The 72,089-nt window shown below is 42.0% G+C and overlaps 3 protein-coding genes across 3 annotated transcripts; 2 read left to right on the top strand and 1 right to left on the bottom strand.

The window, feature by feature from the left end:
• Positions 1–17,092: 17,092 nt before the first annotated feature.
• On the bottom strand, positions 17,093–24,450 carry LOC112254626 (fibroleukin). Its single transcript, XM_024427346.2, has 7 exons — positions 24,368–24,450; positions 21,466–23,570; positions 20,444–20,639; positions 19,955–20,032; positions 19,629–19,741; positions 18,829–19,091; positions 17,093–18,015 (listed from the first exon to the last, which is right to left on the bottom strand). Exons 2-7 carry the CDS (start codon positions 21,733–21,735, stop codon positions 17,685–17,687), a joined length of 1,251 nt encoding a protein of 416 aa, XP_024283114.1. The 5' UTR covers positions 21,736–23,570; positions 24,368–24,450; the 3' UTR covers positions 17,093–17,684.
• LOC112254627 (ras-related protein rab7) lies at positions 24,450–41,545 on the top strand. The gene is made up of 6 exons (XM_024427347.2): positions 24,450–24,782; positions 33,107–33,169; positions 34,215–34,341; positions 39,081–39,299; positions 39,522–39,650; positions 40,099–41,545. Exons 2-6 carry the CDS (start codon positions 33,117–33,119, stop codon positions 40,192–40,194), a joined length of 624 nt encoding a protein of 207 aa, XP_024283115.1. The 5' UTR covers positions 24,450–24,782; positions 33,107–33,116; the 3' UTR covers positions 40,195–41,545.
• A 21,753-nt stretch (positions 41,546–63,298) lies between these two features.
• LOC112254628 (actin related protein 2/3 complex, subunit 4) lies at positions 63,299–72,082 on the top strand. Its single transcript, XM_024427348.2, has 6 exons — positions 63,299–63,371; positions 68,530–68,648; positions 69,084–69,195; positions 71,079–71,174; positions 71,326–71,496; positions 71,574–72,082. Exons 1-6 carry the CDS (start codon positions 63,369–63,371, stop codon positions 71,577–71,579), a joined length of 507 nt encoding a protein of 168 aa, XP_024283116.1. The 5' UTR covers positions 63,299–63,368; the 3' UTR covers positions 71,580–72,082.
• The last annotated feature ends 7 nt before the right edge of the window (positions 72,083–72,089 follow it).

Consider the following 72,089-nt stretch of genomic DNA (forward strand, 5'->3'; position numbering starts at 1 on the left):
AAGGAGGAATGGGAAAAAATGTCAGTCTCTCGATGTGCAAAACTGATAGAGACATACCCCAAGCGACTTACAGCTGTAATCGCAGCAAAAGGTGGTGCTACAAAGTATTAACTTAAGGGGGCTGAATAATTTTGCACGCCCAATTTTTCAGTTTTTGATTTGTTAAAAAGTTTGAAATATCCAATAAATGTCGTTCCACTTCATGATTGTGTCCCACTTGTTGATTCTTCACAAAAAAATACAGTTTTATATCTTTATGTTTGAAGCCTGAAATGTGGCAAAAGGTCGCAAAGTTCAAGGGGGCCGAATACTTTCGCAAGGCACTGTAGGTCTGTAACAGTTTGGGTCCAGGGTGTCTCCCCCTTTGAAGAGGGGGATGACTGCGGCAGCTTTCCAATCCTTGGGGGATCTCAGACGATATGAAAGAGAGGTTGAACAGGCTGGTAATAGGGGTTGCGACAATGGCGGTGGATAGTTTCAGAAATAGAGGGTCCAGATTGTCAAGCCCAGCTGATTTGTACGGGTCCAGGTTTTGCAGCTCTTTCAGAACATCTGCTATCTGGATTTGGGTAAAGGAGAAGCTGGGGAGGCCAGCTTCTGAAATGCCAGGGTTGAATTTTTGTTCCAGTCCACACCTGCCATCACCAGGCAGGCCAAAACTCCATCCCACCAAAACAGGCTGAAATGTCAGGCGTCTTTTTAAACAGCTCGTACACTAAAAGTGGTTATATAATACACTGCTCAAAAAAATGAAGGGAACACTTAAACAACACAATGTAACTCCAAGTCAATCACACTTCTGTGAAATCAAACTGTTCACTTAGGAAGCAACACTGATTGACAATACATTTCACATGCTGTTGTGCAAATGGAATAGACAACAGGTGGAACTTATAGGCAATTAGCAAGACACCCCCAATAAAGGAGTGGTTCTGCAGGTGGTGACTACAGACCACTTCTCAGTTCCTATGCTTCCTGAGTGATGTTTTGGTCACTTTTGAATGCTGGCGGTGCTTTCACTCTGGCAGTGCTTTTTCAGGCCAGTACATCAGGAGACGGGGAGGGCAACAACCCAGCAGCAGGACCGCTACCTCCGCCTTTGTGCAAGGAGGAGCAGAAGGAGCACTGCCAGAGCCCTGCAAAATGACCTCTAGCAGGCCACAAATGTGCATGTGACTGCTCAAACGGTCAGAAACAGACTCCATGAGGGTGGTATGAGGGCCCGACGTCCACAGGTGGGGGTTGTGCTTACAGCCCAACACTGTGCAGGACGTTTGGCATTTGCCAGAGAACACCAAGATTGGAAAATTCGCCACTGGCGCCCTGTGCTCTTCACAGATGAAAGCAGGTTCACACTGAGCACATGTGACAGACGTGACAGAGTCTGGAGACGCCGTGGAGAACGTTCTGCTGCCTGCAACATCCTCCAGCATGACCGGTTTGGCGGTGGGTCAGTCATGGTGTGGGGTGGCATTTCTTTGGGGGGCCGCACAGCCCTCCATGTGCTCGCCAGAGGTAGCCTAACTGCCATTAGGTACCGAGATGAGATCCTCAGACCCCTTGTGAGACCATATGATGGTGCGGTTGGCCCTGGGTTCCTCCTAATGCAAGACAATGCTAGACTTCATGTGGCTGGAGTGTGTCAGCAGTTCCTGCAAAAGGAAGGCATTGATGCTATGGACTGGCCCGTCCGTTCCCCAGACCTGAATCCAATTGAGCACATCTGGGACATCATGTCTCGCTCCATCCACCAGACTGTCCAGGAGTTGGCGGATGCTTTAGTCCAGGTCTGCCCAGGCGTTGTAGGGAGGTCATACAGGCACGTGGAGGCCACACACACTACTGAGCCTCATTTTGACTTGTTTTAAGGACATTACATCAAAGTTGGATCAACCTGTAGTGTGGTTTTCCACTTTAATTTTGAGTGTGACTCCAAATCCAGACCTCCATGGGTTGATACATTTGATCATTTTTGTGTGATTTTGTTGTCAGCACATTCAACTATGTAAAGAAAAAAGTATGTATTTTTTGAGCAGTGTATATATAAACAAAGGACATTCACGTTTTTGACGGCACAGGGTCTTTAACATTCAAATATCTCTATCCCTCCTTCTCCATCTCCCTTTCCCCATAAGAGTGTGAGGTGCCCTGAGAAGTGGCTGTGCTAATTCATTAGAGGTCAGGAGTTCACTTCCTTCCCACAGTGCAACAGGAAGTCTGCGTTTACAGCATCTCGTCACTGACAACCTGTCAATCACACTGGCTTTCACAGACCATATCTAGGGAGTTGGAGAATTCCAAAATGTAACTCAGCCTGTCAGCTTTCATCTGTTTGTCTGTCTGTCTGTCTGTCTGTCTGTCTGTCTGTCTGTCTGTCTGTCTGTCTGTCTGTCTGTCTGTCTGTCTGTCTGTCTGTCTGTCTGTCTGTCTGTCTGTCTGTCTGTCTGTCTGTCTGTCTGTCTGTCTGTCTGTCCCTCTTGGTTACCACATACCTCTATACAACTTGTGTTCATGTTGCTGGGACGTTCCACGACAGGCAAACTTTGAAGAAATTCACTTTGAAATATGTCTTCTTTTAACATTCACTTGCATGGAGTACATGTTAAGCCTACGGGAAAACACCTTTTCCCATCTCAGGCATTAAAATCTTATGAAATAAAAGCATTTTATCTGCACTTGTACCACACTGTCTGTCAACCCTGTTACAGACACTTATGTTACTGCCAAACTATTATTTAAAAGCATGTTTGAGATAAATCCAAGATTTTATCATTGATCAAGTATAAATGCTAAAGTTACCGTTGGGCCTTTAACAGGGTTGACGATAACAGAGTTAAGGTTTTAGGTGACGATCAGCCATTACTCCTCATGTGGTGAAAGAGCATGGGACCACAAGGTGTTCAATAAATTAGGAACTATACATATTTTCCACACAAAGTTAAATTAATTCAAGTTTTCCTTAAATGAATTGTGAACAGGATTGACTGTTGACCACGACCCCCTCAGTCAAAGATGGTTAAACAATTGTAAATCAAATAGAGCAAAAAGGGAGAGAAGACTTCCTTCCTTCTCCACCATGCTGTTCAGAGGACCCAAACAATGTCACCTGCTGTGAATCATTTAACTTAGTGGAATGGTCCATTATTTTAAAGGGGCAAATTGTTTGCATAACAGGGTTGGCCTTCAAATGAGGGACAGACATGCATCACTAATCACATGAATATAAATAATCATCTTCAGAAATGACTGTCATAGCAGCACAATAACTAGGCCTTTAAAATGATGGTGAAACTTGGAGAAACCTTTGGATTAAGTGGGTTGAAATCTTCAGAGAAGTGACACGGGTTGAAGGAGGGACATGTCAAAATGCTAAAGCCTTTATTCATATGAAACATCTGATTTCACAAAAGGCACTCATTTCGTGGAGTGACACTGCTATCACTACCAGTGTTCGTATTAGTGCTGAACAATTAGATTTGTGGTTTTTGAGGCCAGTTCAGTTTCAGTTTGATTATTGGACAATTATCAAGTTTTCAATTTCGGTTTCAATAATTTTTCAACAAGAAATGCACTATACATTATGTGGTTTAATGCTGAAACAACACAGAATACATCCATTAATAAAAGTCCCATGATGGTAGTGACTGCCTATTACTGCTTATCACGTATTAACCATCATTTAATAACATTACATCACGTTAATAAAATATTTCAGTTGTTATTACATTTGTTTTATTTGATGACTTTATTATTTCATCTTCATCATCATCATCTCATCTCAAAAGAGCTGCTGCTTAAAGCTGTCTGACAAAATCACTATTTTAGTAGTTTTTCAAAGTAAATAAGGCATACTTTATGACTGCTGAATACCAACTATCAATCACTTAGGTCATGTATTTTCAGGTAGAGACACCTTGCAAAGCAGCTGCTCTCTGTCCCTCTTGATCAGCATTCTTCTGTCTCTTTTGAATTCATCTGACTCCTTAAGTGTAACGGTTCTCTTTTGGTGAAGGAGAGTCGGACCGAAATGCGGCGTGTAGATTGCGATCCATGTTTAATCAACAAACGTAAAACACGAATCAATACAAAAACAACAAAAAAAACAACAAACGTGGAAACGTAACGAAAACCGAAACAGCCCTATCTGGTGAAAATACAGAGACAGGAACAATCACCCACAAACACACAGTGAAACCCAGGCTACCTAAATATGGTTCCCAATCAGAGACAATGACTAACACCTGCCTCTGATTGAGAACCATATCAGGCCAGACATAGAAATAGACAAACTAGACATGAAACATAGAATGCCCACTCAGCTCACACCCTGACCAACCAAAACATAGAAATATACAAAGTAAACTATGGTCAGGGTGTGACATTAAGTAGCATAAAAGAAACACAGATGGACAAGTAGGCGCACAATGGATTATAGTCCATTATGTTTTCTGTCCTAAACTATGTAGAATATTTGTAAGGAGTGCATAACTGGTGGCAGGGAAGTCAGACACAGAAGAGTTTAGCCGAATAGCTGAAGCAGTTTAATTGTAAAACCAACGGCATAACGAAATAAACAAACATGGGTACAAAACCCGACGCGCACCAGTAACATGTGCACAAGCACTTACAACAAACAATTCCACACAAAGACATGGGGGGAACAGAGGGTTAAATACACAACAATAAATTAGGGGAATTGAAACCAGGTGTGTAGGAAAACAAGACAAAACAAATGGAAAATGAAAAATGGATCAACGGTGGCTAGAAGACCGGCGACACCGACCGCCAAACACCGCCTGAACAAGGAGAGGAAACGACTTTGGTGGAAGTCGTGACAATATTGGCCTGTTGAAAAATACAACTCCCTACTACATTGCACAGTTTGGGCTTGATTTGATTTATCTCTAGAGAAAATGTGCAATGTTCACATAGAGCTCACAGAAAAAAACAGAATGAAATGGTATGTATGTATGTATGTATGTATGTATGTATGTGTATGTATGTATGTGTGTGTGTGTGTGTGTGTGTGTGTGTGTGTGTGTGTTTGCACGGTCCATTCGTTGTAACAACGTGCAAGAATGTTCCAGACTTAAAGCCCAGCGGCTGGCCAGGAAGTATGTGGAGTCCATAAAGGAAGTATGTACCGGTAGGGTAGAGGGCTGAGAGAGAGAGGGATCATTGTTACAACAGTGTACATAGCCATAATATAACATTTGAAATGTCTGTATTCTTTTGAAACTTTTGTGAGTGAAATGTTTACTGTTCGTTTCTGATTTTTATTTCAATTTTGTTTATTATCTTGCTTTGGCAATGTAAACATATGTTTCCCATGCCAATACAGCGCTTTGAATTGAAATCGAATTGAGATCGCACACTCTGTCTCTCCATATTTCCCTGTATTTTCCCTATCTCCTCATCCTCATTGCAAGTACTGAATGTACCAAGTTTCACATTCCCTCTCTCACCTCACCTGGATGTAACAGTATCCATAATAATGAAGGTGGGGTTGTGCAGAGATATGTTAGTTAGTAAGGTGCAGAGACAGAGGGTATGAGAAAGAGAGAGAGAGAGGGGGGAGAGAGAGGGGGGGGAGAGAGGGGGGGAGGGGGGGAGAGAGAGAGAGAGAGAGAGAGAGAGAGAGAGAGAGTCCAGACCAAACAGGAAAATAGGGCAAGGATTGTATTGGATGGTTCAGAACAAAGGTGATGAATGAAAAGTGGTTGATTAACAACCTCTCTCTCTTTCTCTCTCCTCTCTCTCTCCATATCGCTCCATCAGTCCGACAGTTCTAGTTTCCTATCATTGTTTCAGTAGAGGAATTTGGGTGCCCTGGGAGACACAGGCCACAATCAGCAGCCGATAGGAAGTGCCCCATCCTCCCAACAAGCCCATCATACAGAGAGAGAGAGAAAGAGAGAGAAGTTGTTACTCAACCATGTTTCAAATTAGATAAATACTAACACTAAATCTACAAAACTTAGTCGACTATGTACATAACAGATTCTAGTTTTGGGAACAGAAACTGTACTGAGATCAAATGTATCATTGATGAGAAAATTTGCAGAATGTCAGACAAAATCCATCTTGCTCCATCTTTTCCTACTTGCAGGCCACTGGGCTTCCTTTGATCACGATTTTTGGTAGTGAGTGGAAACGCCAACCGGATGCTTCCCACTTATACATCCAGTAAAATATCTGGCTCATTGGTTTATCTGTGGCAGAACAAAGCAGAAGCAGCAGAGCCCACAGGCACCTCAGCACTGAGTCCATTCTCTACCCCACAAATTCAAAAAATAACACAAACAGAAACTACAAAAGGGGAGGCCAGAAACTCTACAAAAACGGTGATGTGTCTAATCTCATGTTTCTCACTGACCAGCCATTTGCATGGTGCTCAGCAGTCTGCTATCACTACCCATCCACAAAGAAAGAGGGAATCTGTAATGGATGGAATCTGAACGTAAAAGGCAGATTAAGGAGAGAGCAAAGGAGGTGACAGAGCTACATAAAGACAGGGAAAGCAGTAATAACAAGCTGACCACACTAAGAAAGGAGTTGCAGGAGAGAAAGATAACAGAGGGCAGACTGCAGGAGCAGCTAGATCACCACTCTGTGCACTGCCCTCACACGGCAGAGGAGCCCACCCCAACCATCCAGGCCTCCCCAGCCCTGCCTGCTGCATGCCTCCCCTCCCCTCAGCTCACAAAACAGCATCCCACTGACCGTAGTGCCGGCAAAGACCAGCCCCACCCTAGCTCCAATACCCACCAGCCTCCACTCTACCACCTCCAGTCCGGAAGACACACTGGCTTACATCGTCCTGTTGATGGACAAATGCAAAGTTTGTTCAGGAGAATAAACTTTTCCCTTGACACAAAACGAGAAAGGTGTGGTGCCAAACAACACAGGGTGCCACGGAGCTACAGTACCAGTCAAAAGTTTGGACACACCTACTCATTCAAGGGTTTTTCTTTCATTTGACTATTTTCTACATTGTAGAATAACAGTGAAGACATCAAAACTATGAAATAACACATATGGAATCATGTAGTAACCAAAAAAGTGTTGAACAAATCAAAATATATTTTATATTTGAGATTCTTCAAAGTAGCCACCCTTTGCCTTGATGACAGCTTGCGCACTGTCATCAAGGCAAAGGGTGGCTACTTTGAAGTATCAGGGAAAATTTATCAGGGAAAATCTCAATAAAGACAATTGCCAGTTGGTCAGCGCATGCTCGGAGTACACGTCCTGGTAATCCGTCTGGCTCTGTGGCCTTGTGAATGTTGACCTGTTTGTGAATGTTGACCAGCTGTGAAGAGAGAGATCACACAGTCGTCCAGAACAGCTGATGCTCTCATGCATGTTTCAGTGTTACTTGCCTCGAAGCGAGCATAGAAGTTATTTAGCTCGTCTGGTAGGCTCGTGTCACTGGGCAACTCTCGGCTGTGCTTCCCTTTGTAGTCTGTAATAGTTTACAAGTCCTGCCACATCCGACGAGTGTCTGAGCCGGTGTGGAACGATTCGATCTTAGTCCTGTATCGACGCTTTGCCTGCTTGATGGTTCGTCGGAGGGCATAGCAGGATTTCTTATAAGCTTCCGGGTTAGAGTCCCACTCCTTGAAAGTGTCAGTTCTACCCTTTAGCTCAATGCGAATGTTGCCTGTAATCCATGGCTTCTGGTTGGGGTATGTACGTACAGTCACTTTGGGGACGACGTCATCGATGCACGAAGCCAGTGACTGATGTGGTGTACTCCTCAATGCCATCGGAATAATCCCGGAACATATTCCAGTCTGTGGTAGCAAAACAGTCCTGTAGTTTGGCATCTGCTTCATCAGACCACTTTTTTAGACCAAGTCACTGGTGCTTCCTGCTTTCATTTTTGTTTGTAAGCAGGAATCAGGAGGATAGAATTATGGTCAGATTTGCCAAATGGAGGGCGAAGGAGTGAAAAGTGCAATGTAACGTCAATAATATTTGCTTTTTTGTTTTGGCTTTCATACCATGCCATGTAGCTTTTCAGTCATGTTGAGACTGGCCTGCTACTATTGCTTTCATTTATTATTATTCTCATTAATATTGTTTTCGCTGTTAATGGTAATACCATTTCCACAACTACTACTATTATTGATGACTTATTGCTGTTGGTCCCACCTTTGTTGTTTTATGTGTACTTTGACAATGTAAGTAATTTAACTTGCCAGAGAGAGAGAGAGAGAGAGAGAGAGAGAGAGAGAGAGAGAGATTTGCAACAACTGATGGCCTTGGTCATGGATTCATCTCAACATTCAACCACTTTTGAAGTCTGAACATGCATGACAAAGTTTGATTTTAAAGTGAATTGACCTGAGAATTGAGGGTGTTTGTAAAGTGTTGTATATCTTTATGTCTGGTCTGTCAGTAGATCTTGGTTGATGGTAAGACTTAAATCCCCAGCAGACTGTCGTCCTCCTGCAGGGAACTGTGACTGTCTGTCTGCTTCTTAAGCTGATTCACCAGCAACAACTGGTCCTGCCTGTCATATTCACTCTATACACATGCAGACAGGGAGTAAATAAGATGCAGATCTGTGTGTGTGTGTGTGTGTGTGTGTGTGTGTGTGTGTGTGTGTGTGTGTGTGTGTGTGTGTGTGTGTGTGTGTGTGTGTGTGTGTGCGGGAGGAGAAGGGGCGGTTATTTATGTGTGTGTGTGAGATTATGATTGAAGTTAAGCTAAAGCTGGTCTTTTACATAAGCATCTAAATAAATTATGAACTTTATTTTTTACTTACTCACTCACTCACTCACTCACTCACTCACTCACTCACTCACTCACTCACTCACTCACTCACTCACTCACTCACTCACTCACACACACACACACACACACACACACACACACACACACACACACACACACACACACACACACACACACACACAAAGTTTGTTCCCTCCCTCGCCCACCTTCTTCAGCATACATCTATTTCTCCTCTCTTTGCCACGGTATGTCGCTCTCTTTCCTCACCTAAATCCTCTCCTCTGTTTGAAGTTACTGTATCAGTCAGTCAGTGAGTCTTTCTCCCACTCAGTGTGTGTGTGTGTTTGTGTTTGTATGTGTGTGTGTGTGTGTGACTCTCTCTCTCTGACTCTCTGTCTGTTTTCTTTTAGCCACAGCCAACCCAGGCCCTGCAGGTGCAAGAGAGAGAGACACAGTTGGCCATTGTGCTACTTTACCACATCCTTCATCCTCCACCTCTCTCTCTGTCCCTCCCCAACATACACACCTGCACATACATGCTGGTGGGGAAAGACAAGGGGAGTGGTCTGGGGGCTACTGTCACTGAAGAAGGTGGTGTTGATTGGTCTGTGGATGATTATTGAAAAAGGTCATGCTTTGCCGGTGCAATGCATTCCATAATCCATCTACCTGTCTCTTATTCTGATTCCTCTGAGCTACTCCTGACCCCTAGTGGTGATGTAGGCAACTAGCTCTTACAGACTCACGTCAGAATTAGAAGTTTATCCATGTTTCTCAAACCTCAAATTTCGTAGTTGTTGCGAACGTCACATATCAAAGTGTTTAAGGTCAAGTTCAGGCATTAACAACGAAGTCTTAAGGTTAGGCATTAACCCCCAGTGGTTAAGGTAATGGTTAAGGTTTGGGATAGACTTAAAACAAAAATCTGCAAAGCAACTTTCTAGCTCTGGATTTGAACTTGCAACCTTAGGAATCAGAGGCAGACAAGGTCCCGTGTCGCACAGCAGTCAAAAGCACTGCAACAGCTCACTGTTGCCTCTAGTGGCTGGTTTCTCCATCATCTTCTGACATCCTCAGACATGGATGGATGTCAAATATTGACTTGTATCACAGGTGACCTGGCTGGGTCTAGGGGGGTCAGATAAAACCAAATCTATCTGTGTGTGTGGTGAGTAAAGTGCAATGTTTTGATACTAGAATGTTGTATATATGATTACATTTGTTAATGGTTGATCATGTTGACCACCCCCATGTTAATCATGTTTAAAATGTGTGTAAAATGGTGGTGTTTTTATGTACTCTTTTTCATTTGAGTGTATTTTCTGTGCCTTCCATTTAGCAGAGGGTGCCATTGCCAACAGTCCCTATGTGTGTGTGTTTGTGTCTTTTAGGGCAGGCTAAGCAGTTGTATTAAGGCAAAACATCACTTTGATATAAGGATTAGATTTAGCCTCATCCTCATCCTACCCTCTCCTTTTTCCCTTTCCTCCTCTCTCTCTTGTAAAGGTGACAGACGACAGTTGAGTACTGGATTATTAGCGAGAAAAGCAGCACATTCTAGTAAACTCTTTCCTTTCACTCTATCAGTGCTCACAACATTTACGACATCTAGTCTTGTCTTCATATACAGTATGTGTGTGTCAGTGGAGGCTGCTGAGGGGAGGACGGCTCATAATAATGGATGGAACGAAGCGAATGGAATGGCATCAAACACATGGAAACCATGGAAACCATGTGTTTAATGTATTTGATACCATTCCACCTATTCCGCTCCAGCCATTACCACGAGCCTGTCCTCCCCAATTAAGTAGCCACCAACCTCCTGTGGTGTGTGTGTATGTGTGTGTATGTGTCATCATTAATTTGGCTGGCAGTCATTTCCAGTGTGTGAGAACAACTCTGTTCATGGATTTGGTTCAAGCTCACCAGACGAAGCATTCATAAACGAAGGCCTGTTGTGGAATTTGGTGTTGGAGATACACTGCACACATTTGATTTGAGAAGGTTTTACTCGATGTTACCGAACAATTACACAACAAAACAACCCCCATTCCCGCAAAAAAGCCCCTCTACTTCCACCACACCTCTCCCCTCTTTCACTCCACCCATCTGCCACCTCTGTGAATGCAGAGAGAGATATAAACAGAGAAAGAAGGAGAGTGATGCCAGCCATATGGCGCCCCTGTCCTCTCCTTCCCTCCCTCCCCTACCCCCTCTACTCACCACATCAGGATACACTTGTTCTGGTGGGATCCGGTTTCTAACGGAATGCTGCCTTGCTCTGGTTTGCCGCAGGCCCGGTATTATTAGCAGACACATCCGTCCCCTCTCAGTGGGCTGGTGGTCAGGGAGGGGCACCCCTAACGGACTCTTATCCCCCACCACCTTACCAACACCCCCACCCCTCCCCCCGACACACAACACACTCACATTCCCTCCCTCCCCAAATTCACTCACCTCATCTTGCTTGCGGCCCAGAGTGCATTGTATCCCTTCATAAGGATCTTTACACAGTAAAGATCTTAAAGGGAAAAAGAGAAACTGCTGCTTCTTACATACTGAGCTCTCTTTTCGCTTTTCTCTGTATCCCCTTTTCTAATCTCCTCTTCTGTTCACAACTCCTCTTCTGCCTCTGTAGCTGAGAGCCGTGGCTTCATTTCTCAGCTTAGGACAATAAGGGTTTGAGGCCCAGGGACTCTGAATCACGTCACCACTCTCTCTTACCATCCCCTCACTCTATGCGCTCCTCATGACCCTTAGGCCAGGGTCTAGTGCCCCAAGTGTTGAGATGAGGTTTAGCATGACTCATGTCAGCAGAAGCTTCAAATCAAATCAAATTTATTTGTCACATACACATGGTTAGCAGATGTTAATGCGAGTGTAGCGAAATGCTTGTGCTTCTAGTTCCGACAATGCAGTAATAACCAACGAGTAATCTAACCTAACAATTCCACAACTACTACCTTATACACACACAAGTGTAAAGCGATGAAGAATATGTACATAAAGATATATGAATGAGTGATGGTACAGAGCGGCATAGGCAAGATAGTCTAAACTCTATATCTACAGGATTGGATGTGGGAATGCCAACCTCAGCTATTATCATATGACTTTCTCATGGCTATTCAATATTCATGAATTTACATACTTTCAACAGTTCCTAAAGATCGCATTAGGACCCACTGGTGAGTCGTGGTTGAACTGCATTCTGACATACAGATTATTTAGAGGGTCACATGATTATTGGGTGTGTCATTCCCAGCACTAAAAGGTTTAGAATGTACTTTCCCCAAATACTCTTCAAATCTCTGTACAATAGCTATAGGATGGTATCATATTAAGCTGATTGTCCACTGTGGCTATGATACAGCCAGAGAACCATAAGGACAGAGTTCTCACGACGTCAAGACCCAGTGTGGTGGGAACAGCCTCTTATTCCAATAGAGAGGCACTGATCATGTCCCCTGTCGCCCTCCACTCTGCTCCGCCACAATGTGTTTCTTATACACACTGCCGTTTTGTGTGTGCACTGTATGTTCCCTTACTGTTTATTTTCCTACAAAACACCATTTCTATTGTCTGGTGACGGAGACCTCTCTTACACATTGTGCCTCTGCACGTAGCGGCACCGTGCCTCTATGTATTCGCATGAACCTTTTAGGCCTTTTGGCTAGTTTTTTCCCAGATTCATTTTTTGGTACAAATCAGAAAGAGATGATTTTTTTCCAGAACCTTCTCTTGACTTCAAGCGTCATCCCCAAGCAACACTGCCATCTGGTGTTGAGATCTGTTCTTGGGGGGGTTAGTGTGTTCAGACCTGCTGGGTGTGTCAGAATACAGCTCCATGGAAGGCTGGATATACAATCATGCTTCAAATCTAGGCCCAAGCATTCATTGGGTCTGTTTGGGTCAGGATGAGTTTTATTGTGTTGGGTGTCTTTGTATAACATTCGCTCTATTTGACAGTATTTCAGTATGTATTGGACTTTACACAACTAAACAGGCCAACTGAATGTAGGCTTATATCACATGTACCCAAAAGGTTCTATCTAATACAAGAACATCAGAAAAAGAGTAACACTGAGTCCCTCTTGATCATATATTGCTCTTGAACATCACCAGTAGTGCGTTGAGGTTACCATGGTAATGTTGGCACAGAACCAGAAGAGAGTGGGTTGTGAGAGCGCCTGTCTGCTGACTCTCATGGTCACTGTAGCCCAATGTCTATCTAGTACCAGTGTCGAAGTGAGGTGAGGCAGGTTGTTGTTCGTAACACTGTGTACTCTGTGCTCCAAAGCTGTTGAAACGGCGCAGGTCACATGTGCCACTTCCCCCAGCGACATATGGCGGTTCTCAGGGGGGATGTTGCTGGCTAACCGCTGCCCAGGTTGGGCTTCCGGCCTTTGGGCAGCTCAGCCCACAGGTGCCCCTCTCGCCCTCTAGCACCCCCGCTATCATCCCACTCCAGACACCATGCCAGGATACTGTGGTGACACAGCCCTGGGCCCTCGGTTCCTCCCATGTCAACAAGACTGAATATGGGAAATTGGCTCCAATTCCATTAATATGATTAAAATACTATATGCCAATCCCTCATCCATAGTTATAACAGGCAATATCTGCTCTGCTCTGTTCAGAATCACTAGAAGCATCAGACTGCGATCCGACTTCTCCTTTACTATTTGTTTTATTCATGGAACCCCTGGCCCAGGCAATTTGTCAATCAAAGGAAATAACACAAATTTCCCTTAAATATACTGATCCTTTCATCTCACTATACATTGACATTATTTTGCTTTTTCTAGGCAATGTATCTCAATTTCTCCAAAATGCTTTGAAGATCATAAATTCAGATTCATCTGAAATTAGCCCTACTGTCGCTCAAGACCCCCAATGGAGGACTCATCTCTACTTATGGAATCCCAATAGTTTTGTTTAAATCTTTGGGAGAAGATATATTTCCTCCCTTAGGTAAAACCATTGCCAGAAACTTTAACAGAGTGCTCAAATCAATGAAACTCAACCTCAGTAGATGGACAAACATTCCAGTTCCTTTAACCGGCAGAATATCTGTTGTCCAAATGAATATGTTTATGGTTGAAGTTCTGCAGTTCAATGTTTCCCATGTCGCCCCCTTCTGGCTATTGAGAAAATATATAAACAAGAAAACATCATTTAGGAAAAATCACATATTTTATAGGGCCCCTCTTAGAGTTGTTTATGAACCATTATTTTACCAAGTACAGTGCATTCCGAGAGTATTCAGACCCCTTGACTTTTCAACATTTTGTTACATTACAGCATTATTCTACAATGTATTAAATTATTTTTCCCCCCTCATCAATCTACACACAATACCCCATAATAACAAAGCAAAAACAGGTTTTTAGAAATGTTTGCAAACGTGTATGTATATCACTCAGTAATGCCTTGCATCCCCCAAATGGTCAGAATGTGGAATCCGTACCCTTGCCAATATCATGGAGAGTAATTTTTGAGAACATTCACAAGATTTGAAAGATTCAAACATTACCAGACAACTCCTTTTTTTCTATATTTACAACTTAGGTTAGCTATGCTGGTATATGGAGTCCCTTGGGAAACCCAACTACCAAACCATCCAATGATGGGATTCATAAACAAATTATCTGGGCTACCGAAAGGACTAATTTCTATAATATATAAACAACTTTTGGAAAGCTCATATTCTCAGCTAGCCATTAACAAAGTATGGACCACAAATGTAAGTGAATCTGAACAACCATTTAACTGGAACAGAATATGGAAAAATATGACCTTGGCATCTCGTAAACGACTGCCTCTCATTGAGGACAACATGTTGGTTGGATTAGTTTGAGGGGATGGGATGGGAGGTTTGGGGTGGAGATATGATATGAACTAAATATGAAACTATATGAATTTGTATATTCAACCTGTAAGCCCCCTCAATGAAAAAAATGCATAAATAAATAAATTGGTCACAAAAAAACAACACTGATGGGAGGCGAGGAGAAGGGGAGAGAGATGCTTACAGGTATGAGGAGTTACTGAGTGACAAGTGTTTTTAATCATCAATGTAGGGATCTTAATTGTGTGTAGTGATCCAATATTCCATTGTCATATGTTCATATGTTCTGAGATAGTCCTCTCAATTTCCACATGTTCAACTCAGTTCAGCGATTGTTGCAGGCCCACAAAACATTGCCCTTGAATATTACTGTAACTCCATTATACTACATTTCCGTTGACGTCATGTAATGTTGATTGTACCAGTGGCAGTGAACTTGTCAGGTTTGGATCCTAACTAAATATTTTCAGGTCTGAGTTTGTCAGTACTAATAGCTAATGAACCTCATAGAGAACAATATGCCTGGTTTGGTTTTACAATTTCTAACTCAACCCAGGTATCAGTGATCAACAGTTCTCTCCAAACACAAGGGGGCAGATTGTCTCTTATCCCACATCAAGTTACATTAAAGCCAGAACTGTCAATCAATGACATGGCAAAAGAGACATCACAGGAGTGTGTGTGTATGTGTGTGGGTATGTGTGTGTGAGAGATATATAGATAGAGAGAGAGAGATAATGATAACTGAGGCGGTATGATCAAACCATGTCTGTGAGGGGAGAAGCCAGCTTGAAGCCTTTTCATCTCTAATAAAGGCTTGTCTTTATTAAGCCAAGCACATCATGCACCTCCCATTCGTGTGTGTGCATGCGCATGCATGTTTGTATGTGCGTGCATGAGCATGAATGTGTGTGTGCTTTTCTGGAAGTAGTGTTTATGCAGAAGTACTGTGTGGTCAAGTTTGCGTATTTAAGAACTCCACCGCATATAGTGTCTGCTATGCTGATGACAGTGTTTGTGTTTGCATTGCTGCAGGCAGTATGTGTTTGTGCTTGTTGGTTTGTGTGTATAGGTAGTGTGTGTGAAATACTGTGGCTAGTTGAGAGCCTGCCTACCTGCGGTATGTCCGTCCGTCTAACCCACCTCGTTGTTATTATTAGCCACTCAGACTGGCAGCTCGTCGCGAACACTGCTAAAACGGGCAAAGCAGTTAACACACCCCCTCACCCACCACCCCCACATAGCCTTACCATCCCCCATACACACACTCACATCCACGCACACACCCTGTACACCCCCCACACACACACACACACTGCTCACACACACACTCTAAACTCCCAAAAAGCTCTGTAAACCACAGCCAGAGGGAGCCGCCCGTCTGACGCCAACTCCAAAGGCCAGCCGGGGGTCAGTGTGTGTGTGTGTGTGTGTGTGTGTGTGTGTGTGTGTGTGTGTGTGTGTGTGTGTGTGTGTGTGTGTGTGTGTGTGTGTGTGTGTGTGTGTGTGTGTGTGTGTGTGTGTGTGTGTGTGTGTGTGTGTGTGAGTGTGAATATTTGAGTATGTGTGTGTGTCTTTCTCTCTCTGTGTGTCAGAAAGTGTGTGAGCTCCTAATGCCATCATTGTGTGGGACTTTGGTATGGGACAGTGTGAAAGCTGTTACAGGTTATTTGTGGTAGGAGAAGGGGAGGCCCTTTACCAAAACTGAGCTCTTCTCTGTTGACTGTCATAGCATCATTTCAAACGAAATGACAGTTAGGGTTTGGCTGAGCAATCCCACAGCTGGAGTCAGAACACAGGAGCCTGGAGACCTAGGGGTAGAGAGCGCTGAGTTGGCTGTCGGCTGCCCCTCTGTTGTACATTAGCACGTTAGCATGTTATCGGGCGATGGCTTTGAGGGGTCTGAGTATCACCCACCTGATAACTGACCCCCTCTGCATGAACCTGGCACCAGCTGAGCCTATATCCAGGGGGGAGGGAACAGGAGAAGCAGCCACCATGAAACTCTATCTAAGTTTTATAGTGTAACTTAGAATTTTTTTGTGAAACTACAGACCTGAAAAATGAAGAGGTGCTTTGCTAAAGTACTGTACTCAACTGACAGGTACTGTCACATAATCTGTCAAATGTAATTTGCTACATGATGCAGACTTAGGGTGAGGGGTCTTTACTTAGGTTCCTGGTCAGCTAATTCTCCCTGGTTTGGATCTATTGACAACTCCTGCTGAGACTGAGGCATTCCTAATATGGACACTTTAAGAGATTATCAGATGGTTGAAATGAATATGCTTGTTTGGGTGATTGAATTAAACCTGTGTAGAATGTGATACGTGTAGACCTAACAGGACACCTGGATGTCAAGTACCTTTCTTACATAACTTCAAACTGATTTTCAGGCAGAATCTGTTCATCTTTTGTGTTTTATATGTTGACATATCTTATTTACCCAAAACAATACTGGTAAACCATATTCAGAGACACAATAACTCAAGTCAATGGTTACAAATGTTATAGAAATGTATTTCAATAATAATTTCTCTATACTAAAGCCATGATTGTCAATGTACATTTCTACATTTCAAATTTGTGGAAAGATTTGCATAACATACTGTATGAAAACTTTACTGCCGTTCAAATATCACAACAAAAAAAGATGCGGGGTGGCAAAGTACATGGCTTGAATGATGGATAATACAAATGAAGCAGGGGTGAGGAACCCATGAGCCTTTATGATCACATATTCTGCTGGTTAATGGTGTAATTCAACGTCTTCAATACATACTTGAATTATAAATCAGGACAGAGACATCTAACCACTTTTCCATTTAGCACTATATTTACACCTGGAAGAAGTGATTTAGTGGCTCACTATCCCAACATCATCCAGTGAATCAAACATCCAGTCATCAGCTGGTTAACAATAACCTTCACACACTGCAACCAGATGAGGGAGCACATCACAAACAGATCTGGGACCAGGCTAGAATTATATATACAGAACCTGACTCAGAGTATGTAGTAGGCCTACATTTTATAGATTGCTACTTCACATTAACTGTCCCATTTCAATCTGCTCCCAAGTCATTCATTATTAGAAGTTGCGTGGGCGTGTCTTCATCTCCACACTCTTAAAGGAGTAGCGCTCTCCACTGCGGCTGTCTGTCAGGATGTACCAGGTGCCCCAGTAAATGCCGTTGGTCAGCCCGCTGTAGCGCCCGCGGTAGTACCGTCCATTCAGGTTAGCCGCCAGGCAGGCATCGAACCACCAGCCCGCACCGTAGTACTGCGCACAGTTCCCCGAGGTGTAGCGGTCATGATCACGGTCGTTGGTGCTGAACGCTCGGCCGTCGTGGTTGTAGCGTTTGCTGTAGCTCAGGGCATTTCCCGCATCACCAGAGTACTCCCGTGCTGTCAGACGATACCTGGGAGAAGGAGAGACAACATTTACTCAGCGTTCATAACCAAGTGGGAAGGTGGTATTTACCACATACGACTAGGAAAATACACTTGAACGCCCCTCCAACTGGTAATTACTAGTGGGACACTCGTGAATCATCCCTGATCTCTGTCTTCTCCCACATACTGACATCTGATGTCACCTACTAAGGAAATTACCTCAATAACAGTATTTTCGGCAGTTACATCCAACAACAAAATACAATTTATAAAAAGCTATCTACTAAAAGTGTTTTTGAACAATAGAATTTGTTTGCGAGCACGACAGCTGTACTTTTAGTTGATAGTTGCCGCAACTTGTTTGCCATTAGCCAATCTCAATGAGTTCAAAGCATGTGAATGCATGCAACTCATATTTATTACTTCACAACTGGAAATTGCCACATTCCCACTTGGTTATGAACACAGCATAAGACCATGAGTGTATTAGTTTATTATATGTTAAAGAGATATGTTCACTCCAAAATCAAAGTTTGTCAGATGTTTACTGACTTCAAAGAGGTCTTATGTTGAGATGAGTCCACGTCATACTCCATCAGTTGTGTAGATCCAGATACATGCATTAAAGATAGGCACTGTCTAATTTCAGACTGTGCCTATCCTCACATTCAGATGCCGTGGGACCTGAACTGATCTTGACATTATCCCACTTTTTAAAAAAAAATATATATATATATATATTTGGTCATCTTTGATTTTGAGGCATACAATTTCTTTAATTTGTGTATAATATACACTGTACATCTTAGTCTTCCTATCTATCTGTGTGTTTCCATTACTTCTGTGTCTCTGTTGCCACTCTAAAGGTGTTGTAGGTGGCTTGGCGTTTCTGCTTGTGCCAGTCCTCCAGTTGAATACGCAGTAGGTGTTGACCAGTGTTGGTGAGAGCATGCAGCACTGCGTTCCCCAGCCAGTGTTCTCCCTGTGGGGAACCAAACCCCTCGCGATACTCCTGCCATGTCCGATTGAAGTCCACCGAGCCATCTCTCCGACGCTGGAACATCGTCCACCCTCCGCCTGCCGTCTCCATGTCACACTCTGCCTGGGGAGGGGCAAAGGTAACAACTCTTGGACATCAGACACAATAATGATGACGTTTCCCTGACCATTGCCAATAGTAGAGAGAATATACGGGGTGATTATTGAGATACAGTATGTAACGCATTGAGACATTTTTCTGTAATCAGTGGCCTTGTGGTTTGAGTGTCCGCCATGAGATTGGAAGGTTGGGAGTTCCATCCCCAGCCGAGTCATACCAAAGATTGTAAAAATGGAACACGGTGCATCTCTGCTTAGCACTCAGCAGTAAGGCCCTGTGATAGACTAGCATCCTGTCCAGAGGGTGTACTTGTACATCAAGCTGCCTTATGCTACAGAAACAGGAGATGGGCTCCTGCTCCTGTGAGCTGTTCTGGCTTGCACAAACAAGGCTACTGTACTACTCTAATCTGTAACATCAGCTCCCTCCTTATCTGTTTTTTCTCACTGCATGTTCCCCTCCAAGCTCTACAGATGGTGCATAACACACATACAGCAAACAGGTTGCTTGCATTTTGTGTGTGTAAGTATTATGTGTTACCTCGACTGCAGGTCTGTGTGGGTCAGGCTGGATGGTGTAGATTCCGTTCTCTCGGATCCCCAAACGATAGATCTCAGCACAGTCCTGAGGATGCAGCCTCACTGAGGGAGCAACTGCAACACACACACACACACACACTTGCGCTCTTACATCTGTATATTTTGTGCACACATGCACTCAAGTAAACATGCACACACACACACACACACACACACACACACACACACACACACACACACACACACACACACACACACACACACACACACACACACACACACACACACACACACACACACACACACACACACACACACTGCTCTCACCTGTTGGAGGGTGTTGTGTGATGCTTCTTAATAGTAGTAGCAAGTCTTTCTCTCCCTCTCTCCCAACCGCTGCCCCCTCTAAACACATAAAACAAGAAGAGGTTGTGTGAGATTGAGGACCCATCCCACTGTAGTTACATATAGCAGTTATCTTCTGATCTGTTGTAGAAGTTATATGGTGGTTTTGTGAAGGTTAAAGAGTTGTACACTGGGTTGTGAGATACCAGTGAACTATCTATCTGCCTTACTCATCCCACACAGAGCCTTGCATTCCTGTGCACTCACCTCTGACCGACACAGACCAGGCCTCACTACGACTTTGTTAACTGTGCGTGTGTGTGGCCCTCTTAAGAGATATGAGAGACACCGTCATTGTGTGGAGAGGGATCAAGAGAATGAACAGGAGGATACACAGAAAGAGAGAAGATAGGTAGTAACAATGTGTGCATCTGTGTGTGTGTATGTGTGTGTGTTCGCCATGCTCCTCACCCAGTCGTCTGGCCATAGCCCTGAGGGCCTGGCTGTGACAGTGAAGGTCACACTCTGTCAGCACTGCAGCCATCAGAGCCAGAATGGCCCCCAGCGTGTCCTCTCCCTGGCCTGCCTGGCCCCTGGGGGCCCCCGGCTCCTGGAAGGAATGCATACATCGCTGCAACTGGAACAGATGCTCCGACACATCCCCTGCCTGCAGAGACCACACACAGCATTACAGTCATGACATGACACACACACACATGCATGTACCAGCATTTACAGTCACATCACACAAACACAAACTGACACTTAAGGCATGCAAAGTAGATGACTGCCACAGACTCAATCACTCAGTCACGCTTACATCCCTCCTAGCCATGTCAGTGGAACACCTGTCATTGCATGAGCTCAGCAAAGCCATATGATGAGGACATTTATAAACCCAAACCTAATTTTACTCCCACTTTGATTGTTATCCCTGGAAAGCATCTGTCAAGTGGTGCCAAGTGAAGAGTGCCCCTAATCCCCAGAGTAGGGACCTGTTGCCCGCTCTCCACATACTATACCACTGACACTAATGCTTACGACACCAGATACTACCCACTGGGCACAGACGTCAATTCAACATCTATTTCACGTTGGTTCAACATAATTTCATTTAAATTACGTGTAAACGTTGATTCAACCAATGTGTATCCAGTGGGTGTCTATGCCACTATGCTACAGAGTTGGGCTCAATTCCATTTCAATTGGCTGAGTGACGTTATGTCCATAGTCACTGTTTCAGCGGCCTAAACTTTACACCCCTGCCACACAAACCAGAGGGACATGGTGTGTCAGACTCAGAGACTCTGCACCAGCATTATCTAATCACCCCTACCGAGCAAACATTGTCCAGGCCTTCCTCTGTGCCACCCAGCTTAGAATACTCATTGTTTGGTGTGTACAATACCTGAGTCAGTTATATCAATACCTCACTCATTCTACTGGGAAAAGCACAGGAAATTAGCTCAGATTGACCTGGTGATGTCACTCACCTCGGGCTGGACCTGTCGGACTTCTTGTCTGTGTTCCTCCCTCAGAGGGGGGTCGGAGGCAGCCAGAGGGGCAACCACCACCCTGCAGCCCGCTGTCCCAGGGCTCCCCTCACACCCCCCTGACCCTATCCTCGCAGGCGGAGCGGCCACCAAACTGTCCCTGCAAGGGGGGTGGGGACAGACTGGTGGTGCGTCTGGGGGGGACAACACGGCCCCCACACACAGGGACAGCAGTAGTGGGACCACGCCGATTGAGCCCAGTAGAATCATGGGAAAACTCCTAAAAGAATTTGAAAAGCTGGCAGAATTCAGTCTCTCAGACACCTCTGAGTTTCGTCGTTTACTGTGCCTCCCGACACTGGTTTTCACCTTAAAGCAGTTCCACTTGCCAGCCTCTTGGATTTGGATGCCCACACCTCTTTGGTGCCACTCGTCCTTTTTTAAACCTTTTTTGTTGTACTTGATGGGTTTCTACTCCACTCCTGAGTCTGTCGGCTTGATGCTTTGTTTGAAGCCTTGGATGGTGTCCCTCCACTCTCTGCCCATATAACCTTCTTCTATTTCTGTGTGAACTTCATCTTTTTCTGTCTCTCCATGTCTATCTCTTTTTTTTATCTAATCTTACTGTAATCCCGATCTCTGTGTATGTCTCTTTCTATCTTTGTTTCTATCTATATACCTATTTCATCCTCTCGACTTCTCTTCCTATTTTTTCTCTCTCCCTCTGTTTCTCTTTCTCTCTCTCTTTCTGTTAGTGAGGTTCTTTTGGCTCAAAATCCTAGATAACTGCGCCTCTCTTTGCTGTCTGGCACGCACTAACGCACACACCTCCTGATTCTCACACACACACACACGCACAGACACATGGTCACACACAATCCATCCATCTCCTTTGACCAATCCCCTCTCTCTCTCTCTCTCTCTCTCTGACTCTCTCTCTCCCTCTCTCACTCTCCCTCTCTCCCACAGTTTATGGACACAGAAACCAGAGGAGTGTTCGAGGAGCTTGTTGTAGAGTTGCATCCCTATCTCAAATGAACAGACATTTTCAGTAGACTGGATTTTTACTCGCCTCTCCATTTGTCTCTTATCTCACACACATGCTCAAGTCACATGTTCCTCCCCCTCCTACCTACCTCCCTCTCTCTTTTTCTCCTTCTTTCTCTCTCTCTCTCTCTCTCTCCCTCTCTTTCCCTCTCTCTTTCCCTCTGACAGTCAGTGCCTGCCTTTAACTCTCCCCTGTTAACGTGTGTCTGTGTGAAAAATGTGTATGTGTATATTTGAGACGCTTTTCCTCCAAGAGGCCAAATCTTTTCTTGCACTACCCTCTCTTGTTTATCCTCCCACCATACCTTTAGTTTATTGCTGGACGTGTTTACCAACTGAGTTCCTACCAGGTCTTAAAGACTAGGCACTCAATAGTGTAGAGCAGTCAGGAATTCGTCCATTAACACTAGGGCCATCCCGACTCATTAGCAGTGGTGTAAAGTACTCACTAAACACAAATGCATATTTTGTAAAATATGTCTGAGTTTTGGAGTGTGCCCCTGGCTGTACGTACTTTTTAAAAACAAGAAAATGGTGCCGCCTGCTTTGCTTAAAATATAAGTGATTTGAAATTATTTATACATTTACTTTTGATACTTAGAACCAAATACTTTTAGACATTTACTCAAGAAGTACTTCAAGGAAAAACTTCCACTTTTACTTGAGTAACTTTCTATTAAGGTATCTATACTTTTACTCAAGTATGGCAATTGGGTACTTTTTCCACCACTGCTCATTAGGATGTGCCAAATGGACGCATCAACAGAATACACACCCACGGACACACAGTCTGCCCACAGCCAAGGGGCAAAGACACTTCCAGTGAACTGACCCCCATTCCCTTTGGCATTTTCCTTCTCACTGTCAGACAGTATGTGTTCAGTCAGTCAGGAATGGAGAGCAGTCCATCATCCCTGTCCCAGTGTCCCTTCTTTGAATGCACAGACAAGCATGGAGGACTGAATGTCTTCAGGGAGTTCAGAATCTCAGAAAATATCCGGGTAAGATTGGACACAACAGCACTTTGATGATGAAGTACAGGGCTGAGCAGCTGCATTCTAGATCAAAAACAAGACACAGAACAGAACCTTGAGTTAGAATCACAGAGTTCTATTATGGAGCCTTGATTGAATATAATTGTATGTTTGACTTATGAGATTCATTATACAAATCATTCAGCTGCAGACAGTAGATACTCCTCAACATCTGTGATGAATGTGATGCTCAGGCAAGATAGTAATTATGAGTAGATCAGTTCTCTCAATAGGCCCCCCCAAAAAATCAGTACTGGAGATGATTTTTGGCCTGCACAAGAACGCCCTCCACCAGTATTCAGAGCTTCTGCCAGAAATTAACGAAGACTGCCCTCTAGTGGTGCTCATATTTGCTGTCTTCATCACAGAAATGTGATAATAACCAATAGCGATCCTAAATTAAATTTTCAGCCCCACATAAAAAACAAAATACACTTCCAGATATTAGGCTACATAAACATTAAAACATAAAAAACATAAAAAACAAAATACTCTTCCAGATATTAGGCTAGGGGAGATATTATGCTATGGACTATAGACTGCAAATGTGTGGTATGTTTCGAGACAGTCTGCTTTGGGTAACATAATACCCCATTGTTTTATGGAACATAGACAGTCATGCCAGACATGCTGTTCTTTTTTCCAAAACAAAATGTATCTTCCATAAAAACATGTTTAGGTGCTGTCTGCTTCTCTCCTACTGCTCATGGTGTTCTTTAGCCTGGCATGTTATATCAGAGCAAATGTGCTATTGCAATTCGGAGAACTTTAAGAATAGATTAATTTGTACAATAAAAAAAAAAGGATTTTTACAAACTTACTATAGATCCATCTCTGGTGCAGTAAGTGGGCGTGGTGTATCCTGTTTGTGCGTGATTACGTTACAGCGCGGTGACGCAGGACTAGTTGTTTTGGAGGAAGTGAGAGAGAAAAAATCAGTCGCGAAAAGAAACCAGGTCAAAAGACAAGACAACAAAATCTGAACAAAAATTATATAGCTAAATATACGTATTTACACTAATGTGATGGGAATCTGAAAAGACTAATCGGGGAATCTGAATATCAAAGAGAGATAAGCATCTCAAGCTGCAGAAACCAACTTGATACATTAACATTTTAACTGGGTAATCTAGCTAACGCATTAACTAGCTATCTATTTTGCTCGTGACAGTTATTCAAATTCAACAAGAGGCTCACCTGAGTCGATACAGCGGTCTGGTGTGTTGGAAGTTGAAGGTAAGCTCTGAGATGTAATTAACTAGCTAATGACTGCGACATAATATAACATTATTTCATACGGAAAGCTTTTGTTCATGGTCTAACGTTACCGGGGGAATACAAGAAATGGGCGACCGTCACAGTGGGGCGGCCTCTTGCAGACGAATTGAGCCATAGGTCGGGGACGGTGTAGCGGTGGGCCTCCCGTCCTGTCAGCTCCGACGGAGTGAACATTGCGTTCTAATGTGGACATGACCGAAAATATTTTCTGTTGTCCATTAATAACCACTTGAAATGGAGTTTGAACAACAACGACGCCGCAAATTGAAGGTTCATGACATTCCAAATAGCTAAGCTTCAATGTTTCAAAACAACATTTTATGGACATTACATATCATTTCTTTGTACAAAAGATTGATTCGTGCATTGTTTGTTAGATATGTCACACGTAGGATCCCAGTGAGTCGATTGTAAAACAAACGTCTTGTCGGTCCTGAGCTTGTGGAAATCTTTCTCCCATGTGATCTGACTTCTATAATGCAGTGTCATGGGTTGCAGATTAGGCGAGGAATGGGGTTGTTACAGTAACAACTAACTTTTTACAGTAGGATTCCTATAAATACAATTTAACAATTATACTGGTTTATATTATGACAACTATTCATTTGTATGTTGGTTATATTCAGTTAGTGTTGGTTATAGTTCCACTACAACATAGGCATGATACTGTGCTTTCCAGCTAGACATTTTGTCAGCATAGAGATGACCTTTCCCCTCGTTAGAACATCACTGTGTCACACTCACAGTATCTCCAGCTGCGGGAGTCACACTAGCAGGGACTCAGGTGCAGCTGTCAACCTGGTAGCATTGAGGGTGTTAAGTATGTGACATGTTTGGAAATGAGTTAATCTCATCAGGGTTATTTATGCACAACACATCTAGCCTATATTTAGACTTTGTTTGTGTCTGAATGTGCCGCTGTATCTGGGTGTACAGTGGGGCAAAAAAGTATTTAGTCAGCCACCAATTGTGCAAGTTCTCCCACTTAAAAAGATGAGAGGCCTGTAATTTTCATTATAGGTACACTTCAACTATAACAGACAAAATGAGGGAAAAAAAAAACAGAAAATCACATTGTAGGATTTTTTATGAATTTATTTGCAAATTATGGTGGAAAATAAGTATTTGGTCACCTACAAACAAGCAAGATTTCTGGCTCTCACAGACCTGTAACTTCTTCTTTAAGAGGCTCCTCTGCCCTCCACTCGTTACCTGTATTAATGGCACCTGTTTGAACTTGTTATCAGTATAAAAGACACCTGCCCACAACCTCAAACAGTCACACTCCAAACTCCACTATGGCCAAGACCAAAGAGCTGTCAAAGGACACCAGAAACAAAATTGTAGACCTGCACCAGGCTAGGAAGACTAAATCTGCAATAGGTAAGCAGCTTGGTTTGAATAAATCAACTGTGGGAGCAATTATTAGGAAATGGAAGACATACAAGACCACTGATAATCTCCCTCGATCTGGGGCTCCACGCAAGATCTCACTCCGTGGTGTCCAAATGATCACAAGAATGGTGAGCAAAAATCCCAGAACCACACGGGGGGACCTAGTGAATGACCTGCAGAGAGCTGGGACCAAAGTAACAAAGCCTACCATCAGTAACACACTACCCTGCCAAGGACTCAAATCCTGCAGTGCCAGACGTGTCCCCCTGCTTAAGCCAGTACATGTCCAGGCCCGTCTGAAGTTTGCTAGAGAGCATTTGGATGATCCAGAAGAAGATTGGGAGAATGTCATATGGTCAGATGAAACCAAAATATAACTTTTTGGTAAAAACTGAACTTGTTGTGTTTGGAGGACAAAGAATGCTGAGTTGCATCCAAAGAACACCATACCTACTGTGAAGCATGGGGGTGGAAACATCATGCTCTGGGGCTGTTTTTCTGCAAAGGGACCAGGACGACTGATCCGTGTAAAGGAAAGAATGAATGGGGCCATGTATCATGAGATTTTGAGTGAAAACCTCCTTTCATCAGCAAGGGCAGTGAAGATGAAACGTGGCTGGGTCTTTCAGCATGACAATGATCCCAAACACAATGCCCGGGCATCGAAGGAGTTGCTTCATAAGAAGCATTTCAAGGTCCTGGAGTGGCCTAGCCAGTCTCCAGATCTCAACCCCATAGAAAATCTTTGGAGGGAGTTGAAAGTCCGTGTTGCCCAGCAACAGCCCCAAAACATCACTGCTCTAGAGGAGATCTGCATGGAGGAATGGGCCAAAATACCAGCAACAATGTGTGAAAACCTTGTGAAGACTTGCAGAAAACATTTGACCTCTGTCATTGCCAACAAAGGGTATATAACAAAGTATTGAGAAACTTTTGTTATTGACCAAATACTTATTTTCCACCATAATTTGCAAATAAATTCATTCAAAATCATACAATGTGATTTTCTGGATTTTTTTCTCTAATTTTGTCTGTCATAGTTGAAGTGTACCTATGATGAAAATTACAGGCCTCTCTCATCTTTTCAAGTGGGAGAACTTGCACAATTGGTGGCTGACTAAATACTTTTTTGCCCCACTGTATGTGCATACAAATCATTGAAGTGACTGGTTCCAGCTGTCTCTCCACCTCTCCCTCCCTGTGCAGTGTTTAGAATCCAACATCATGGACAGAGGGCATCAGACCATAACCAAAGAACACTGTTTGGGATTTGCTGGAGTCATCATGTTATGCATGATGTCATGCTACTCCCACAAGAGAACAATGCGTACTATATTAATGACCATGAAATGTGAAATATAACCGTGATTCACTGCCTAGTCTAGTGATGACAGTCAGACGATCAACCCAGCATTTTAGGAATCAATTCTTCACGTTATGGAGAACCTCTATACATACTGGAACTCCAGGCTACCTGACCCCTAGCCTCTCTGAGTTGGAGGTCAATGGTCAGTAGTCTTCTCTGGTAGTCATGTACGAGACTATGGTGATGGCATGCCCAGTGGGCCATCCTGAAGGGCTGTTCTCCACGCTCCAGAGTCAATACACTGGCCCTGTTCGAATGCTTTAAAAGTTTGCTCTTTATTCCTTGTTTCCTTCGGGTAAACACAGGTCATAAGTGTTTGATAGCCGATGAGTTCTTCAAAGAAGCCAGAAAGCGAGGATTTTCATCAAAGTATTCAAACATGGCCCCTACCTCACCACACTTCACTAGTTAATGGAGAGCAGAGCAGGAGCACTGAAGGGGTTCTTGTACTCAGAGGAGAACTAGAGTGTTTGGCCAACTCTGATGTCTGTGCAGTGATGTAAGTTAAAACTGTTTGTAAATATAGCCACCATTTGTCATTATCATATTAATGTTGGATTTATGAGTATGGCTAAACAATCTTTAAAAGTCTCACAGGTGGAGCAGTTGTCTGTAGTTAGATGTCTGCTGGCGGTCGCCTATGGGTTGTATTATGAGTACAGATCCAGAGGCCTAGTTAGTAGTTTATCAATAGAAACACATGGCTTGTTAATGGCTATGGCTTGTTCACAGACCGAGACTAAGAGTGGATCACAGGGCCTGGACATGAAGGGTCACTTACCCTGTTTCTAGGCTCTGACCCCACAGAGCCACAGCTGGGACAACACACACAGAGAGAGGGAGAGAAAGACAGTGACCACTGTCCAGGGGGTTGTGTAAGTGTTGTTATTTTGGAACCTTTTTTTACAAGTATCAGCTCTGAAAATGGAGAGAAGTGTCAGGTTTTGGCCAGATGGGACATCCCTGTGTTTCACTTAATTAATGGTGAGTGGAGTGAGGGCTGTGGATGGATGGTAGGCTTGGGCGTTATACTGGTGTATACCGTTTAGAAGGCCAGCATCTCGGAGTCGCCTCTTCACTGTTGACGTTGAGGCTGGTATTTTGCAGGTACTATTTAATAAAGCTGCCAGTTGAGCACTTGTGAGGCATCTGTTTTGCAAATTAGGCACTCTAATGTACTTGTTCTCTTGCTCAGTTGTGCACCGCGGCCTCCCACTCCTCTTCTTTCTATTCTGGTTAGAGCCAGTTTGCGCTGTTCTGTGAAGGGAGTAGCACACAGCGCTGTACGAGATCTTCAGTTTCTTGGCAATTTCTCGCAAGGAGTAGCCTTAATTTCTCAGAACAAGAATAGACTGATGAGTTTCAGAAGAAGTTTTCTTTTGTTTCTGGCCATTTTGAGCCTGTAATCGAACCCACAAATGCTGATGCTACAGATACTCAACTAGTCTAAAGAAGGCCAGTTGTATTGCTTCTTTAATCAGAACAACCGTTTTCAGCTGTGCTAACATATTTCCAAAAGGGATTTCTAATGATCAATTAGCCTTTTAAAATGATAAACTTGGATCAGCTAACACAACATGCCATTGGAACACAGGAGTGATGGTTGCTGATAATGGGCCTCTGTACTCCTATGTAGATATTCCATAAAAAATCTGCCGTTTCCAGCTACAATAGTCATTTACAACATTAAGAATGTCTACATCCTCTTTCTGATCAATTTGATATTGTAATGGACAAAAAAAATGTTTTTCTTTTGAAAACAAGGACATTTCTAAGTGACCCCAAACTTTTGAACGGTAGTGTACATATACATATACAGTACCAGTCAAAAGTTTGGACACCTACTAATTTCTGGGTTTTTCTTTATTTTTAATATTTTCTACATCTTAGCATTCTCTCAACCAGCTTCATGAGGTAGTCACCTGGAATGCATTTTAATTAACAGGTGTGTCTTAAGTTATTTTGTGAAATTTCTTTCCTTAATGTGTTTGAGCCAATCAGTTGTGTTGTGACAAGTTAGGGGGGTATACAGAAGATAGCCCTATTTGGTAAAAGACAAAGTTTATAATATGGCAAGAACAGCTCCAATAAGCAAGAAATGACAGTCCATCATTACTTTAAGACATGAAGGTCAGTCAATCTGGTAAATTGTGAGATGCAGAGTAGGTGAACGGATGAGCTCTGCATGTGTGGTTCCTACCGGGAAGCATGGAGGAGGAGGTGTGATAGTGTGGGGGTACTTTGCTGGTGACACTGATTTATTTAGAATTCAAGGCACACTTAACCAGCATGGCTACCACAGCATTCTGCAGCGACACACCATCCCACAGCATTCTGCAGCGACACACCATCCCATATCATCTGTTTTTCAACAGGACAATGACCCAACACACCTCCAGGCTGTGTAAGGGCTATTTGACCATGGGGAGTGATGGAGTGCTGCATCAGATAACCTGGCCTCCACAATCACCTGACCTCAAGCCAATTGAGATGGTTTGGGATGAGTTGGACCGCAGAGTGAAGGAAAAGCAGCCAACAAGTGCTCAGCATATGTGGGAACTCCTTCAAGACTGTTGGAAAAGCATTCCAGGTGAAGCTGGTTGAGAGAATGCCAAGAGTGCAAAGCTGTCATCAAAGCAAAGGGTGGCTTTTTGAAGAATCTCAAATATTAAATATATTTTGATTTGTTTCACGCTTTTTTGGTTACTACACGATTCCATGTGTGTTATTTTATAGTTTCTACAATGTAGAAAATTGTAAAAATAGAGAAAAACCCTTGAAAGAGTAGTTGTTCTAAAACTTTTGACCGGTAGTGTATATCGTGGAACACTATCTTCAAAAAGGCAGCAACCTCAGCAGTGGCGCTTGTTTGTAGAGGACTATGGCTGTGCTGTGGCATAGCCTTGTTTTGTTAATTTAGTTTTTTCCTGAGCCCTTGTCACAGTCAAGTCACAGCTATTTTATAGTAAAAACATATGATGTAATATAGCAGAATTAAATTGACCAGAATATTTTTCCTAATAAAAAAAGTTTCCAGTGCAAAGTGATGCTTATCTCGTGCCTGGAACAGTTATTTTCTGTGATCATTTAAAACGGGTCTCAATTTAGCGAGTTGAAAGACAATTTTTTTCAGTGATACAAACCAAAATTTGTCTTTTCAATATACAGATATTCGATTTAGTTTATTCTGCCTGTTCTTTGGAATTTTCTAAATGGATGAACGATTCCACATTGAACACTGTGGGGATGAATTATGGCCAGGACATCTGCTTGGTGAGTAGGCCTAGACTTAATGATTCTGATGAAAATATGCTCTGTCTTTAGCAAACTAATGTTGATGCGTATTTTTAATGTGGAACCGGTCTATGTTTAGGGGAGTTATTCGCCTAGGTTAACCAATTCTAGATGGCACTAGCAGTTTGCAAAGTAGCTTAAGAGGAAAATAGATGGAATGCAATTATTCAAAAATCGCAGCTTGTTGCTGGAACACATTTTCTACTTCAATCAACCAGCCCATTTTGAATTTGTGATGAAACTGTTTTTTTTTTGGCAAGGAATGTTACTCCTGTATCCCATTAGTTAAATATGTTTTTATAGCAATTTATTTCTGTTGGCCTAGCGGGAGCTTGTGTGCGTACTCAGCACACGTGAGTGAATGGGACACAGAGGGGAAAGAGAATTTAGGGGAAAGAACAGTGTGATGTTTGACTTGTTTTAATTTTTGTTGTGCCCTGTCAATCCACATGTACAAATGGAACACTAGAGTCAAAGCAAATTAATGTTGTCAAGACAATTTAACTTGCCCGTTCGGGCAGCCATAAATCACATTCCACCAAATAGTTTTACAGTGTTGGATAAAAAAATATCTGGTTGAAGATTGAGATTTGACATCCGTTCAAGTACTTGAGTACTCAATTACTCATGCCCATCTCTACCTGCAAATAGTTTGTCAGAGACTGTAGGAAATGTTCACATTGTCCTCGTTAGCATTTAGCTAGAGTTCTCTATGGGATTGTATACGTATTTGTTAGTATTGTTAACCTTCGGATTCGAGGCTGTGTGGTCTGAAGGTAGTGCCCCTTGTGTCCAGTGCCAGTATTACCGAATATCCCTGCATGGCACCAGGTTGGTATGACAGTCTGGAGACCGCCCAAGCCTAATGGATAGTACATGCAGGGGAATGTTGGGGATTGTGTAGTGGTGGCCTATCCTCCTTACTAACTGGCAAGTTACTCTCTTTGTTTAGACGGACATATATCTTGATGGTAATAGGCCGGACAAAGGCTGTTGTACTCATTAATCTGACTGTTGGCCTGGCTGTTACATTGTTGTTTCCCATGATAAACACAAGATGGATTTGAATGGGTCACTCTCGTCATTGTTTCAGTATAACATTGGGGGGCTTTTCTATTATCCTTTATCTCAGTCAGTGCCAGATAGGACTGGGCTGGGTTCTTTCCCATGACACTGCACCAGGTGTGTGTGTGTGTGCCTTTGTGAGAGATCTCACCTAGGTTTCTCCATTGAGAGAATGTGCCCTCAAAGTTAGGATGTTTGCCATTAGTATTGAAGCCTAATCACTTATTAAAACTGGAGTTTGGGAACGGCCACCCTGGAAGTGATTGGGAATGAGTAGAGTTTTATGGTTGTGTCGTTCTCTCGCCTCTGATGTGAAACACGATCTAGTCCTCAGACTCGGAGTGTGTGTGAGAGAGATTAGGGAACACATGACTGGAATGAAGAGTTTAAGTCTGATGCCCAGTGGAATAGCACTCACTCTACAGTACACACAGTGCTAAATCACACACATTATAGCATTTTCTGACGCTCATGGTGCGGAGCTATGGATTTTAACCCCAGCGATCAGTTTGAAACTATTTGAAAAATATAAAATGTCTAGAGAAATCAGGTCAATATACTTGCAAGAACTACTTTTTCCACTGGTGTGCATATTTTTGTGTTTAGGTAGGGCAGGGGTGTCAAACTAATTTCCCCCGGGGGCCCGTTTGGTCTTCACCATGGTCTGGACCCCGGTAGGGTCACGCTGAAAATGTGTTATTTCCTCGCCGTCAAAATGTGCAAATAATGATCCGCTATCCATCATTTCTGGAATTTCGGATGCTCCCTTACTGTCTAGCTTTAGTTTTGATGATTGTTAGCGAGTTGGACACATTGAAGATACATTATAATGTCTACACAGTTTCGATTTGGATTTAGTCATTTGGAAGAAACTAATTATACAAAAAATATATATAATTTTTAAACTAAGACATCATGGCGGGCCTTATTAAATCATCTTGTGTGTGTGCGTGCATAGTCCAAGTCCTGGGTTGCATCCAAATAATCAACTTTCTCCCAAAGTATGGATTTGAAAGGAAATAACTGGTAAATGGAAACTCCCTCTTGGCCTACATCAATACAATGCTTTTAAATGTTTAGGGAGTAGTGAACGAGTGCACACTTCAGGAGGAAGGAGAGATTGAGACTCAACCCTGATTTTGTGTGTGTGGTCTCTCCTCAGACACGACAGAATGACGTCCAGGAAGAAAGTGCTCCTGAAAGTCATCATCCTTGGGGATTCTGGGTTAGTTACCGAGTATTTGTGTTCTCTTCCTGTTTGACCAGTGTTTCGTTTTCCACTTTGATAATAGACTGCTGTTTGGGTATTCCAGATTCATTAGAAACTGCAGTCTACTACAGTCTTCCTGTACAGTCAGACTGCTGTTTGGTTGTGCCACACATCTACAGATAACTGCCAAAATAAAGAAAACACTAGAGTAAGTGAGGGGTACAAAGTATATTGAAAGCCGGTGCTTCCACACAGGTGTGGTTCCTGAGTTAATTAAGCAATTAAAACATCCCGTCATGCTTACGGTCATGTATACAAATGCCCAGTTGCCCATTATTTTGGCTACCATGGCTAGAATTAGAGCGCTCAGTGACTTTGAAAGAGGGGTTTCAAAGGAGCATAGGGGGTTTAAAGGGTGAGTGTATGTCTGTCACCAGATCTCAACCCAATTGAACACTTATGGGACATTCTGGAGCGGCACCTGAGACCTAATTTTCCACCACCATCAACAGAACACAAAGTTATGGAATTTATTGTGGAAGAATGGTGTCGCATCCCTCCAATTGAGTTCCAGACACTTGTAGAATATATGCCAAGGCACTTTGAAGCTGGTCTGGCGGCTCGTGGTGGCCCAACGCCCTATTAAGACCCTTTATGTTGGTGTTTCCTTTATTTTGGCAGTTTCCTGTATGTCTCCATTTGATTTATGACTGTACTTTTTATTTCACTTTCCATCCCCGCACACTGTGTAATCTGATGCTGCTGTATTCTCATTGTATCACTGCATGCTCATCACTGCAGAGGAGAACTAGAGAGTGTGAGTGTCCACAGTATTGCATCAGAGCACCTCTAATGGGGTTTTAATGGTGTCTGATCTCTCTCTGCTCCTCATTGAGTTTGGCTCATGAGCCATTGGCCATGGTTCCTCTTTCACCGTTAGGACTGAATGGATAGATGGAATAATGCAGCCATGTAAATAGATGAATAATTATCTTTAACACCTTTCTTTCCCCTGCTTGTTGTCCACCTCTCTTTCCCTTCATATCTCTCTCCTTCTCAGAGTTGGGAAGACCTCCCTGATGAACCAGTATGTGAATAGGAAGTTCAGTAACCAGTACAAAGCTACAATAGGAGCTGACTTCCTGACCAAGGAGGTGATGGTGGACGATCGGCTCGTTACAATGCAGGTACAGAAACATGGCTACAGCACCACCATCACAGCCACAATATCCAATAATAAAGATGGTGCCGATAGACATGGCCTCCTTGTTTCAGTCTGTGGAGAAAATAAAGAATCTACTTCCAGAGAGACATCAGGGACTGCAACATACTCTGTTTCACAGAATCATGGCTCTCTCTGGATATACTGTCCCCGTCCATACAGCCAGCTGGGTTTTCAATACATCATGCAGATAGGAATATAGTACTCCAGGAACGAGAAAGGCGAAGGTGTATGTTTCATGATTAACTACTCATGGTGTGATTGTGGTAACTTACAGGAACTTAAGTTCTTTTGTTCACCCGATCTGGAATACGTCACAATCAAATGTCGACCGCATTACCTCCATACAGAATTTTCTTCGGGTTATCGTCACAGCCGTGTGTATATCTTCAATTCGATACCACGACAGCTCTCAAGGAACTGCACTGGACCTTGTGTAAACTGCATATCCTGAAGCCGCATTTATTAAAGCTGGGGACTTTAGTAAAGCAAATCTGAGGAAAACGCTACCGTAGTAAAGCAAATCTGAGGAAAACGCTACCGAAGTTATATCAACACATCGCCTGCAGTACTTGTGCTTCAAAAACTCTTAACCATTGTTACTCTCCCTTCTGGGATGGCTACAAGGTCCTCCTCCGCCCTCCCTTTGGCAAATCAGAGCACGACTCCATTTTGCTCCTCCCTTCCTATAGGCAGAAACTGAAACAGGAAGTACCCATGCTAAGGTCTATTCAAGGCTGGTTTGACCAATCGGAATCCATGCCTCAAGACTGTTTTGATCACGTGGACTGGGACATGTTACAGGTTGCCTCTGAGAATAACATTGATGTATATATTGATACAGTGACTGAGTTCATCAGGAAGTGTATAGGGGATGTTGTTCCCATTGTGGCGATTTTAAAACCTATCCAAACCAAAAACCGTGTATAGATGGCAGCATTCGTGATAACTGAAAGTGCTAACCACCACATTTAACTACGGCAAGGTGACTGGGAATTTGACCAAATATGCCCTCCGTCAGGCAAAACGTCAGTATAGAAAGAAAGTGGATTCCCAATTCAACAGCTCAGACACGAGGCGTATGTGACAGACCCAAGATAATCACAGATTATGAAGGGGAACACCAGCCACTTCGCAGACACCAATGTAATGCTCCCGGACAAGATAGCCTTCGCCAGCTTTGAGGATAACACAGTGTCGCTGACATGGTCCGATCCCAAGGACTGTCAGCTCTCATTCTCCATGGCTGACGACAGTAAGACATTTAAGTGTATTAACCTTTGCAAGGCAGCCAGCCCAGGCGGCATCCTTAGAGCGTGCGCAGACCAGTTGGCTGGAGTGTTTACGGACATATTCAATCTCTCCCTATCTCAGTCCGCTGTCCCCACTTGCTTCAACATGTCCACCATTGTTCCTGTACCCAATAAAGCGAAGGTAACTGAACTAAATGACTACTGCCCCTTACCACTCACTTGTGTAATGAAGTGCTTTGAAAGGCTACTAAACCTACACAGGATCGGTGTCTCCCCTGCGGACGGTTGAGCTAATGTAGGCTAAGTAACAAAAAAAGTTCCCAGGACATAGACATATCTGATATGGGCAGAAAGCTTCAATTCTTGTTAATCAAACTGCACTGTCAAATTTACAGTAGCTATTACAGTGAAAGAATAGCATGCTATTGTTTGAGGAGAGTGCACAATTATGAACTTGAAAATGTTTTATTAAACCAATTAGGCACATTCTGAACAGATATGCAATGGTTCATTGGATAAGTCTAAAACTTTGCACATACACTGCTGCAATCTAGTGGTCAAAATCTAAATTGCGTCTGGGCTGGAATAAGACATTATGGCCTTTCTCTTGCATTTAAAGAGTGTAGAAGTGTAGCAAAATGCTTGTTGAACAACAAGAACATCCTAAGAACTAGAAGCGAGGCAGCCCTCTGTCGTAGTCATTTTTACCTGCAATAAAATATAACAATAGATCCACAGATGATGCAATCACCATCGTACTGCACACTGCCTTATTCCATCTGGACAAGAGGAATGCATACAGTTGAAGTCGGAAGTTTACATACACCATAGCCAAGTACATTTAAACTTGGTTTTTCACAATTCCTGACATTTAATCCTAGTAAAAATTCCTTGTCTTAGGTCAGTTAGGATCACCACTTTATTTTAAGAATGTGAAATGTCAGAATAATAGTAGAGAGAATAATTTATTTCAGCTTTTATTTCTTTCATCACATTCCCAGTGGGTCAGAAGTTTACATACACTCAATTAGTATTTGGTAGCATTGCCTTTAAATTGTTTAACTTGGGTCAAACATTTGGGGAAGACTTCCACAAGCTTCCCACAATAAGTTGGGTGAATTTTGGCCCATTCCTCCTGACAGAGCTGGTGTAACTGAGTCAGGTTTGTAGGCCTCCTTGCTCACACACACTTTTTCAGTTCTGCCCACAAATGTTCTATAGGAATGAGGTCAGGGCTTTGTGATGGCCACTCCAATACCTTGATTTTTTTGTCCTTAAGCCATTTTGCCACAACTTTGGAAGTATGCTTGGGGTCATTGTCCATTTGAAGACCCATTTGCAACCAAGCTTTATCTTCCTGACTGATGTCTTGAGATGTTGCTTCAATATATCCTTGTGATGCCATCTATTTTGTGAAGTGCACCAGATGGGATGGTGTTCTTCGGCTTGCAAGCGTCCCCCTTTTCCTCCAAACATAACGATGGTCATTATGGCCAAACAGTTCTATTTTTGTTTCATCAGACCAGAGGACATTTCTCCAAAAAGTATGATCTTTGTCTCCATGTGTAGTTGCAAACCGTAGTCTGACTTTTTTATGGTTGTTTTGGAGCAGTGGCTTCTTCCTTGCTGATCGGCCTTTTAGGTTATGTCGATATAGGACTCGTTTTACTGTGGATATAGATGCTTTTGTACCCGTTTCCTCCAGCATCTTCACAAGGTCCTTTGCTGTTGTTCTGGGATTGATTTGCACTTTTCGCACCATAATATGTTCATCTCTAGGAGACAATGCGTCTCCTTCCTGAGCGGTATGACGGCTGCGTGGTCCCATGGTGTTTATACTTGTGTACTATTGCTTGTACAGATGAATGTGCTACCTTCAGGCGTTTGGAAATTGCTCCCAAGGATGAACCAGACTTGTGGAGGTCTACAATTCTTTTTTCTGACGTCTTGGCTGATTTCATTTGATTTTCCCATGATGTCAAGGAACGAAGCAGTGAGTTTGAAGGTAGGCCTTGAAATACATCCACAGGTACACCTCCAATTGACTCAAATGATGTCAATTAGCCTATCAGAAGCTTCTAAAGCCATGACACAATTTTCAGGAATTTTCCAAGTTGTTTAAAGGCACAGTCAACTTAGTGTATGTAAACTTCTGGCCCACTGGAATTGTGATACAGTGAATTATAAGTGAAATAATCTGTCTGTAAACAATTGTTGGAAAAATTACTTGTCATGCACAAAGTAGATATCCTAACCGATTTGCCAAAACTATTTTGTTAACAAGAAATGTGTGGAGTGGTTGAAAAACGAGTTTTAATGACTCCAACCTAAGTGTATGTAAACTTCCGACTTCAACTGTAAATAAATTGGGGTTTCCTCTTCATTTTCTTAGACAGTTAGGCTAAGGCAAGGGCTGTTTCCTCTTCTATGCTGCTGCTGCCTCCGCTGCATTGTTCTCAATCCCAATATGCTGGTTCACTTTGCAATTATGCACGTATTAACATGGGGAAAGGCACCAGTTCTATGGCATACTGAAGATTATTTTTCAGAACCGCAGACAGCGACCATATCCAACGCGGGAGAAAGTGCATTTGTTCTAAATAATATTCCATTTATTCGTGTTGCACCATTATTTTTATATAATATAACCATATACAATTTCAGTATCACGTGGAGTGATGGACTATACAATCCCCGTGGTCTCCGCAATGGATTAGTCCACTGAGACAGGTGCGAATCAGACAGGTATCTTGTGCACCATTAGAAAAAAGTTAAAGAAATGTCGGTCTGAAGAAATGTTGGTCAACCAGCAGCCTATTGACCAAAAAATCGACCAGTCGACTAAATGAGGTCAGCCCTAATAAACAGTATGTCATTGGAGCACTTCATTTTATTTTTATATATACCCTTAATTTTGACAGGGAGTAATGTTGAGACCAAGGTCACTTTTTTTTAAATGAGCCCTGTAATTACAAAGATACACACCATTTTCAGGCTGAGAAGTGCCAAACGGGTACACCTGTTTTGTCTGATTTACATTTGAGTAATTTAGCAGATGTTCTTATCCAGAGTGACTTACAGGGTTAAGTGCCTTGCTCAATTGCACGTTGGCATATTTTTCACCTAGTCAGCTCGGGGATTTGAACCAGCAACCTTTCGGTTATTGGCCCAACACTCTTAACCTTTAGGCTACATACTAAGGAAATGCAAACAACTTGTCATACCAATGGGGGATCAACAGTTAATTATGAAGTACGCTTTTGGTAACGCAAACTTCAAGTGGCAACCAAACAAGTCTGATTACATGACAGTGTGATTAGTTTAAGATCTTAGTTCAGAAGAAAACATGTTTCCCAGCAATACTTAACCCTCTTTCCTTCTGTCATGTTTTCCCTCCCTCCCTCCCTCCTTTCTTCCTTCCATCGCTCCCTCCACCTGTCCACATGGTCAGATCTGGGACACGGCAGGGCAGGAGAGGTTCCAGTCTCTGGGTGTGGCGTTCTACCGCGGGGCAGACTGCTGTGTACTGGTGTTTGATGTGACTGCTCCTAACACCTTCAAAACTCTAGACAGCTGGAGGGACGAGTTCCTCATCCAGGCCAGTCCTAGGGACCCCGAGAACTTCCCCTTTGTGGTGCTAGGCAACAAGATCGACCTGGAGAACAGACAGGTGGGTGACAGATGACTATAGGCGTTACCACATCTAATGTTACCACCTCTAGTACTACAGTCATTGGCCCTAATGCTAATGTCATCTGCAGTGGAGTTTCCATACATATGATTCAAAGTTTCTCAGTAGCAGGGTACGATCTAATGTGTGTTTTTCACCAATATTGGGGTCTCCTCATAGATCTCATCTGATGTTTGTGAATGTCTTTCCCTACACACCCAGGTGACGACCAAGCGAGCTCAGGCATGGTGTCAGAGTAAGGACAACATCCCCTACTTTGAGACCAGTGCTAAGGAGGCCATCAACGTAGAGCAGGCCTTCCAGACCATCGCACGCAATGCCCTCAAACAGGTGGGTTGGGCCAGAATCATCATGGCAGCTCACAGGAGGGAATTGGGGGTTTTGGTGAATGAATGACATTTTATTTTTGTGTCAAATCGCCAGTTGGCAACCCATTCCTTATGGGATTAATTGACACATAAACAAACATTACAATAATTCCCTGTGATAATTCAGTGCGCATCGCATAAAGAGTTAAACAATAAATATCAACACATAAGTTAAATAAGGTTATCCAAACAATAATTGTATCCCTAGGGCAGCGAAAATATATAGACAGATACAGAACAATGAAACCGAAGGCATTTGAACCCAGTCTGGCATAAAGAGAAGATTCAAGTGGGAGACAGGACTTGGTTTTGTTGACTGTTCTTTCAGAGGACTACTTAAGTAGAAGAGCAAAACATAGATCCCAGTTTCTCCATCTTCTCATTGTTTCTCCCTCTTTTATTTTTATCAGGAGACGGAGGTGGAGCTGTATAATGAATTCCCGGAACCCATCAAGCTGGACAGGAATGATCGAGCAAAGCCTTCAGCAGAGGCCTGCAGCTGCTGAGGCACAACATGGACTATCTTCTGTCTGGCTTTCAGGAACAAACCCCTTCTCTCTTTCTAAAGGAAAGGACAGCCTCTCTGGTTTCTGCATGCACCCATGTCACATTCCCCTCCCACCAGAATCCCAACGAGTGTCCAGTTATTTACATGTACTGCACATGATGGGTGTATACATACACATTCATTCACTCCCACACATACACATCTTGATGAATCCAATGCCGTTAGAGAAGAATTGGTAGACCCCTCTAGACTCCACTATTCCTGCCCGTTCCTGAATCCATATCATGAGTGAACCCACAGCCTGGCCCACCCTGTCTGACTGTGTCCCCTCTCTGTCTCTCACATTGGGGGGTCCAGATGGAGCCATGTCCTAGGAGTGCAGTGGAGAACTCTAAAGTGATGGCTGAAGCTTCTTGACATCAGATTATGATGATGATATCTTTGTCTCATTGTCCTGAAACATTTAATCCTCTGTATTTTCTGTTCTTCATAATTGTTTTGTTTTGACTTGAAGTTCTATATTGCCTAACTTACTGTTGACACATAATTAGCTGTAATATAATTTTTTGTTCGTATTGGCTGTCGATGTTAAGTCTTAAGCCAATCGGAAGCTTATACTTGGTTTTGCACTGTGGTTTTACTGATATTTTTTGTTATAAACTCTTATTTGGGCTTGACTGACAACAAGCCATTAACAACAACACTGCTCCCACCATCCTTCTCTACTACCCCCCAGGAAGCCTGTTGATGCTATAAAAAAAAAATGCACAGGTGGCTCCCTTTTTGTTGGGAGTGCGCATTGGTTGGTTTAGTAGCTTATGTTACAGGGGAAATATTCATAAGTAGGCGATGAAGAGAGAAAAGCTGACGACGCAAACACAATGGAAGACATGGAGAAAGTTCTTATTAAGATATTAATAGTCCTAGAACTACTGCTACTACTGCTACTACTATGTTCTATATGTCCTTTCCTTTGTCAGACAATGTGTTTCAACACTACAATTACAGCTCTGCTCCTCTACATCTGTCCACTGTTATGCCTGTATTGTCTATACTGTATCTTCCTTTCTGCTGGTAGCTCAGATTGGCAAGAGTTTGTTAATAAGTGCTTAATATGGCTTTTTAACAGATTGTGTACTACTATTGAGTGTGGGTATAACAGGAACAGTGGGGAAAAGATGAGAGATTAAACAATTGGATGTTATTTCTATCAATCACAAAGAAACAGTCCAAGGATTTGCCCTGGTATTACTCCTCTTCACGAAATAATCAGTGCTATGCCAATTCAGTTGTTGAGTATTGGGATTTCAAAAGTAATGATAATAAAAAGTAATTCAATATAAAAAAAATGTATGATTGTTTTACTGCCATGTGTTTTAATATGCTGGTGAGTGAGTTGAACAGTATGGGTGTGTGGATAAAGTCACTGAGGAAGCCAAGCCAGTAAAAAATCCATATTACAAACTACTGTAATTGTGTTGTTTGCTCTATAACCCATTTGTTCATATGCCAGCATGATATACAATAAGGCTGTGACAAAAAGAAAAGTCACACAGTGGTGCAATAGATTAAATTACCCACATTTGTTTCATCACAAAACCAGAGAGCAACATCTGTCCAGTGAAATCTACAAAGCAAATATTGCATGTAACAAACCGTTATGACCTGCAACATGGTCAAGGAAGTTCAATGTTTTAGACAGTTTACTAAACTACTGATTTAGAAACACGCAAGTCAGTAAAAAGACAACAGGAGCATTATATTTCAGCACCATTTCAACTTAGATATGATCAAATCCGCAAGGCAATATATAGTTTAATACACAAAACAAAGTTAAAGATACCAAAAATGATTTAGTCCAATCAATGTTACTAAATATCATGTGGCTGTCCATGGTACTGATTTCTCTGTTGGCCTGTACAGAGAATTAAGTCAAAAAGTCCAAATCCCCATCTCCATCCATAGCTTAGGAAAGGGTCGATTTAGCAAGCAACCTACTGCAGGATATCAACACAAGCAGACCAGAAATGAAAATTAAGATTTGCTTAGGATGTGATTTGATTGGTGTGAAGCCAAATCCAAACTGGCCTCCCTTGGGGGCATTTTGCTGCACCAGGACAACCCAAAGTTGAGCTCAGCTCAACGCTCAATGGCTAATTATTTTTTAAACGATACTTGCTGACAATCAAATGCTACAGTTGCAATGTCATACTTTTTTTGGTCCAGACAGCATCAGATACATGGGCTCTACACATTCTGAGACAGGGACGCTGTTTCTCTCACTCTGATTATTTCTCTGGTGAGATTCAGCCACTTGCGAAATTGACAGAATATTATGAAAACACAGAGAGACTAAATATACATTATTTTACATGTTTTATTGGTCAAATATTTGGGGAAGCCTGTCTTCCCTTGGCATCCATGAATACACGCCACTGGAGTTAATGGGATGTATTTATTTAGAATATGTCATCAGCAGGTAGCCTAGTGGTTAGAGCATTGGACCGGTTTCTGGATTGAATCCTCAAGCTGACAAGGTAAAAATCTTTCATTCTGTCCCTGAACAAGGCAGTTAACCCACTGTTCCTAGGCTGTCATTGATAATAAGAATTTGTTCTTAACTGACTTGCCTAGTTAAATAAGGTTCAATAAAATAAAAAAGGTGTTTTATTTACCTTTATTTAACTAGGCAAGTCAGTTAAGAACAAATTCTTATTATCATTTCTTATTATTCTTATAACCACTAGGCTACCTGCCACCCAATGAAGACTGAATTTATGAAGACTGAATTTAGCCATTTCCATTTTGCTACTCAAATAAAGTTTAATAGGGGAAAGCATGTTTAACTGATAGCATGTTTAAAGTACTCTTTTAAAAAACCCAGTCATCATATAGGCCTACAATAATTTTTTAAAGACTACTTTCTTGCCAACTCCCTAATGCTACAAGTTGTATGATTGGAAGTTGGAGTTACATATTTTTCTTCAACTATTTTGCTTAATTGTGTGCATTAACTGAGTTTGTAAGGAATGTTTGAGAATTCTTATCTAATAGTATCAGGGCCCCACGTGATGAGGCACAATATGGTCTGACTTGTTAATAGGCTGCCATGCGAGGGCATTTGCTGTGTTAGTTTACATGAACTAAACGTTTTGTATTGCAGTGGTAGTTCACTTAAAAGGAAAAGCATTGGTCAATTTCAATTGGCCATACTCTACACTGTTGGTTTGCAAGAAGTTATTTTGTCAAATAATTTGCAGTTTTCAAGTAAGTTGCTCCTGAAGTGGACGCCCCCACTTCTATTTGGTGCTACGGTTTTTACATATTGAGTACCCCAGTATGAGCTACAATACCCATAAAACCTAGCGGTAAAACCCAGAAATGGTTCCAATCGTTTTTCCATCCTTCATTTTTCCATAATTCATATAAGGTCTGTGTTTCATGTAGTCTTACCCTGGCGTGACGTTTTGATTACCGAGTAAATATCTCCCGGACAAAGTCACTTTTTTCGCTTGTAATTACCTCCCAAAAATGAAATGCTAATTACCACTAATGTGAGAACTACACATCCTGTCGCAAGCTTTGACATCATGACTCAAGGCAGTGTTGCAGGGTGGGAAAAACCTTAACATTTATCCATGCAAACTCTCAGGAACAAGTAGCAAGGAACCTAGCAAGTAAAATAGAATAACTAGTAGATATTTTAACCTTTTTTTAGTTTCTCGTTTAAAAAATTGATGTGTGTTTCTCGTGTGTATTGTTGTTTAGCATCTTTCCAATTGACCTAAGCATTTTTAAATGACTATTATACTTTTTATTGCCCTGGTCTTTGTAGCTAACTAGCTAGCTAACCTTAAGTTAGGATGGTTCTGTGCTATGTACCAGATTGTAACGACTACTACTATAAGCACACGTGCATTTGATCATTTTCCGACCTCTGTAATCCAGAGAAGTCACTGGAGCCGTGTGATTAGGTAAGACCTGTTTGTCAGCTGTTTACAAGCTATTTTCGTTAGGTCAAAGATTTGTGGTTAGCTAGATGCTTATGAAAATTAGCTAGATAACTACAGTCGGCGGTTATGTGTACAACGCACATTACCTTCCTTACAAGTAAAAAGAATACCAGCAAATTCAATTTTATTGGTTGCATACACATATTTAGCAGATGTTTTTTGGGTGTAGAGAAATGCTTGTGTTCCTAGCTCCGACAGTGCAGTATTATCAAACAATACACAAATCTAAAAGTAAAAGAATTAACCTCTTGATGCTACCCATCCCGGATCCGGGATCGTGACTACAGCTCAAGCTCATTAGCATAACGCAAAATGCAAAAAAATATTCTTAGACATATTTAACCTCCACACATTAACAAGTCCAATAGCTCAAATGAAAGATAAACACCTTGTTCATCTACCCAGCAAGTCAGATTTCTAAAATGTTTTACGGCGAAAACATAGCACACATTTATATTAGACCACCACCGAAACAAAAGACAAGCGGCGGCCATTTTGTCCCAGAAAATATAAAATTTAAAAGTAGGATTAAAAAATACTTGGTTTCCTCAGACCAGAGAATCTTGTTTCTCATGGTCTGAGAGTCTTTAGGTGCTTTATGGCAAAATCCAAGCGGGCTGTCATTTGCCTTTTACTGATGAGTGGCTTCTGTCTGGCCACTCTACCATAAAGGCCTGATTGGTGGAATGCTACAGAGATGGTTGTCCTTCTGGAAGGTTCTCCCATCTCCCCAGAGCAACTCTAGAGCTCAGTCAGAGTGAACATCAGGTTCTTGGTCACCTCAATGACCAAGGCCCTTCTTTCCCAATTGCTCAGTTTTGCCGGGCGGCCAGCTCTAGGAAGAGCCTTGATGGTTCCAAACTTCTTCCATTTAAGAATGATGGAGGCCACTGTGTCTTGGGGACCTTCAATGCTGCAGAAGTGTTTTGGTAACCTTCCCCAGATCTGTGCCTCAACACAATCCTGTCTCTGAGCTCTACAGATAATTCCTTTGACCTCATGGCTTGGTTTTTGCTTTGACATGCACTGTCAACTGTGGGACCTTATATAGACAGGTGTGTGCCTTTCCAAATCATTCCCAATCAATTAAATTTACCACGGGTGGACTCCAATCAAGTTGTAGAAATGGAAACAGGATGCACCTGAGCTCAATTTTGAGTGTCATAGCAAAGGTTCTGAATACTTATGCAAATAAGGTATTTCTGTTTTTTATTTTAAAATGTCTAAAAGCCTGTTTTTGCATTGTCATTATGGGGTATTGTGTGTAGATTGCTGAGAAGAAAAAATAACAATTTAATCACTTTTAGAATAAGGCTGTAACTTAACTGTAACGAGTGCACTGAGAGTCGGGAAGCAAGTCCAGGGAGTGAGAGTTTTAATAAATAAACACTTTTAGAATAAGGCTGTAACTTAACTGTAACGAGTGCACTGAGAGTCGGGAAGCAAGTCCAGGGAGTGAGAGTTTTAATAAATAAATACGAAACACAAACAATGCACCGACATGAAAACAGAGTCAATAACACCTGAAAGAACCAAGGGGAGTGACAGATACAGGGAAGATAATCAAGGAGGTGATGGAGTCCAGGTGGGTGTCATGAGGTGGTGGTGCGCCGAGACGATGGTGACAGGTGTGTGGGATAATCAGCAGCCTAGTGAAGTGAGGGAGTATATGTGACAGTAACAAAAACTTTCCAAAGGCACTGTTTATATATACAGTGGGGCAAAAAAGTATTTAGTACAATTGTGCAAGTTCTCCCACTTAAAAAGATGAGAGAGGCCTGTAATTTTCATCATAGGTACACTTCAACTATGACAGACAAAATGAGAAATAAAATCCAGAAAATCACATTATAGGATTTTTTATTAATTTATTTGCAAATGATGGTGGGAAATAAGTATTTGGTCACCTACAAACAAGCAAGATTTCTGGCTCTCACAGACCTGTAACTTCTTCTTTAAGAGGCTCCTCTGTCCTCCACTCGTTACCTGTATTAATGGCACCTGTTTGAACTTGTTATCAGTATAAAAGACACCTGTCCACAACCACAAACAGTCACACTCCAAACTCCACTATGGCCAAGACCTAAGAGCTGTCAAAGAGCTGTCAAAGGACACCAGAAACAAAATTGTAGACCTGCACCAGGCTGGGAAGACTGAATCTGCAATAGGTAAGCAGCTTGGTTTGAAGAAATCAACTGTGGGAGCAATTATTAGGAAATGGAAGACATACAAGACCACTGATAATCTCCCTCGATCTGGGGCTCCACGCAAGATCTCACCCCGTGGGGTCAAAATGATCACAAGAACGGTGAGCAAAAATCCCAGAACCACACGGGGGGACCTAGTGAATGACCTGCAGAGAGCTGGGACCAAAGTAACAAAGCCTACCATCAGTATCACACTACGCCGCCAGGGACTCAAATCCTGCAGTGCCAGACATGTCCCCCTGCTTAAGCCAGTACATGTCCAGGCCCGTCTGAAGTTTGCTAGAGAGCATTTGGATGATCCAGAAGAAGATTGGGAGAATGTCATATGGTCAGATGAAATCAAAATAGAGAGGACAAAGAATGCTGAGTTGCATCCAAAGAACACCATGCCTACTGTGAAGCATGGGGGTGGAAACATCATTCTTTTGGGACTGTTTTTCTGCAAAGGGACCAGGACGAATGATCCATGTAAAGGAAAGAATGAATGGGGCCATGTATCGTGAGATTTTGAGTGAAAACCTCCTTCCATCAGCAAGGGCATTGAAGATGAAACGTGGCTGGGTCTTTCAGCATAACAATGACCCCAAACACACCACCCGGGCAATGAAGGAGTGGCTTCGTAAGAAGCATTTCAAGGTCCTGGAGGGGCCTAGCCAGTCTCCAGATCTCAACCCCATAGAAAATCTTTGGAGGGAGTTGAAAGTCCGTGTTGCCCAGCAACAGCCCCAAAACATCACTGCTCTAGAGGAGATCTGCATGGAGGAATGGGCCAAAATACCAGCAACAGTGTGTGGAAACCTTGTGAAGACTTACAGAAAACGTTTGACCTCTGTCATTGCCAACAAAGGGTATATAACAAAGTATTGAGATAAACTTTTGTTATTGACCAAATACTTATTTTCCACCATAATTTGCAAATAAATTCAGAAAAAATCCTACAATGTGACTTTCTGGATTTTTTTCATAAAACACTTACCTCCTATGTTTTTTATTTAACTACGCTAGTCAGTTAAGAACAAATTCTTATTTACAATGAAGGCCTAGGAACAGTGGGTTAACTGCCTTGTTCAGGGGCAGAACGACAGATTTTTACCTTACCTTACCTTTCATTTATTGACCCAATCCTCTAACCACTAGGCTACCTGCAGCCACTTTTATTTATTACCCGATTCAATTAAAAATGTAACAATTAACTCATTAGGAATCTGGGACACCATGGGAAAAGTTTTTTTAATGAGTTACCATTTCCCGAATTAACTCAAGAATATATCAGAATATATCGATATCATACCAGTCATCAATCAATAATTTCCTCATATCAGTCTCATTCTGAACATCATTGACCTCGTAAATCTGCACGAACCCTAGCATAAGTGATGATTCAGCGATACACAAATTGGCTTAATTATATATTTACTAACTAACGATATAATCACAGAAATACATAAACACACACACACAGTATAGGTTATAGTGATTACTGACATTAATGCAATGAAAAGTCCCTAGCGGACTAACCCGATATGACGGCTTATTACACAATGAAAGGGGTGGGGAAAGAGAGAGCGGGAGAGACAAAGAGAGTGGACTTATCGTACATACATTTGGAAAATTCCCCCATTGTAAATATGGATATTTAGTACCCTAACAACCGTACATTCAGATTTAGAAATGCAACATATTGTTTAGGGGCAGCTTAGACGTCTTTCTATGTCGTCTCTCTGAGAACTCGATGGTTCAATGTTGGGCGCACATCTATTTTGGGGGTGGCAGGTAGCCTAGTGGTTAGAGCATTGGGCCAGTAACCAAAAGGTTGCTAGATTTAATCCTGGAGTTGACAAGGTAAAAATCTGTCATTCTGTTCCTGAACCAGGTAGTTAGCCCACTGTTCTGTGGTACACTGTCATTGTAAACAAGAATTTGTTCATAACTGACCTGCCTAGTTAAATAACTGTAGTTGTAGAATGAATACTTCAGAGGTGTAACACGCAGTGTTCAGAGGGACTTGTTTTTTCCTCTGTTCATTAGACTGCATCCTTAAAATGTTATACACGTGGTAGTCTTTGGTCGAGTTCACTAGACTACCAGTTCTTAAACAGCTGCAGACTGTGTTCCGGTGTAGTATTTATCTTCTTCACTTGAGAGTTTCAGAGGATCTTACCATTTTCTGGTCTGGTAGTTTGAAACAATTTCAACATGTGGACTGGTCCTCATATTCTCTGGTCTCAATGGTTGTTTATTCAGGGTACAACTAGGACCACTTTACACACTGGCAGCAACCCTGCACGTGTTGGTGCTTTTTAAGCACTCTGGTTCAAAGGGTGCGTTCCATCACGCCGGCATAATGTCTGTGCTCACGTGGGCGTGGTTACTGACTGGATAAAACTTTATACGACAACAATTATCTAATTTAGAAGGCTAAAATCACATTGTTATAAAAACAAAAGTACTCTTATACGTAATAATTTATTTTATACAACATTTAGATGCAAACCTGATAACTAGAATGCGTACGCCTTCAGAGATACAGTTATTTATAGTTATACCATCAGTAATGACCTCACAAAATACTAAATGATATGACATGATTATTGTTTGGATCGCCACCAACCATTCCAAACATCTGGATTTCAAAACTAATGTACAAGTGTCCAGTCATTTGATGTTACATTTTTTAGCTCAAATCTCTCTGTGCAACACTCAGACATTCCATTCTCAATACTGCAGAGCCAAGGGCAGAGTTTCTGGAAGGTATTTATGATCTGGTTGTTAAGTCATAAAACCGGGTCAACTCCCCCAAGAGAGAGGGTTTGGCTATCTGTCAGCCATTGGCCTAGCTGATCCAGCACTTTTGATCCTCACCCAGGAGAGAGTCATGACAATTCTACAATGTATAAAATAGCAAAAATAAAGAAAAACCCTGGAATGAGTAGGCGTGTCCAAGATTTTGACTGGTACTGTATACATATGAAATGGGTAAACATTGGCGCCAACAGATATGGCTGCTCTGCTTCTAGCTCCTAAGCAACTTTGTTTTTGTGTGTATTATTTCTTACATTATTAGGAAATGTTTTGAGTTATTACATACAGCCGGAAATAACTTTTGGATATCAGAGCGGCAGTAACTCACCAGCATTATGAGCAGGTATATGACTTTCCCAAATTGGAACCTTTGTTCGTACCCAGCAGCGCAATTTACCTTATTCCAGAGGCTGCTCCAAAAACACCGCCGGTGGAGAAGAGGTATTCGGAGTAGACTTCTAGTCCGACTCAGGAGGCATACACACCATCCACCGCTTCCAAGTATATTACTCGCTAATATCCACATCGACGGGACCGCAGTGGACAAGGTGGAAAGCTTCAAGTTCCTCGGCGTACACATCACAGACGATCTGGGCTTCAACCTCAGGGGGTTGAAGTTGAAGGCCATCAGACTGTCAAATAGCCTTCACTAGCCGGCTTCCAGCTGGTTTCCTAAACCTGTACCTTAGAGGCTGCTGCTCTATATAAATAGCCTTGGCCACTTTAAAACTTGTTTTGGATAGGGGGCAGTATTTTGATGTTCGGATGAAAAGGGTGCCCAAAGTAAACTGCCTGTTACTCAGTCCCAGAAGCTAGGATATGCATATGATTGGTCGATTTGGATGGTAAATACTGTGAAGTTTCTAAAACTGTTAAAATGATGTCTGTGAGTATAACAGAACTGATATGGCAGGCGAAACCCCGAGGACAAACCATCCCAAAAAACAAAAATTCAGCTTACCACTATTTTCCATGGCAATCACTTTTATTATAAGGTGAAGTCCTCCCAGATTGCAGTTCCTAGGGATTCCACTAGATGTCAACAGTTTTTAGAAAGAGTTTCATGCTGGTTTTTGGAAAAATGAGCCAGAAATTGTAGTTTTTCTAGGTGGCTCCCATTTTAGCTGTAGTGTTTCCAAGCGCGTGGAAGAGAGCGCGTTCTTTGGTATTTTTCTCCGGTAAAGACAATAACGATTCTCCTTCTTAAATTGCATCATTTATTTACCTATTGGGGTACCTAAGGTTTGATTATAAACATTGTTTGACTTGTTTGGAAAAGTTTATTAGTAACGTTTGGGATTCATTTTGTATGCATTTTGATGGAGGGAAATTGGGTGGATTATTGACAGAAGCGCACCAGCTAAACTGAGTTTTTATGAATGTAAAGAAGGACATTATCTAACAAAAGGACCATTTGTGATGGAACTGGGACCTCTTTTTTATTTTATTTTACCTTTATTTAACTAGGCAAGTCAGTTAAGAACAAATTCTTATTTGCAATGACGGCCTAGGAACAGTAGGTTAACTGCCTGTTCAGGGGCAGAACGACAGAATTGTACCTTGTCAGCTCGGGAATTTGAACTTGCATCCTTCCAGTTACTAGTCCAACACTCTAACCACTAGTCTACCCTGTCGACTCTTGGAGTGCCAACAGAAGAAGATCATCAAAGGTAAGGCTTTTATTATATCGCTATTTCTGACTTTCGTGTCGCACCTGCCCGGTTGAAATATGTTTTCAATGGTTTTGTATGCGGGGCTCTGTCCTCAGATAATCGCATGGTTTTCTTTCGCCGTAAAGCCTTTTTGAAATCTGACACAGCGGCTGGATTAACAAGAAGTTAAACTTTATTTTGATTTATTACACTTGTGATTTTATGAAAGTTAAATATTATAATACTGTCATTTGAATTTCGCGCTCTGCAATTTCACCGGATGTTGTCGAGGTATCCCACTAGCGGCACGCCTTTCCCAAATCATGTTTAAATAATGTCTACATACTGCTTTACTCATCTCATACAGTATGTATATTCTGTGTTTATTCTACTGTGTTTTAATCAATGCCACTCCTACATTGCTCTATCTAATATTTATTTATTTATTTATTACTTTTAGATTTGTGTGTATTGTTGTGAATTGTCAGATATTCTATTGCAACTAAGGAGTGGCTCCATATGAAGCATCTCAAGGTCCCGGAGTGGCCTAGCCAGTCTCCAGACCTGAATCCAATAGAAAATCATTGGAGGGAGCTGAAAGTCCGTATTGCCCAGCGACAGCCCCGAAACCTGAAGGATCTGGAGAAGGTCTGTATGGAGGATTGGGCCAAAATCCCTGCTGCAGTGTGTGCAAACCTGGTCAAGAACTACAGGAAACGTATGATCTCTGTAATTGTAAACAAAGGTTTCTGTACCAAATATTAAGTTCTGCTTTTCTGATGTATCAAACAAATACTTATGTCATGCAATAAAATGCAAATTAATTACTTAAAAATCACACAATGTGATTTTCTGGATTTTTGTTTTAGATTCCGTCTCTCACAGTTGAAGTGTACCTATGATAAAAATTACAGACCTCTACATGCTTTGTAAGTAGGAAAACCTGCAAAATCGGCAGTGTATCAAATACTTGTTCTCCCCACTGTAGCCTCCCCAGTCCCACTTGCGTGACTTTTAATCAATCTAACCTCCTCTTGACAGCAAGCAACCATCTTGACAGCAATTAAAAGCTCAGAAGTGGGTTTGACTTAAACTTAACCTTTCATCATAAGTATAGAATCATAACAAGGTGAACGAGTCTAAGCATCTTCTGACAGGTGGCTATTTTCCTCAGGCCTGTGGTAGCCTTGTGTTCTCAAAAAAACAGTCGTATTCTCAGAACCTCAGACAGCCACGGTGGGGCCCAGACAGGAAGAGTATGAGCGTAGGCGGATTCCGCCTTCTGATAGTGTCTGAAGGGCACAACACTCAAAACAGGTTTTGACACACACAGAGTTTTCCTGGGAGGAGACCTTACAGTTTTTCATAACATAATGTATTAACCCTTTAAAAGGTATGAGGCCTTGGTTTAACCCCTTCAGTTACAGCAAGGTTGGTGTACTTAGAAAGCAGGTTATTTTTCTCACAGCAGAACTAACAGCCGGAGGATCTCTTCCCTTAGCTGCTTGGTGCATTTAGGGCAGACAAATTCCTGTCCATATTCCAGTTCCACCTTATCTTTGTCTTGTGATTGTGTTGAAATCATCTCACACCTGAAGCATTTGTGCCCAGCCCCTGATCAATACACCTGTGGGCTAGCACTGCCAGCGTTAGCCTACTCCGTTTTCATGATGTCTAGCAGCTAACTCAAATCAAATCAAACTTTTTATTTGTCACATGCACCGAATACAACATATGTAGACCTTACTGTGAAGTGCTTACTTTTCAAGCCCTTAATCAATAATGCAATTCAAGAAAAGTTAAGAAAATTGTTACCAAATAAACTAAAGTAAAAAATTATAAAAAGAAACACGACAAAATAACAATAATGAGGCTATATACTGGGGGTACCGGTACCGAGTCAGTGTGCGGGGGTGCAGGTTAGTTTAGGTAATTTGTACATGTATGTAGGGGTGAAGTGACTATGCATAGATAATAAAAGACAAGTAGAAGCAGTGTACAATACAAATGGAGAGGGTGGGGTGGGGGTGGGGGGGCCAATTAATGAATTGTTCAGCAGTTTTATGGCTTGGGGGTAGAAGCTGTTAAGGAGCCTTTTGGTCCTAGACTTGGCACTCAGGTACCGCTTGCCGTAAGGTAGCAGAGAAAGCAGTCTATGACTTTGGTGACTGGAGTCTCTGACAATGTTATGGGCTTTCCTCCGACATTTATTATATAGGTCCGACATTTATTATATAGGTCAGCCCGACCTGCGCCCCCTTTTCCTCTGCCTTTTCTTCACGCAAATGATGGGGATTTGGGCCCGTTCCTGGGAAAGCAGTATATCCTTCTCATCGGACTCTTTAAAAGGAAAAAGCTTACTCCAGTTCTCGTTGAGTTGTCGCTGTTCTGATGTCCAGAAGTTATTTTCGGTCATAAGAGACAATAGCAGCAACATTATGTACAAAATGTGTTACAAAATAAGGCAAAACAAAGCAAAAAAAACTAACAAAATAGCACAGCCATCCTCTTCGGGGCCATCTTACAGCTACATAACAGGAATCCGGAACACAAACTTGCAGTCCTAAACGTAAAGGCTGACCGTGTCGCGGAATCCGTAGCAATACAAACTTTAGCTATGATTGAAAACAACTTAATGAAAACTATTTCATGAAAAAGAACAAACCGCGTGTAAACAGTACACTGTTCTGTTGCACGCTTTGATGACGTCTGTTGCGTGAATTCGAGAGAGACGCCAGACGGCATTATAGGATGAGAGAGACTCCAGATGGCATTATAGGGTGTGTTCGTAAATTCAATCTGGAGTGCCAGAGTGAGTTCTGAGTGTTCATAAATTCCAGTGGTGGAAAAATTCCCAACTATCATACGTAAGTAAAAGTAAATAGAAAATTACTCAAGTAAAAGTAAAAGTCACCCAGTAAAATTATACTTGAGTAAAAGTATAAATGTATTTGGTTTAAAATATACTCAAGTATCAAAAGTAAAAGTATAAATAATTTCAAATTCCTTATATTAAGGAAACCAAATGGCACCATTTTCTTGTTTTTTTAATTTACAAAAAGCCATGGGCACACTAATTTACAAACGAAGCATGTGTGTTTAGTGAGTCCACCAGTTTAGAGGAAGTAGGGATCACCAGGGATGTTTGGTTGATAAGTGTGGGAATTTGACTATTTTCCTGTCCTGCTAAGCTATCAAAATGTAACGAGTACATGGGGTGTCAAGGAAAATATATGGAGTAAAAAGTACAATATTTTCTTAAAACTTCTTATGGCTGGGGGCAGTATTGAGTAGCTTGGATGAATAAGGTGCCCAGACGTGCCCAGAGTAAACTGCCTGCTACTCAGTCCCAGTTGCTAATATATGCATAGTGTTAGTATATTTGGATAGAAAACACTCTGAAGTTTCTAAAACTGTTTGAATGATGTCTGTATAACAGAATAACAGAACTCATATGGCAGGCAAGAACCTGAGAAAAAATCCAAACAGGAAGTGGGAAATCTGAGTTTGGTCGTTTTTCAACTCATTCCCTACTGACGATACAGTGGGATATTGGTCATGTTGCACTTCCTAAGGCTTCCACTAGATGTCAACAGTCTTTAGAACCTTGTTTGATGCTTCTACTGTGAAGTGGGGGTGAATGAGAGGGGAATGAGTCAGAGGTCTTCCAGAATGCCTTGAGCTCGTGACGCTCGTTCACGTGAGAGCGAGCTCTGTTCCATCGCAATTCTACAGAGAAAGGAATTCTCCGGTTGGAACATTATTGAAGATTTATGTTAAAAACATCCTAAAGATGGATTCTATACTTCGTTTGACATGTTACTACGGACTGTAATGGAACTTTTGGACTTTTCGTCTGCTCGTGCGTCATGAAGTTGGATTACTGGGCTGAACGCGCTAACAACAAGGAGGAATTTGGACATAAATGATGGACATTATCAAACAAAACAAACATTTATTGTGGAACTGGGATTCCTGGGAGTGCATTCTGATGAAAATCATCAAAGGTAAGTGAATATTTATAATGTTATTTCTGACTTCTGTTGACTGCACAATATGGCGGATATCTTTTTCGCTTCTTTGGTCTCTGAGCACTGTGCTCAGATTATTGCATGGTTGGATTTTTCCGTAAAGCTTTTTTGAAATCTGAATACAGCGGTTGCATTAAGGAGAAGTGTATCTAAATTTCCTTGTATAACACTTGTATTTTCATCAACATTTATAATGAGTATTTCTGTAAATTGATGTGGCTCTCTGCAAAATCACTGGATGTTTTTGGAACTACTGAACATAACATGCCAATGTATACTGAGATTTTTTGACATAAACTTTCTCGAACAAAACATACATGTATTGTGTAACATGAAGTCCTATGAGTGTCATCTGATGAAGATCATCAAAGGTTAGTGATTAATTCTATCTCTATTTCTGATTTTTGTGACTCCTCTCTTTGGCTGGAAAAATGGCTGTGTTTTTCTGTGACTTGGCTCTGACCTAACATAATCGTTTGTGGTGCTTTCGCCGTAAAGCCTATTTGAAATCGGTCACTGTGTTGGGATTAACAAGAAGTGTATCTTTAAAATGGTGTGAAACACTTGTATGTCTGAGGAATTTTAATTATGAGATTTCTGTTGTTTTGAATTTGTCGCCCTGCACTTTCACTGGCTGTTGTCATATCGATCCCGTTAAGCGGGATCTCAGCCATAAGAAGTTTTTAAGGAATGTAGTGAAGTAAAAGTAAAAGTAGTCAAAAATATTAATAGTAAAGTAAAGTACAGATACCCCCCAAAAACTACTTAAGTAGCACTTTAAAGTATTTTTACCTAAGTACTTTACACCACTGGTAAATTCAGACCAGTTTGCTCTATTCAGAGCGCACACTGGACGCTCTGGCCGAGGAGTAGTGTAGGGTTGATATGAGCGTTCTGACCTCATAATGGCAGTCATGCATCAAAGCTAACTGGCTAATGTCGGCTAGCTTGCCAGCTTCTTCCAGATACAAATGAGAGAACACCTCACTCTGACCATTTTACTCGCCCTAGCAGAGCTGATTACACAGTTTTCATGTCATACAGGGTGTTGGTGACTATAGCTGTGCTGCTGGCATCAATTTGCTGATGTTTACCGACACCGGCCATATTCGTGTTGAGCAGCACACTCAGAAGAGGGTACTCTGAAGTCGGAGTAGATAGCCAGAGTGAATTTACGAACCCACTCTCTTCCAGCGCTGCTGGAAATAAAGAGTATAGTGATCAACTCACTTTTCCAATCCCTACAGGAGAGAAGAGGAGATGTCACTGTGAAAGGGAGAATTTGTGATGCAGCCAAATGGGCCAAGGGGAACTACTTACAAATTCAGTTGGGGATGTACTGCACCAAAACCACCTCATCCAAGTTTGTCATGTCAGTCAAATCAAATCAAATCAAAGTTTATTTGTCCCGTGCGCCAAATACAACCTTACAGTGAAATGCTTACTTACAGGCTCTATCCAATGGTGCGGGAAAAAAGGTATGTGTGTGTGTGTAGGTAAGTAAAGAAATAAAACAACAGTAAAAAACATTTGAAAAAAGAGTAGCAAGGCTATATACAGACATATACAGACACATGTTAGTCAGGCTTATTGAGGTGGTACAGTATGTACATGTAGGCCCCCATCAGAAGAGATAACACTGGACATATCATTTGACAACAAATTCACACAGCAGCAAGTAGAACGGCTCTGAAAGTTCTACTTTGGACATATGCTACTTTCTTTGGCAGGTGAGTTTCCACAGGGCAGACTGCAGCAATGCCAGAAATATCTGGACATTCTCATGAGCTAGACACCATAGATGTGAGATGGGGTAAAATTACACAATCTGCTTTAAAAGTTGTTAATTCATGGAAATCTCCTTCCACAGTCCTCAATCCACCCTGATAATACATAGTATTTTATAATGTGTATGTCATAATATAATATGCATGTTCACATTAAACTTATTAAAGAGCAATGAAGAAACTGTTGAATCTTTTTCACATCGTAGTGCTTATTACTATGTTACATTGTCTAAGTGGATGTAGAAAGTAACATTTTCACATTTCTCACATTCAATAAATAAATTACATTTAAATGCTTGTACAAAAAAAATACATTTTCATTTGAGGAAATATTAAGACCCACAGGATCAGAAAAAGATGTACATTTTCAATTGAGGAAACAAACATATTTACAATAGTTGTTAGGTGTGTGTAAGGGAGGCAAAGTCAGGTGCAGGAGAGCAGAGCGAAATAAATAGGCGCACTTTAATTCCGTCCCATAAGTTACATACATTAAAAAATCAACGTGCCAAAATAACATGGAAACAATAATAAAGTATAGCGCCAGACAAAACACCATCTAACAATAAACAATTACACACAAAGACAAGTGGGGGAACAGAGGACTGAATACATTCAGTATGATTAGGGAATGAAAACCAGGTGTGTATGGAACAAGACAAAACAAATGAAAAGATGAAAAATGGAGCGGCGACGGCTGGAAAGCCGGTGACGTCGATCGCCGAACATCACCCAAACAAGGAGAGGACCCTACTTCGGCAGAAGTCGTGAAAGTAGTAGTACCCAGACTCTCACCACCTTTTTGTATCACCATCTTTTTGTAGCTTCAGAGCACAGCCAGTGGGGTACAGTATACTACTAGGCCTTAAGGGATTAGTTGCTGACCAGTTTCCCTCTCAGGTTCACCATCCCAGCAAAGATTTTCAGGATTTTGTGGAATTTTGGTGTCAGACTGATTGGGATCATTTGTGACAGGATCTTGAACACCTTCAAGTATCTGATTGTGCGCTCGACATGTATCCTGACATTCGCCACTCGTCTCGGGCCAGTCACTCTTTTGCCTGTGAGTTGACCTCCCTTGTTTGTGAATGCAGGAATGTTCAGTTTCACTCCGCACTCATGCAGTAAGGTGCTGTTCTTAAGACCATTCTTTCCATAAGAGTGGTCTGCCAAGGTTGGATCCTTCCACTGGTTCTGAGCATCAGGATGTTTGTTGCCACCAGTGCTATCTTCATCTGGTAATTCTAGTCGTTTTATCATCATTACGAACTGGAATACAGACACATCACATACATTAATGTTCAAAGAACTTAAATTATGCAATGTATCTTATAGTCTCTCTCACTCACACACTTTACAATTTCATATTGATTTACATTTTTTATTTTTTATTTTTTTTGTGATACAAGGTGTCTCTTCACAGTCCGCAAGTCCACAACAGAGTCTGGGAAATGAACAGTACTATATAAAGCCATGACTACATGGAACTCTTCCACCTTAGGTAACTCAAGTAAGCAATAAAATCTGATAACAGATAAAACAACTCCTTACGGCAGAACACAGACTGTGAAGAGACACACTCTATATTGCATTATTGTAATATTATAAAATGTGAAAATATGGAGAAATGTACATTATGATGTATTGTTTTATTCCTGTTTGGACCCCAGGCAGCAGCTAATTGGGGATCCTAATAAATACTAATACTAAGGGGCAGGCAGACACACATGCATTCAGGAATCTGTAACAACACATCTTGTTTATGCATGAACTATAAAATGTAGCTATAACATTACTACAGTTAACTGTTGATCCAGATTCCGCTGGACAGACTATCAAGTTTCTTCCTGTTCTTCATAACGGTCGGTCGTACAATTACGGATAGCGGTGTTGCTTGTTGAGGAAGTGGAATGAGCTAACAAACAAATAGTTTAGTGGCTTATTCTGATTTAAAGCCTTCCGCCATTGCATTTTGTCGACTTTAGTCACGGGCATCTTGTGAAAAGAAAACCAAATGGGCATGAACATTCCTGTCTTGACCACTTGTCACGACTTCTACCGAAGGTAACTCCTCTCCCTGTTCGGGCGGCGCTCGGTGGTCAGCGTCGCCGGTTTACTATCCGCCACCGATCCCCCTTTCCGTTTGTTTTGTCTGTGATCCTTTCACACCTGGTTTCATTTGTGTTTAATTCTGTGTTGTATAAAGGTAACCTGTTGCCTGCCGTAGTTCGTGCGGGATTAGATGTGTGGTTATTGTGCTCGTTCGTATTCTGGATGTTTGTTGTTTTCACAGTTACACGTGTGTATTTTGTGTCTGTACTGTGTTTTGTTCCTCCGTGCGGTTGCACAAGTTTCCGAGTGTGTGGAGTGTAGTTTGGGGATTTTTGTCTGTACCGTTTTGTATTGGTGGACTATATTATTAAATTACGCTCCTCAGACATACCTGCTCTCCTGCGCCTGACTCCTACACCTCTCACCGAGACGCACATCCTCACACCACTCCAGTAGTTTCTTCTAGGAATTGTGGCACCCACGATCTTCACAGGTAGTAAAAAAACAACAGTATTTCTAGTTAGTAGCGGGTAACTCTGACACCCTCAAATTTTATTGGTCACATACCAGGGGCATAGCCAGATTTTTTTTTTTTGGGGGGGGGGTTAGGGTTAGGCCTAGAAAATTTGGATAGGCATTCTTTCTACTTATTTAATTTATTTTGCAACATGCACGGTATATTATTTCGTAATACAATTGTTTTATACTAGTGCATAGTACTTGGAGCAACCTCGTTACATATACAAATAATTACATATCCCAGCATATTAAAATAAGGCAGTAACTTTAGACCAGTTACCAACTTGCCAATAACATAAAACTCATCTTCAGACCCACTTTAATCTCGATGTGCAAACAAGCCTATATTTGATGTTACAATTTATACCGCGGCAGGCAGTAATACTATAAAATGGTACCTTACCTTTAGTAGACGTATCATAAGGCGTGACCTACATCATAAGGTGCAGACGGCGAGGCTTTGAGTTGAATATGATGATGATTTCATCATAATCCAATGTATCTGTCAATTCACGCTCAAAAGACAGCAAACTGAAGTGGTTCAGCCTGGCGCTTGTCATTGATGTGCGAAGACGATTTTTTATCTAGTTGTTCTTGAGAAAAGTCTCTCCACACTGCATGATGTCATTGGAAGTGTGACAATGATCCTTTTTTATCAGGGAAAATATTGTCAGGGCAGCTGTCATGTTCATTTGAGGAAAAGTCAAATGTGCGACCCAACTGCTGAATAAAAACAGTGAATTCAGCACAATTAATATTGCATAATGATGCATGATGCTCTTTCAGGTTTGGGATTCTTTGAAAAGAAGGCTGCCACTTGCATGATGTGTCTTGAAGTCTTGAGTTCAACTCAGTAACACAGTTGAAGTCGGAAGTTTACATGCACCTTAGCCAAATACATTTAAACTCAGTATTCACAATTCCTGACATTTAGTCCTAATAAAAATTCCCTGTCTTAGGCCAGTTAGGATCACCACATTATTTTAAGAATGTGAAATGTCAGAATAATAATAGAGAGAATGATTTATTACAGGTTTTATTTATTTCATCACATTCCCAGTGGGTCAGATGTTTACATACACTCAATTAGTATTTGGTAGCATTGCCTTTAAATTGCTTAACTTGGGTCAAACGTTGTGGGTAGCATTCCACAAGCATCCCACAACAAGTTGGATGCATTTTGGCCCATTCCTCCTGACAGAGCTGGTGTAACTGAGTCAGGTTTGCAGGCCTCCTTGCTCGCCTACGCTTTTTGAGTTCTGCCCACAAATTTTCTATAGGAATGAGTTCAGGGCTTGGGAGGAAATTATGGCTTCCGTGCAAGCAGACGCAGGGAGAAAAGGGAGGACAGTGACGACGCTGGGGTTGGCAGCCACAGTGTAAGCCCAAAAGACAGCCCAGGAATGAGCCAGAGACCGTCAGGGAGGAATGAGCCAGAGACCGTCAGGGAGGAATGAGCCAGAGCCCGTCAGGGAGGAATGAGCCAGAGACCGTCAGGGAGGAATGAGCCAGAGCCCGTCAGGGAGTCGAAGGAGGAACTCGACGAAAGATTCCGGAGAGAGATGGTGGCGATGAGAGTGCTGCAGAGCGGGCGTGCTGAGGAGCGTGACACGAGTCCGGTGTCATCTGCACCATGCTTCTCGCCTCCAGTGGCCCTCCCCAGTCCGGTACGTCCTGTGTTTCCTCCATGTACTCGCCCTGAAGTGTGTGTCACCGTTCCAGTACAATTTGTGCCGGTTCTACGCAGCAGGTCTCCAGTGCGCCTCCACAGCCCAGTACGTCCTGTGCTAGCTCCCCGCACTCAATGTGCGGAGTGTGTCATCATTCCGTCACTGTGCCTGCTCCTTGCACTCTCCCTGAAGTGCGTGTCACCAGTCCGCTGCCACCTGTGCCGGCCCCACACATCAGGCTTCCAGTGCGCCTCCCCGGTCCGGAGCTTCAGGCGACGTTCCCCGGTCCGGAGCTTCAGGCGACGTTCCCCGGTCCGGAGCTTCAGGCGATGTTCCCCGGTCCGGAGCTTCAGGCAACGTTCCCCGGTCCGGAGCTTCAGGCGATGGTCCACGGTCCGGAACCTCCTGCGGTGGTCCGGAACCTCCAGCTCCATGGCCGGAGCCTTCACCTGCGCCGATGCCCAGTCTAAGCACGGCGTCCAGTCCAGCTCCAAGGCAGGAGCCCTTCTCTGCGCCAATCCCCAGTCCAGGCATGGCGTCCAGTCCCGCTCCATGGCAGGAGCCTTCCTCTGCGCCGATGTCCAGGCACGGCGTCCAGTCCCGCTCCAAGGCCGGAGCCTTCCTCTGCCCCGGTGCCCAGTCCAGGCACGGCGGTCAACTCAGATCCATGGCCGGAGCCTTCTTCGGTGCCTAGTCCGGGTGCGGCGTAGAACCCAGCTCCATGGCCGGGGCCCTCTGCACCGAAGGCCCAGTCCGGGTATGGCATTCTACCTGGCTCCATGCCCGGACCCGTAGTCTGGGGGCAAAGTTCACGCCCTGCACCTGAGCTAGACGAGACCCTTTTGAGTCATTTTGGTTCCGGTGGGGGGGGTGACTACTGTCACGCCCTGACCTAGTGCATTTATTTCTATTTTGTTGGCCTGGTATGGTTGAATCAGAGGCAGCTGTTTATCTAGTGCATTTATTTCTATGGGGATCATATGGTTCCCAATCAGAGGCAGCTGTTTACTGTGTTTTGTGGGATCTTGTTTCTGTGTAGTTGCCGTTGAGCACTGCTTGAGCTTCACGTTTCGTTGACTGTTATTGTTTTCGTGAGTTTCCTTTATTAAACATGTGGAACCCAAATCACGTTGCACGTTGGTCTGAGTATATTTCCAGTTCGTACGACGATCGTGACATGTGTCATGCACAAAGTAGATGTCCTAACCGACTTGCAAAAAACTATAATTAGTTAACAAGAAATTTGGAGTGGTTGAAAAACAAGTTTTAATGACTCCAACCTAACTATATGTAAACTTCTGACTTCAACTGTATGTCTGTCTAGAATATTGTTCTAAAGTTGCCTCAGGTCACTGTCACTCTTGATGCTGGATGTTTTCCCTAATGAAGTTGTGACTACACTGTCTGCCAATTTTACAGGCAGTTTTCGCTGCTGTGATGCACTCACATCCCAATTACTAATATCATGCTTAATCATCATCTCTTCAGTTAGCTTGAGAACTTTATCAAACTCTCCCCCTGAGTTATCTCTGAACGTAGAAAAGCTGCTTTTGCAAAATCACTAGTGTCAAACAATTTACTAAACAATTTACTAAACATGACTAACAGGAATAAAAATGTATTGTTCTGGATTTGTAACAGGGCATCGGCTTCTAATTTGGCTTGTCCACAATAACAATATATTTTTATATATATATTTATATATATATATATATATATATATATATAAAAAAAATATTGCAACAATAATAACAATATTACACATCAGAATAATTCAGGACATCATTCATATGTGACAAGGCATTGAGATATTAACAGACATTGAGACATCACTTCTAATAATTTTAATTTTTTAAAGTTTCACAAGTGTGAGGGATTTATAAGACATTTGTACGTCGTCCACTTTGTACATTTGTACGTCGTCCGTCCAACCCCCCCCCCTCCCCATTGGCATAATAGTGGAGAGCTCCCTTTACCTTATAAGGAAGAAATCACCAGCCACACACATTTTGCATTAATATAAATAATGAGACAAAATCACTCTCAATCAGTTTAACAATTTCGAGATTGATGATGTTTCTCATATGAAGAACGAGAACACCAAAAAAATTGTCAGAATGTACCTTTACATAAACATTTTGAAACCGTAAAGGATATCATCAACATGTTCTCATCCTTGTAAATTGGGAAATTATGTAAACAAATAATGAAAACCACATATTTAACAATATGATACTTTTAAATAAATTAAACGAATGTATTCAATGTTCGTGTCTGCTAGATACAATCCATTACTTGTATAGAAACATCTTTGTCCAAATGATATAGGCTCCCCTATAAAGTCTTGTACATGGTGTGTTCCGGTTAGTGCATAGGGTCATGAAAGAGCCATGACAAGTGTACTACTTCCGTCTTCTCCTCCCCAGCGGATATAGAGAAATGGTAAGATAATTTATGTGGTTTACTATGAAAATAAAGACATTTCGACGTTATTTCAACATAAGTCATATGATGAGCAGTCTATTGAATATGACATCATTCGTGGTTTACGCGAGGTCTGCGTTAATGCGTATGTTTATCGCTAGATTTGGTTTGGTAGCTAACGTTAGTTAGTTAGCATCCCCACCCAAAATGTGAAATCTGTTTTTAGCTAGTGATGTAGCTCTAAGATAAGTTTTTTAAACTAGTGCCAAATACTGTAATCTAAAGTATCCTTTCAAATGTATTCATAAATATAAACACAATTTAGCTAGTTACCCGAAAATGTATCTGTAGTAGTGCATCAGGGATGTCACTATCAAGATTGTAAATTCAAAACGAATACCATGGGTAAATATTCCCATGCCCCATTGAAATATATACCGAACACTAGCTGGTAGAAGAGGGTAGTTTGCCATCTTGCTAGCTATCTCGCAAGTAAGGCAGCCAGCCTAGGTATTTAAGACCACAAATGTTGTCCAAATTTCTGGCCCCAGGAAATATCAGTTTTAATTTGGTGTAAACTGTGGATTCCAAAAGGCTTTTTAAATATCCTTTAACACCAAAAACATGTATCCTGAAAGGGAACTTTGCATCTTAAACACTTTTTCTGTCAGTGGATGTAGGCGTTTTTGCGATGTCCCCAGGTGTTATTTATCAATTTCCACTCGATCAAACCATAACATTTTTTAATCTGTTTTTTTTATAGTCTTAGTTAGTCTCTTTTATATTATTTTTTTTTCATGATTATTTTAGATAAGATTTCCTGTGTGTCCCTTATCACTTTCCACCCTGTTAGTTTGTTGTAAATCTCCATTTTAAGAAAAAAAAACCTTCCTACAATGACACCACATTCAGGAAGTGTCATTTCTTTATATAAAAACAGTTGTATCTATTTGTTCATGTTAGTCTGTATGTCACACTCATACATTTCCACCCTGTTAAGCTTTTAATTTTTTATTTATTTTTTAAATGAAAATGTTAAAATATGTTTGATAGAGAAGATAAAGTCCTGTTCAAGTTTTCACAATTATGCTAGATCAATCTTGCTCACTCAGAGCTATGGCTAATTTAGGTTTAACACATCCACCCTGTTAGGATTATGCACTTAACAAACTGGAAAATGCACCCAAAAATGTTGTAAGTACCTGAGCTTGACCAATTTAGTTTTTCTGTCGTGCACTGTCCAGTCAAACATGTCCCTTTTCTGATAGAATAATAAAAAGTGTGTGTGTGTGTGTGTGTGTGTGTGTGTGTGTGTGTGTGTATCACATAGTAGGAATGACCCAGCTAACTATGCACTAGCCACTGATCATGACTCTAGATTACATTCCACATAAGTCATCTTCTGTACGGGGGTGTTTTGGTTAGAGCCCGGATGCTTGGTCTGAACTAGCCCAAAGGCCGGCAGATGGCGATATTGATCTGGTATTGAGGGTTTCATCTTACCATCCAAACGCATTGTATGCAGCTGGCAATACACTCGTATCCCCATGGACTGGTTCGTACCAAAAACATTCTCCATCCAGGCTGTAAAGGCATCAATTTCATCCTTAACTAGATGTATTAATGGCGAGGGGGGGCGGACGGTGGAAATATGCGTACTTTATGAAACACCACTTTTCCACCACCATGCTAATGCTACTACTTGATGTTGCGCCCTTCATTCAGTTAGGGGTAAACAGACTGCTGCAACCTGATTGGCTGAACGCGATACACAACATCTGGAACTATCATACCTAGGCATTAGCCACTTCAGCATGGTGGTTGAAAATGGTGTTTTGTAAAAGAAGTAGGCATATTTTTGTCTTTTAAATCTAGTTAAGGAAAAATTGGCGACTTTGCACCCTGAATGGAGAATGTTTTCGGTACGAACCGGTCCATGGGGGCTGCCTACAATACGTTTTGGATGGAAACTCCTCAATATCGCCGCCTGTCGGCTAGGTCTGAACATTAACCCCCATCACTTTGGAAGCATAAGGACCTAAACATTCATATCGGCAGGAAATTATTTTCTAAAATCAGTTATATTTTTACACAGCTGTTGACGTGCGTGTTTATGAACAATATGAAGACAGCCGACTACTTGTGCTAATTAGCTATCTGCGTCTCCTAATTAGAGGTCTCCAGATTAATCGGAATGGCCGATTTTTAATTAGCGCCGATTTCAAGTTTTCATAATCGGAAATCTGTATTTTTGGACACCGATTTGGCCAATTTTTTGAATTTTAATTTTTTTACACACCTTTTATGCTTCATTTAACTAGGCAAGTCAGTTAAGAACACATTCTTATTTTCAATGACGGCCTAGGAACGGTGGGTTAACTGCCTGTTCAGGGGCAGAATGACAGATTTGTACCTTGTCAGCTCGGAGATTCAATCTTGCAACCTTACAGTTAACTAGTCCAACGCTCTATAACCACCTGATTACATTGCACTCCACGAGGAGACTGCCTGTTACGCGAATGCAGTAAGCCAAGGTAAGTTGCTAGCTAACATTAAACTTATCTTATAAAAAACAAATCAATCATAATCACTAGTTAACTACACATGGTTGATGATATTACTAGTTTATCTAGCGTGTCCTGCGTTGCATATAATCGATGCTGTGCTTATTCGCAAAAAAGGACTGTCTTGCTCCAATGTGTACCTAACCATAAACATCAATGCCTTTCTTAAAATCAATACACAAGTATATATTTTTAAACCTGCATATTTGGTTAATATTGCCTGCTAACCTGGCTCATTGCCAACTCTGAAGGCTATTTCTCCCTATCAAAGACAGCCAACTTCACCAAACGGGATGATTTAACAAAAGCGCATTTGCAAAAAAGCACAATCGTTGCATGACTGTACCTAACCATAAACATCAATGCCTTTCTTAAAATCAATACACAGAAGTAATATATTTTTAAACCTGCATATTTAGCTAAAATAAATCCAGGTTAGCAGGCAATATTAACCAGGTGAAATTGTGTCACTTCTCTTGCGTTTATTGCACGCAGTCAGTATATATGCAACAGTTTGGGCTGCCTAATTTGCCAGAATTTTATGTAATTATGACCTAACATTGAAGGTTGTGCAATGTAACAGGAATATTTAGACTTATGGATGCCACCCGTTTAGATAAAATATGGAACGGTTCCGTATTTCACTGAAAGAATAAACGTGTTTTTCGAGATGATAGTTTGGACCATCTTAATGACCTAAGGCTCGTATTTCTGTGTGTTATGTTATAATTAAGTCTATGATTTGATAGAGCAGTCTGACTGAGTGATGGTAGGCAGCAGCAGGCTCGTAAGCATTCATTCAAACAGCACTTTTGTGCGTTTTGCCAGCAGCTCGTCGCTGTGCTTCAAGCATTGAGCTGTTTAACCGATGTGAAATGGCTAGCTAGTTAGCGGGGTGCGCGCTAATAGCATTTCAAACGTCACTCGCTCTGAGACTTGGAATGGTTGTTCCCCTTGCTCTGCAAGGGCCGTGGCTTTTGTGGCGCGATGGATAACGCTGCTTCGAGAGTGGCTGTTGTCGATGTGTTCCTGGTTCGAGCCCAGGTAGGGGCAAGTAGAGGGACGGAAGCTATACTGTTACACTGGCAATACTAAAGTGCCTATAAGAACATCCAATAGTCAAAGTTATATGACATACAAATCATATAGAGAGAAATTGTCCTAAAATAACTACAACCTAAAACTTCTTACCTGGGAAGGCTCCTGTTAAAAGGAACCACCAGCTTTCATATGTTCATGTTCTGAGCAAAGAACTTTAATGCTAGCATTTTTACATGGCACTTATTGGCACACACTTTTACATGGCACACACTTTTACTTTCTTCTCCAACACTTTTTTTTAAACATTATTTAAACCAAATTTAACATGTTTAATTTTATTTGAGGCTAAATTGATTTTGATATATTATATTAATTTAAAATAAGTGTTAATTCAGTATAGTTGTAATTGTCATTATTACAAATACATTTAAAAAATCGGTCGATTAATCAGTATCGGCTTCTTTTTGGTCCTCCAATAATTGGCATCGGCGGTGAAAAATCATAATCGGTCGACCTCTGCTCCTAACACCTGTATAAATGGAAGCTAGACACATAAACATGTTGTCACTGAAAAATACTGTTGACTGCAAATGTTAAAACCGGTTACAGTAAGTATGTATTTTGCATTAGAAATTATTTTGATATAAGAATTGATTCACGTTCCAGAGGTAATTCACCTTTAAACAGAACATGTAAGGTCCTTGGACTATTAAGAAGTAACATTAGACTCCTTTAGTCCATTGTAGAACTAGCTATGCACCTACATCTTTCCTGAATTATTTTTGCTTTGCAGTAAGTAGGTCCAGAGTCTAGATTTCCCTTCCTTATACTCAACACACATAGGGTTGCAAACTTGTCCACTGAAATATTTTCTCGGCCCAAATCTGATGCAGACTGGGTTGAAGTAGCTAGATATTTTCATCCTGAAAAATGCAAATAGTGGCAGTGCATTCTACAGCTGTAAGGCCTTAGGCCTGAGCCAATGTGTGCCCACTGTCCTTATCTATTATAGTCTGTGAAACAGTGGTGTACTTTTTAAAGTCGCATACGAATGTAATGGTGCAATTGTTCAAACCATGAAAGGCTTCAGCGTGACTAGGCTATATTCTAGGGGTTTCAGTATGTACTCATGCGGTCAATATACTTCCTCTTTACATTTGAGGGATGCAGGGTATATAATCTTAATGGTGATTTCACTAATGTTCAGCAGTCAACGATTTTGCATATATTTTTTTGAATGGGGTTGATGGGCCTTTTTTTAACTTTTACTGACTAATGTGTTGGTGAGTTTCTGTGACAGTGAAATCAGTGTAAAATCTGCACTGCAGCCCAAGCCCAGCCATGAGCCTTTGCTATGGAATAAACATTATGCCAGGAATTCTAGCTACAATCCTAGGTCTGCATGCTTGACAGTACTTTTACCTTTCCTCTCGTAAAGAGGTGTCGGGATAAGGGCCATTTAGGTAATAGTTTGAGGATAGTAGGTGGCTTGAGGTGGTATTTGGTCGGCAGGGGTAGAGGCTTCCCTCTTCTAACGTTTCTTTCTCCACTCCCTTTCCTCTCTCCCTCAGACAGCGACTCTGCGCCCGTACCTCAACGCTGTGCGTGCCACGCTGCAGGCCGCCCTCTGTCTGGAGAACTTCTCCTCTCAGGTGGTGGAGCGACATAACAAGCCAGAGGTGGAGGTCCGGTGAGTGTCGGTGTTTGTTCGTGTGTATGTGTGCGTGAGAGTGTTTGACCTTGCATGTGTATGTTATCCCCCTCAGGAGAGTGTGTTTGACCTTGCATGTGTATGTTATCCCCCTCAGGAGAGTGTGTTTGACCTTGCATGTGTATGCTATCCCCCTCAGGAGAGTGTGTTTGACCTAGCGTGTGTGTTTGACCTAGCGTGTGTGTTTGACCTAGCATGTGTGTGTTTGACCTAGCGTGTGTGTTTGACCTAGCGTGTGTGTTTGACCTAGCGTGTGTGTTTGACCTAGCATGTGTGTGTTTGACCTAGCATGTGTGTGTTTGACCTAGCATGTGTGTGTTTGACCTAGCATGTGTATGCTATCCCCCAGCATGTGTATGCTATCCCCCTCAGGAGAGTGTGTTTGACCTAGCATGTGTATGCTATCCCCCTCAGGAGCAGTAAAGAGTTGCTGCTACAGCCAGTCATCATCAGTCGTAATGACAAGGAGAAGGTTCTTATCGAGGGCTCCATCAACTCAGTCCGAGTCAGCATCGCTGTCAAGCAGGTCAGGGATATTATTTATTCTAATGTGTATAGTCGATAACCTGTCCTTTACAGGTGCAGTTGACCGGCTTGATTTTGGTGACTTTCATACCTGAAGATGGCCAACATACCACGGCTAAGGGCTGTTCTTATGCAAAACGCAACGCGGAGTGCCCTTAGCCGTGGTATGTAGGCCATATACCACAAACCCCTGAGGTACTTTATTGCTATTATAAAAGGGTTACTAATGTAATTACAACAGTATACAATACGTTGTGTCATACCTGTGGTATATTGTCTGATATACCACAGCTTTAAACCAAACTACCTGATTTATAATTAAGCAATAACGCACGAGGAGGTGTGGTACATGGTCAATATACCACGGCTAAGGACTGTTCTTAATCTAAAATCTATTTAAATAAACACAATTACACAGCAATCTAAACGCCATACCCCATAATGACAAAGCAAAAACAGTTTTTTAGAATGTTTAGAAATGTATTATAAACAGAAATGCCTTATTTACATAAGTATTCAGACCCTTTGATATGAGACTTTAAACTGAGCTCAGGTGCATCCCGTTTCCATTGATCATCCTTGAGATGTTTCTACAACTTGATTGGAGGCCAGCTGTGGTAAATTCAATTGATTGGACATGATTTGGAAAGGCACAGAGCAAAAACCAAGCCATGAGGTTGAAGGAATTGTCCATAGAGGCCCACTTGGAATTTGCCATAAGGCACTTAAAGACTCACAGACCATGAGAAACAAGACTCTCTGGTCTGATGAAACCAAGATTGAACTCTTTAGCCTGAATTCCAAGTGTTACGTCTGTCGGAAACCTGCCACCATCCCTATGGTGAAGCATGGTGAGGCAGGATTATGCTGTGGGGATGTTTTTCAGCGGCGGGGACTTGGAGACTAGTCAGGATCGCGGCAAAGATGAATGGAGCAAAGTACGGAGAGAACCTTAATGAAAACCTGCTCGGGGATTCAGCCTGGGGCAAAGGTTCACCTTCCAACCATAAGCACTCAGCCAAGACAATGCAGGAGTGGCTTTGGGACAAGTCTCTGAGTGGACCAGCCAGAGCCTGCACTTGAACCCAATCAAACATCTCAGGAGAGACCTGAAAAATAGCTGTGCAGCGATGCTCCCCATCCAACCTGACAGAGCTTGAGAGGATCTGCAGAGAAGAATGGGAGAAACTCCCCAAATACAGGTGTGCCAAGCTTGTAGCGTCACACCCTTGTAGACTCAAGGCTGTAATCACTGCCAATGGTGCTTCAACAAAGTACTGAGTAAAGGGTCTGAATATTTATGTAAATGTGATATTTCAGTTTTTTATTATTTTATTAGAAAAAATGTCTAAACCTGTTTTGCTTTGTCTTTATGGGATGTTGTGTGTACATTGGGGGTTAATCAATTATAGAATGAGGCTGTAACCTAACAAAATGTGGAAAAAGTAAAGGGGTCTGAATACTTTCTGAAGGTATGTTGACCATATATTGCAAACCCCTGAGGTGCCTTATTGCTATTATAAATGGGTTACCAACGTAATTAGTAGTAAAAATAAATGTAATGTCATACCCGTGGTATACGGTCTGATACACCATAGCTGTCAACCAATCAACATTCAGGGCTCGAACCACCCAGGTCATAATATTTTTAATACGCCTATCTTGTTTGGTTGTCGTTACCCAACCAGAAGAGCATAGATGGAAGCGCAGCTGTACCATTGTTTTTTTCTTTCTCTGTTCTGTGAGGCTGTGTTGGTTTGTCATAGACATGACATTTACTACTGTGATTAGTTGTTTTTTTACAACCTGGTGGCTATTAGCACCCACCAATCACAGGACAGCAGCTCTGAGTCTGACTGCTTTGTGATTGGTGTGTCACTGCAGGCGGATGAGATTGAGAAGATCCTTTGCCATAAATTCATGCGCTTCATGATGATGAGAGCTGAGAACTTCTTCATCCTGAGGAGGAAACCGGTGGAGGTGAGAGGACTGGTGGTACAACAAACATCTCAAACTTATCACATCGAATGGTCACACAAATTCTTTTTTTTTTTTTTGTCACTCAGACAAAATTTTCTGTAAGAATTGGGATTTATTAGCCCCCCCCCTTCTCTCCTTTATTCGTCCGCAGGGTTATGACATCAGTTTCCTCATCACCAACTTCCACACGGAGCAGATGTACAAGCACAAGCTGGTGGACTTTGTCATCCACTTCATGGAGGAGATCGACAAGGAGATCAGCGAGATGAAGTTGTCTGTCAACGCCAGGGCCCGTATCGTCGCAGAGGAGTTCCTCAAAAATGTAAGTCTTCATGTCTGTCGTTCTTCTCACCTAGAAGTTTAAGTTTTATCTGACATCCATGTTTTTGACTTCCGCAGTTCTAAGAAAATTCCCAAACATTCCTTACGCTGATCACGACCGTCATCATGGTTTCTGAGGGGTTCGCATGACAGGACGGAGAGGGAGGAGGGGAAAACATTGTGACCAGTCATTCGCAATGGAAAAAAGTAAAGATGCATTAGACCAATGGGGTGTTGCCCTACGTCATTGAGGTATCCCTGTGCTCAGAAATATTGATGTTTGTACATACTTAATATTCACAGCCTCGTTTAATTTCTGCCCTTTAGAACAAAGCATTAAATCAGGGCGGGTCCTTAAAATAGAATCCTAATCCATATTAATGAGCACAGGGAAATGCATGGAGATTTCTGATAATTGAAACTATTTCTTTTTTTTTTATATAAATATTATATTCAGACTGTTTTGCTAAGTTTTTGTTACGACACCTGTTTCTTGTGTTAATACACACAGAGCAGACCCTATCTATCATTGATGGAAATGATTGTGATAATAGTGCTGGCAGTGATGAATAAATCCCTTTATTGTTTGTTTGT

The sequence above is a fragment of the Oncorhynchus tshawytscha genome, linkage group LG07 (assembly GCF_018296145.1).
Source record: "Oncorhynchus tshawytscha isolate Ot180627B linkage group LG07, Otsh_v2.0, whole genome shotgun sequence".
In the NCBI taxonomy this organism is placed as follows: domain Eukaryota; kingdom Metazoa; phylum Chordata; class Actinopteri; order Salmoniformes; family Salmonidae; genus Oncorhynchus; species Oncorhynchus tshawytscha.

Bases quoted from the DNA above. Each gene is read 5' to 3' on its own strand.
- LOC112254628 (XM_024427348.2), top strand. The intron at 68,649-69,083 runs GTGAGTGTCGGT...TATCCCCCTCAG, and splicing joins AAGCCAGAGGTGGAGGTCCG to GAGCAGTAAAGAGTTGCTGC. The intron at 71,175-71,325 runs GTGAGAGGACTG...ATTCGTCCGCAG, and splicing joins TGAGGAGGAAACCGGTGGAG to GGTTATGACATCAGTTTCCT.
- LOC112254626 (XM_024427346.2), bottom strand. From the start codon at position 21,735: ATGATTCTACTGGGCTCAATCGGCGTGGTCCCACTACTGCTGTCCCTG. The intron at 20,640-21,465 runs GTGAGTGACATC...TGGTCTCTGCAG, and splicing joins TCCGACAGGTCCAGCCCGAG to GCAGGGGATGTGTCGGAGCA. The intron at 18,016-18,828 runs GTAATGGAAACA...TCCTTCTCCCAG, and splicing joins GTGGCAACAGAGACACAGAA to GTATCGTCTGACAGCACGGG.
- LOC112254627 (XM_024427347.2), top strand. From the start codon at position 33,117: ATGACGTCCAGGAAGAAAGTGCTCCTGAAAGTCATCATCCTTGGGGAT. The intron at 33,170-34,214 runs GTTAGTTACCGA...TCTCCTTCTCAG, and splicing joins ATCATCCTTGGGGATTCTGG to AGTTGGGAAGACCTCCCTGA. The intron at 39,300-39,521 runs GTGGGTGACAGA...CTACACACCCAG, and splicing joins TCGACCTGGAGAACAGACAG to GTGACGACCAAGCGAGCTCA.